Source organism: Pteronotus mesoamericanus, unplaced genomic scaffold (genome assembly GCF_021234165.1).
Source record: "Pteronotus mesoamericanus isolate MK-2021 breed Mesoamerican mustached bat unplaced genomic scaffold, CSHL_Meso_final scaffold_128, whole genome shotgun sequence".
Taxonomy (NCBI): Eukaryota; Metazoa; Chordata; class Mammalia; order Chiroptera; family Mormoopidae; genus Pteronotus; species Pteronotus mesoamericanus.
In genome coordinates, this window is record NW_026555305.1 from 3,110,346 (window position 1) to 3,171,293 (window position 60,948).

The following is a 60,948-nucleotide window of genomic DNA, read 5'->3' on the forward strand; positions in this document are numbered from 1 at the left end:
TATAAAACGAAACCATGTGTGTAGTAGAGTAAAATGTTGGAAAGCTTCTTTATACTTTGAGAGTGAGGAATGACTTTCTAAACACAATACAAAATTCTCAACAAATTTGAGTCTGTCTAAGTGCCCATCGGTACATGCGTGGACCACAAAGCTGTGGTACATTTACACAATGGGATACTACGCAGCAGAAAGAAAGGAGCTCCTGCCCTTCAGGAGGGCTTGGATGGAAGTGGAGAGCACTCTGCTAAGTAAAGTAAGCTGGCGAGTGAAAGACAAGTACCATAAGATGTCATGTGTCAGTGGACCCTAATCAGCAAAACAAGCAAGCGAGCAAAATAGAACCAGAGACATGGAAATAAAGAACAAACTCACAGTGACCAGAGGGGAGCAGGGAGGGGGATAACAGGGCAAAGAAGGGGAAGGGCCATCAAGGAACATGTATAAAGGACCCGTGGACAAAGCCAACAGAAGGGGGGAGGATTGAATGTGGGAGGCGGGGGTGGTTAGGGCAGGTGAGAGTAATGGGGAGAAAATGGGGACAACTGTAATTGAACAATAAATAAATATATATAATAATATTAAAAATAAAGAAAGCTGTATGGCTTTTTTTTTAATCAATGCCACCCCAACAAACTCAATAAAAAATAAAAGAAAATAGCCTTTTCAAGGAAAAATGAGCCTGTAAGCCAATTTGGAAGACAGAGAGAGTATACACGTTACAGATAGTATAATACAGGGTTTGGCAAAAGAAGGTTTACAGTTGTTCATAATAAATAATACAATAATTAATTAGTAAGTAATAATACAAGGATAAACTGTGTTTTGCATACTCACACCTGTAAACACCTACTTTTCCCACTCCTGTATAATATAATAATAAAATTTAATCTATATTTATTATGTGTCTACATACATACGTATTACATAAAAGGGTTAATTGAATAAAAGGATTAATTTCCTAATATACTAAGTTAGAAAAAAAAAGAATGGGTCTAATTTTCATGCTATGATTTTTAATATCCATAATTTATTTTCCTGCATGATATGAGACATAGACATAACTTACTGTTCTGACTTTTTCTAATGTTATCAATATAAAGAGATTACATATAAACACTATATAATAAAATAAATGTTATGAACTCGATTCCTATATTCAGAATCTTTTATTAATGAGCATATCAGTACAGTTCTAATAAAATAGGGTTCAGTTATTTTTTAGTATGTTTTGTTTTGTAAGAAGTATTTTATCTGGCTCGTGTGGCTCCGTGGATTGAGCAGGGGCCTGTGAACCAAAGGTCGCCGGTTCGATTCCCAGTCAGGGCACAGGCCTGGGCTGTGGCCAGGTCCCCAGTGGGGGGTGCGTGAGAGGCAACCACACATTGATGTTTCACTCCCTTCCCACTCTCTAAAAATAAATAAATAAAATCTTTAAAAATTGTTCTCAGTTATCCTAATGTAAGTTGATACACACACACACACACACACACACACATCAAAAAAACCAATGACTTGCCATAATGGAACTTTAAGTGTTGGTTATGTTAGTCCCATGAGATTATTTACAATGTGTACATATCTGTAGATCTATTAATATTAAAATAAATATGTGTGTATAAATAGATCATATCTAGTCAGAATTGAAATATTCATTTCAGTTCTAATTATCATCAAAGTTACTAAATGAATCACAGTTCTAGCAGAAAACAAACATTTTTATAATAGAATTACATCTCGGTTATTTTATGGGTTATTTTTTCATTCTACCTTATATACATATATCTATTAAAAATGGTAAAAACCTATTATCTCTTAAAATTTTGGGCAAAATTCATGAATGGATAAATAAAATGTGTTGCATCCAGACCATGAAATATTATTCAGTAATAAGAAATAAATAAAGTACTGAGGCATGCTATAACATGAATGAAATTTGAAAACATTATTTTAAGTGATGGAAGCCAGTAACAAACACCACACATGGTATGGTTTCATTTCTGTGAAATGTCAAAAATAGATAAATCTATACAGATAGAAAGATTAGTGGTTGCTCATGAATAGGAAAAAAATAACAAGATAAACAGCTAATGGATATGGGGTTTCCTTTGGGGGTAATAAAATGATTCTAAAGTTGATTATAGTGATAATACACAACTCTGTGAATATAATCAAATAAAACATTACACACAAGAACAAAATCTGAAGCAGATTAAAAGATATTAACTGCAGCTTTATGCCAAGTATTAATATGTGCAGAGAGTGTGTGATCATGTAAACAGATGCTCAATTCATTCACAAGAAAAGTTCTAGCAAAAGCTGCACTGACAAACTGTTGATTACCTGTCAGAGTGGAGCATTTCCAGTTGTGACCACAAATACCACCGGGGAGGATGTGGGGGAACAGTCGTTGGCCTCACACGTGGCAGGCAGGCCTAAAATTGCAAAGGCACCTGTTTCATCAAATCCACCAAATTACATAATCAGTCAGCTTTCTCTATAGCAATCTTTCTTGAAGGCATATGATCACAAAGACATAGTGACACTAATGCAGTGCATGTGACTGAGGCTATGTTTGGGAGGAGGGAAGGGAGGGAGGAGAAAAAAGAAGAAAGGAAGGAAGGAAGGCAGGAAGGAAGGAAGGAAGGAAGGAAGGCAGGAAGGAAGGCAGGAAGGAAGGAAGGAAGGAAGGAAGGAAGGAAGGAAGGAAGGAAGGAAGGAAGGAAGGAAGGAAGATGATTGAAGGGCATTGTGGGAACGAAGGAGGCATAACCATGACAGAGAGAATTGAATGAACCCCCGTGCCCTTACTTCCGGGATGTGGTACGTGGGAGGCTGGCTGACGGCCGCACAGAGACCCCACGTCCTAATCTCCGGAGCCCACGAACGGTTTGCTTACGGGGCAAACAGAGGGGCAGCGTGATAGATAAGGGCCCAGAGGTAAGGAAGTTACCGCGCATTCTCCAGGGAGCCCTAATGTAGTCACAGGGTCCTTGAACGTGGACGGGGAAGGCAGGACGGTGAAGGTCAGAGACAGGGATGTGATGATGGGAACGGGGTTCGGGAGATGCACGTGAGGAGGACTTGACCCGCCTCTGCTGGCGTTGAAGGCGGAGGAGGAGCCCTGAGCGGAGGAAGGCGGTGACCGGCGGACGCTGGCAGAGGCGAGGCAGGACCTCCCCCTCCAGACTCCGGAGGACACAGCTCTGCAGACCTAGTTGTTTTGGCCCAGAGGGACCTGGGCCAACATGCTGTTGGTAGAAATGCGCCTCTTTCACAAGATCACAGGAAAAGCATTCCAAGGATACGTGTGTAGGGGGTTGGTGCGGTGAAATGCTTTATCCATGTGGAAGGCTGCCCCTTTGGGTGACCTCGCTGTCCATCCCGCCATCGGAGGAGGCCCACCTCACCCTCAGCAAGGCCAGAACAAAGGCCAAGGTCCAGAGCTTCTGACGCATATTGAAGCTTAGTCCTTTTGGAGCCCGTACCACAAGCTGCGGGCTCTGGTGGCTGCTAGACTCACGTGGCTGTAGGCTCCAGGGCAAGAGAGAGCACGTACAACCTGCGAGTGTGTTACTGAGTGGGTGAGAGAGGAACCGAGAAAAAGAGAAGGAAGAGGGTGGGAGGGGGAGAGAGAGAGAGAGAGAGGGAGGACGCTTCTTTGTTCCCTTGGCACTATATTAGCTTGCGTTTGGGAGACCAGGTGATTTTCCAAAAAGACTAGTCAACTTCCCAAGCTTGTGTGGGCTTTGGATGTGTCCACACCCTCCAGTTAGGCTGATAGGTGTCTTTGGTCAAGCACCTCCCTCTGTGCCCACCCCCAACAATCTGGTGGGGAGGAGTGTTAATCCCATTAACAGGCCAACATTATAATCCCCTGGAATGTGAAACTGTAGTTTTCTGGCTAAGCAAGCAGGCTCGGGCTCCCCCGTTCATTAAGCTTGATGTTTAATTTTCTTGGCTCCCCTTTCTTATGAATAATGAGCTAAATAGCTACAAAACCAGACTTCCAAGTTTGTGGCACTAGGCTACAGGAGCAGTGGGACATGAGAAAAATACCAAGATGCAGGACAATGTATAGACAGTGCTGACGGTTTTTAAGAAAGTGTTGGTAGCCAAAAACAAGATGGTGTGTTTATTTATTTTTCCATTCTGAAAACTAACACAATGAGTTGCCTCGGATATGTGGAGGACAGGGCCAAGGAGATAGAATCAAGCGGTCCTCTCTGAACATACCATTCTAGGTCGTTGCAACACGGGAGGAGCCCCTTCCTCCTCGAGAGGGACTGGGATCACGAGCAGAGAGGGGGTGGGCACTTCCCTGAAGAGGAGAAGCCCCAGTGAGAGCAAAGTGAGCCTCCCCTCATCTCCCGCTGTCTGTGCTGTAGCTGTCTGTGCCTGTGCTGTAGCTGTCTGTGCGGGCGGGGGGGGGGGGGGACAGGGGAGCCGGGGAGTCTCCCTGCCCCGCCCTGCTCTGCGGGAGATGAGGTGCCTGGGACTCATACTTCATCCTGCATCCCCACCACGCTGGGACGCAGCACTGGTGCAGCCCAGCCACACAGCAGTGCCTGAGGGTCAGGCCGTGTCTCCCAGACCCTGGGCCCCACAGCGTGCCAGCTGGGCTTCCGACTCTGGTTGTGGAAAATAAGTATGGAAGGTCCTGCTTTCACGTCCCGCACGCGAACCCGGAGCGGGCCGCTGGCCGCTGGCAATCCCCGGCTGAGTTCTGAGGCGCAGCTGCGCAGGTTCCCCCAGTGGCCGCGCCACTTCGCGCCCCCACCAAGGGGTGCAGGGGCCCCGGGCCCTCCACAGCCTTGCAACACCTGCATTTTTTAGATTGTTGTTTTATTCTTCAATTACAGTCAACACACAGTGTATGATTTCAAGTGCACAACGTCAGGGTTAGGCAGCTCTATACCTTGCGCAGTGATCCCCCCGTAAGCCTAGTGCCCGTCATTGAAAAGTAATTTTAGCGATAGTGGGCCTGAGGAGTGTGCGGTGGTACCTCACTGCGGTTTGGGCCGGAGTCTCTTCCCTGGGCTTTAGCTCCAAGTCAGCTGGGACCCGAGGGGACAGATCCAGGGAGCAGAGGCCATTCCAGGCACAGAGGTGGGTGCGCGGGGGCCCCGAGCAGGTGCGGCTCCCCAGCTGACAGGTGGGGGCGAGACCGAAGTCTAGAGCAGCACGTGCCCGGTCCCCAGAAAGCAGGTGAGAGAACGCGGGGCTCCCGGAGCAGGAAGAGGGCGGCTGCAGGGACCTGGGACCCGTCTGAGAACCTGGAGGGAAGGGGGCCCAGGCAGGACGGGGCGGGGCCGTGAGCGGGGTGAGTGTCAGGCCTAGAGCCAACCCTGGAGACGCCAGAGGGACCACACAGGAGGCCGGCCGCCCGCCCCCCCCCCCCCCCCCCGCTCCCGCCCACTTCCCCAGACAGTGTCCCTGCACAGGGCGGCCTCCCAGGGCGCCGTGAAATTCCCAGAACGGGGGTGGCTCTGGGTCCTGGGCTCCAGTGGGAACCTCAGGCCCTGGGGGAGGTCCCTCCTGGGGGCTCTGGGGTCTAATCTGTCTGGCAGGAGCTCCCTTGTCTCCAACCCTATGGTCTGTGTGGCCACCTGCGCCGGCTGTGCCCAGCCTCTGCCAGAATCGCCACCAGGATCAGCAAGACCGCGCCAGCCAGGCCGATGCGGACACAGTTCTCCATCGTGTAATTCCAGGAGGCGGGGGCTGGAAGCAGAAGACAGGGGGTCAGTGACTAGTGGACAAGGCCCGGCCAAGCCCAGGCAGGACCTATGAGACAGGAGCCTCTTTGTTATTGGGCAGGACCGCCCCTCCCAGCACCCCCTGCGCAGGCTCCCAGATCCTCCTGGGAGCCCGATTCTGTGGGTGGGGCAGTGACTTCACGGGATTTTCCCGGGAATGAGGAAGGCTGGTGTTTGTCTCCTGCAGCCCCCCCCTTCTGATGTGATCTGCAGGCCGAGCCCTGCGGAGACCCCCCCTTCCCTGGGAGCACCCAGCCCCTGCCCTCCCCACCTCGAGGCCCCTGGGCCTGCACCCCCAGGCTTCACCACCAGCCAACTACAGGACCCCAGTTCAGGGCACATGCAAAATGCAGACTTGCTCAGGGACCCAGGGCGAGTCTCCCCTCCTGGCTCTTACCCCCCCACCCCCAGGGTGAACAGGGCTCTTGCAGTTGAGGGTGCAAGATGTCACTGCCCGCTGAGTGTCTCCCACCACAGGAGAAGCAGGACCCCTCCCCACTGCCACCACCCTGCCCACTCCCCGGCAGAGCCCCGAGGAGGGAAGGCCCCTGGCCGAGGTCCCCACTCCCCCCTCAGGCGGGGCTCTGGGTGGGGGGGCTGAGGTCTCCAGGGGCCCCTGTGAGGGGCAGGAGAAGCACGGAGCCCAGCTTCCTCCTCGGCCTGTCCCTCTCGGCCTGGCCCTGCAATCCCCACAGCGTCCACACCTGGCCTCTTGCTCTGCACCTCTCAGTGCAGAGGATGCCCCTGGACACCCCAGAAAGGGGACAGGGACATGTGAGGACAGCAGGGAGGAATTTTCTGCTCCTAGTTGTCTGAGGGGCTGGACATCCCTCAGTGTCCTATCACCCTCGGTACGTTAGCACAAAGCAGCCAGCCCCTGGTCCAGAGACAAACGGGGTAAGCGGAGCCACCGACCTGGTCACTGGTTCAAGGGGTCCTGGAGGCTGACCCTACCTGTCGGGACCTCTGTGCCTCCCACAGTCCCCCAGGGCAGCGAGGGGTCACAGAAACAGAATAAACTGGGTGGATATGCCCCCAAACCTAAGTGATGGGGACCACCCCAGTCACGCACTGACCCATGGGATGCCTGAGTCACCACAGAATAAGGAGAGAAGGGAGAGAAAAATACTCAATGTTGAGAGAAGAGCTGTTCCCTTCCTGCCTCCCTCCCTGAGGGATGTCACCCTTCTCACCTGAACTGTGACCCCAGAGGCTGACCACTCAAGGGATGGACAGCCTCATTCCAAATGTCCCCCAAAGCACCATCCTGCCCTAGTCAGGGACCCTGTAGACCCCATGATTTGCCCATTAGAGGGGGCGTCAGCCCCCAGGGGACAATTTGCCTGGGGCTCCATGGAGTCTGCCCAAGTGGACAAAAAAAAAAAAAAGGCTTAAAACCATTCTGAGTGAAAGGACAAATATGCTCTTGAATGGGGTCTGTCTCTCAAAGTCCACTCCCCACCCAGTCCTGCAGGGACAGGCCCCAGTCCCTCCTCCTCACGCTGGGCTCAGTGTCCAGGCCACCATGGTGTCCAGATGGGACCAGGGGTCCTGGGCCTGGAGCCAGGTGTGAAGGCCGAGGGACATGGGTACAGATGGGCAGGGGAGCCAGAGAGCTGGGGCCAGTAGGAGGGCAGGGAGCCCGGGACAGAGGACGCAGCTGGGGGCAGGGACCTGGGCAAACCTGAGGGCAGCGCAGAGACATCCTCCAGTGTCACCTCCAGCTTCAGCAGATCACTGAACTTAGACCAGCTGGACCCTTTGTGATACGAGCAGAAAAAACTCCTGGCCATGACCTCGCTTGCTGCGGGGATGCGGAATCTGGCCTCTGTCCCCTGTGAGCCATGCGGAGAAGAGATTTTCTGATCCCGATAAGCAGGTACATTCTCCTTTTCCACCAGACGGAACAGGTCAGCCCCAGCTGGGCCCCGGCACACGATGGTCACAGGCTGTCCCCGGCGGATCACAGGCCCCGGCTCGGCCCCGATGGAGGGTGCGGGCGGGGCCCCTGGGAGGGAGCAGAGCAGGTCTCAGGGTCCCTCAGGAGGAAGGCACCGCGCCTCCCAGTCCCCCATTTTCAGCGTTCACTTCCCCGCTTTTAGCAAACTTGCAGGGCTGTGCGACCATCCCCCCAACCCCACGGAGCACCTCCCACCGTCCTGGCCCAAACACCACCCCCACGGCCACTCCTGGAGACCGTGAATCCTCCTCACTGCAGCCCGGTCCCCCTGGCACGGGACCCCGGGTCTTGGTGACATGTTGGGCTTTTCTCAGGGTGACAAGAGAGGGGTTAGCACAGGTTGGGCCCCAGGCAGCCTCTCTGCCATTGTAATGGGGCTCAGCCAGGGCCCCCTGAAAGGGTATTTGTAACAGGGTCCAGAAAATGGGGTGTCCAAGAAAAATATATTCTCCCCACCCCAGGGCGGGCCACCATGGGGGATGGGAGCCTCGAGCAGGGCCATTGAGAGTCACTTTGTATGTCAATAACAGGATAGCTTCCTTCCTCATATGCAAAGAGGGTTACTTTGCATTTCACCACGGCTAATCAGGAAGGTTTCAAAGACATAATACAGAATGTAAGTGGGAGAGAGAGAGGAGGGACAGGGGCCTGCGGGAGAGAACAAGGGACACAGACTCTGGGGAACAGTGTGAAGACCACGCGGGAGGAAAGAGGGGAGAAAGCACTGTTGCTCGTGGGCCATGAGAAGGTGCCACATGGTTATGGATTAAGAGCTGGAGATCGCGGCGACGCAGCGGATGGTGCTGAGACCCGCGAGAGGCCTGCCCAGCCGAGCCCCGGACTCTGTTCTTTTTCTTCTGAAGGGCGGTGCCCCTGACTGGCCTGACTGGGCGAAGGGGGGAAGGCAGGACGGTGTGTGAGCTGGTGGTTGTTTTAAAGGGATTTTGAGGTTTAAGGGCGACATTAAGCCATTCATCAAACCTGTATAACTTTTGAATAAATCGTTCCTTTCCTTTTCCCCAAACTCTGCCATTCAGAGCCATAATTCCAAGGGCGGTGAGTAAAGGACCTAAACTGAGGGACCCTGGGGAAGGGGGTGTCGTTTCGGTAACAGTATCTGGGCACCCCCGCCATGGGTCCATTTGTTCGGTAACACCATGACCACTTGCTAAGACCCAGAGAGGCTGGGAGGGAGGCATCTGAGACCTGGGAATGACCTGGGCCGGGTCTGAAGGGCAGCTGGGTGAGGCTGTGGGGACCAGGGGGGCTGCCGGCTCCAGCGGGAGTGCAGAGGGGAGGGCGGAGCTGCAGCGCGGGCCTGGTCACGTGACCCCGGTGTGGGGAATCCCGACTCCAGGGCAAGTCCTCTGAGCAGCAACTGTCTCTGTTCCCGTTGCATTTGATACCTTCCTCGCAGCCTATTCCCATTTTCCTGTTATTGAGGCTCCCGCAGCCCCATGTGTGTCACTTGGCTGGGGCAGGGGGAAAGAGGGCAGAAGCAGCAAGAGGGCACCCCCGTCACAGGGTCCCCGCAGAGGCAGGCGCGGGCCGAGGTTCCCCACCCTCTCGCTCGGTCGCTCCCTCGCTCATTCCTTCCACCACATCCTGGTTCCCCTCCATCTGTCCAGAGGTGTCCCGTGTGCCACTGGCCCCTCACACACAAGGGCCTGCCCCCTCGTCTGCAGAGGCTGAGGAAGGGGCTGTGCACACCCACGGCCACACACGGTGACACCTGCCCGGGTGTGGGAGTCTCGGGCCGACAAGGGACAGCTGACCTCATCTGGGGGTCAGACAGGAGACATCAGCCTGGCAGGGGTGAGGCGCCAGCAAGCAGGACGATGATGTTTGTGGAAGTGGAAGAAGGGGGTTCCCCGCAGGTCAGGGAGTCAGACAGCGGGAGAACAGGCCCATCCAGACAGAGGGAGGGGCCCCGGCCGGGCTGAGCATCGGCCGTCAGAGGACTGACTCTGTGGAAAGTCAACGCTTTGCCAGGAAACACAACATAGACGGAAAACGAAATTAAAAGAGGCGGACTCACCGTCCCCGAGGTGGACGGCCGGGGCCAGGCAGAGCACTGGAAGAGAAGCCGCCGTGAGAAAACGCCCCAGCCCGGCTTCCTCCGGGGCTGCAGTCCGGGCCCTGATGGAGGCCGGGGTCACCCCCGCGAGGGTCTAGCGCCCTCCTCAGCTGCACCTGTGAGCACAGCCCTTCTTGCAACTAAGCCCCAAACCCCTCTCCCAAACAAGTACTTGGTCTGAACCTGTCCGCATACCCAGGTACCCGGTTCCATGACTCAGCCTTCCATGGGCCAGAGCAAAAGGTCAGACACCCAGAGGGACCATGAGTCTCCTGGGCTGGCCTCAGGACTCAGCAGGGATGCAGATGCCTCCCCAAGCTACAACCCTCCTTGGCAGGACTCACCGAGGACCAGGAGGAGGTTGGGACAGGGGCCCATGGCCAGCCCTGCCACCTGCCCGCCCGCACCACCCTGGAGCCGGAGGGTGAAGGGCGGAGCCTGCAGCAGGCACAGTGGACGGGAAATGTGGGTGGGAGCAGTCTTGGAGCGGTCACCTCAATGACCTCATGCAAAGGGGAAGGGCTCTTTATAGCTCTTTTCCAGCTAATGAGATGAGGGAGGGTTCTTGGCTTCCAAAAATATTTCTCCCACCCATGCTCAGGTTAGGCTGAACTCACGCCCTCCGAGGGTGGACCTCACTTTAACCTAAGGCACGCGGCCGAGCACGGATTTGTGCAACCAACTGGCATGCATTTCAGTTCCAGCTCCACAAATGCATGCTCTGTTCTTGGGCAAAGCATTACACCATTGAACACCAACGTGACTTCATATTAACAATGGGAAGCCTGAAATCTCCCTCCATGTATTTAATGTTATGCTACATGTTAAATTGCAAACAAGGTACTGAGTGCTGCAAAAATATCCCCCAACCTGAGCCCCCTTCCCGTCTGCCCCACAGGGGCCCCGGAAACAGGAGAGAGCAGGTGCCCCACCAGCAAAGGCAAAACCCTAAAGGGATTGAACTCTCAGGACTGTGGGAGCAGTTCCTGGGGCGGGGAGGGCACATGGGACACCCATGTTGGGTGTCGGGAGAAAGGGCAGGCCCAGAGGCGGGGAAGGTGTCTATGCAGCTCGCAGCTACAATGGCAATTATATTGCATAAAAATGCAACAAATCAATACATTGTACACCTAAACTTACACAGTGTTCCATGTCAATTATGTCTCAATTTTTTAAAAAGATGAGTCTGTGTGAGAATCCTTAGACTATTTCAAAAATACTCCAGCAGGTGCCCTCCTGCTGGTCAGTCCCCCTCCTGGGACTGGGGTGGGGTCCCCACCCCCAAGGACAGACCTGGGTTCTCGAGCTGGATCCTGGTCCCGCCCGCAAGCTGCGGCCCAGGGTCTTGCCCTCAGACACAGAGTAGCTGCTCAGACCTCAGTGACCCCCATTTCTGAGTGTCCCCAGCCGGCTCAGCCACACGGGAGTGTGTGTCGTGGGGCCTCCAGGGCAGAGCCTGGTCCTGAATGCCCAGAGGTCTCTGCTTCTCGGTGTCTCCAGGGGACTCTGAGCAGAGCCCTCCCCACGTCTCCCAAATGCGCCCCTCCCTGCGCTTCACCCCTCCTGCCCGGAGAGTCCTGGTGTCCAGCGCGGACAGCAACCTAGGGTCTCAGGTCACTCACCCACTGTGTCCAGATCCTCAGGCCTTGATGGAACCTGGAAGGAAGAAGGTGTGACCGCTGATCCACCTTCGCCTGCAGCCCAGGCTCCTGGGGACCTTGGCAGCCGGGCCCGGACTTGGGCAGGGGATGAGCTCAGCCTCCCGTGGGTTCCCACCTGCAGCCCTGGGCTGCGGGAGGCCGTGTCTCCAGGACAGGATCTTCCGCCACCGCCCTCCACTCTCTGCCTTCTCTGGACTCACTGAGACACCCAGGCGATGAAAGTGGGGGGTGAAAAGGCTTCTGCCGCGCCCCAAGCAGGAGCCACACCAAACCAGCAAGTGCACAGGATGTGGTGGCCTGGGCCCCACACCACAGCGTGAACAGCAACCACAGACAACGAGGGGTTTTTTCCCCACTGTGTGTAGGTCTCTGATCGTCCCCAGGCTGGGGCTGAGAAAGGCGCCCAGCTCCCCAAAGTTCTCTGTAGGAGACCAGGGCTGAACGAGGCAGCGCCGCCGCCCCCTGAGCACCCCACGGGAGCACAGCTCTGTCCGCAGCCTCGCCCCGCCAGCGGGCACAGCCTGCTCTTGCCAAGTGCCGGGCTCATGTCAAAGCTTACGTTTTTGTGCCTTTCCTTCCTTCCTTCCTTCCTTCCTTCCTTCCTTCCTTCCTTCCTTCCTTCCTTCCTTCCTTCCTTCCTTCCTTCCTTCCCTACAAGGTCTTAGCATGGCATAGAGTATCCCCTTACCAACAAGATATGTCAGTATGTTATTCTTGTGAAATAAAAACATGTACAGCACAGAATTCAAATGATTGTTCCAACTAGAATTCTCAGTACCACCTGTGAAGGCAGTGATTTCCCTCTGTGGAGGCCAGTGAGGTACTGGCTGTACCTTAGAATGTACCTCAGGGGTCCTGGGTGTTGACCCACCCCTCACCCCCATCAGGGCCACTGTGCTACCCACAGGTGAGTGCAGTGAGGGGTCACAGGGCCAGAATAAACTGTGTGGACACCCCTTCATGTCGTAGACCTTCATGTTATTCCTGGGGGTGCACATAGAGGAGAGTGGCACACTGGAAGGCCACTCAGTCACCCGTCTCATGCTCTCCAGGGCAGGTGGCACCCTGCTCGGGCATGATACACTTGTCTTTGTGCCCCTCTGTGTCCTGTGAACCTGGGCTGTGCTCTGGAGACACCTGGCTCCCAGCTGGCTCCGTTATTTCTAAACTGAAAGCCCCAAAGTCCACAGAAGCAAATGCACTAATGAATCAGTTATATTGTCCACATGTTGGTGGGCGGGGTTTCTTGGAATGGTGAGTTAGCAAAGAGCCAGATGGGTCTGGGCTAGTGGCTTCGTTTCCCATCTGGAGGCTGATGGGTGACCCTGGGTCCATTTAAGGCACAGGTCATAGGCACTGTGTGTAGGGAATGTGGTCTCCTAGCCCATTTCTCTGTCTCCTAGCCTCTGACAAGATTGACTCATACCATTATGACCTCATGGGGGAGGGCTTGGCCCCACGGGGAGGAGGCAGGGGAGAATCAGCACTTTTCCTTGAAGGAAAAGACCTGAGAGAGACTTCTCAGGGTCACAGCCCACGGAGTGGCTGCTGGGCTGCAGCACCAGGCAGGCTCCCAGGAAGAACTGGGGTCATCGGGAAGGAACTCCTTCATTGTCCTGGGTCAGCCAGGCTCCAGAGACATCTCTGATAGAGACAGAGGAGTCATCTGCAATGCCAGCTGTGTGTCCTGCTGGACGGGGTGGGGCCCAGCCTCTCCAAGGGCACAGGCCTGGGGCTCTCTCCAGACCTCAAGCTCAAGCCCAGGGGAGACCCAGTCCTGTGGTCACTTGCTGTACAAGGAGAAGAAAATCAGCCTGGAGAAGGAGCAATACTGTCTAGCTCCACTGTTACGGCTAAGATGAGAATGTTTTAAAATTCTTACCTAATAAACAATTTAGGTAAAAGAAAATGATCCTTGACCTCAACCCCCTACTCTTCCCAGAGTCTGTGTTCCCCAGGCCAGCTGACCCAGGTCCTCTAAAAAACAGAAGTAAAGCAAGTTGCCCGCCATCACATGGGTTGTCCTCATCCAATCAGCTGATGGCCTGAACAGAAGAAGAGGCTGACTTGTGGATCTCTGCCCTTGGCCTTGAACTGCAACATCAGCTCTCTTTGGTCTTTCGCTTGCCAGCCCACCCTTCAGATTTTGGACTTGCCAAGCTCCGTAACGGTGCGAGCCAATTCCATAAAACAAATCTCTATGTAGATATACACCCTACTGGTTCAGCTTCTGTGACAAACCTTGACTGGTACAATGGGTGCATGGATTTTTGCAGGGGTGCTGAAAATATTTTGGAACTAGATAGAGGCAATGGTTGCACCAGATTGTGGAAGTACCAAATGCCACGGAATGGTACACTTTTAAATGGTCCGTGTTATGTTTTGTGAACTTTACTGCAATAATAATGTTAAGAACACATGACGATGTAATGTTTGTAGAGCAGTCGGCACCTGCCTGGCATTTTGAGGGCATTCTTATTGCCCTCACAAGGTACGCTCGTAGCGAGTGCACAGAAGACAACATGTGGCCAAGCGACGTCCAGGCTCCTTCCCCTTTTGCTTCCTGGCCGCCTGCCCCAGAGTTGAGTAGAACAGAAGTTGTCTTCTTCATACGGCAGCATTCTGTGGTCAAGCTGACCCTCATCCATGTGTTCAGATTCCCTACGGCCTACAAAGTTCTGGCTCCTTCTCTGGGTGTCCCCAGCACCTCTGGACCTGTAGCTAGATACCTTCGTTCCACAACTCGCCCATGAGGACCCTTTCCCAGGAGGGGTGGGAGGTGGAGGCGGGGCTGGGAGGGAAGGCGGCTGTCGCTGTCCATGGTGCTGATAGGGATTTTCTGGTGTGCGTCCACTTTCAGCACCATGGACAGAGTCTGTGGGGCCATATTCATTAGCTGAGCCCCCACCTTTGGTCTTGTATCTAGTCCTCATGAGACAAATAAAAGGTATTCAGTAAGAGCAGGACGGGAAATTAGAAGAAATGCTAGGAGGTGGCAGTAACTGACATTGATCCAGACTCCCCTCACGCTCTGTGAATCCTGAGGAGGGACGGGAGTTTGGGATGTGGGCCCCACACCCAGAATTACAATCGCCGGAGCAGCCCAGCGTGCCCCATCATGTTAGTTCTCCCCTGTTTCTGTCAAAGCGCCTCTCACTGGACCAAGTTTAAGGGGCCAGCTATCGGGTGTAATGAAAAGATAGGCCGAGGTCGCCCCAAACTGGTTTCAAACCCACATCGGCTCCTGGCTGTCTCTCTGTCCTTGAGGACATCATTTCCCCTCTCAGAGGCTCACTTTGCTTCTCTGTAATGTGGCAATAATAGTGGCGTCTGCTTTGAACATATGTCTGAAGGACTGATGGCCAGGGATTATTACGTTCTGGCTCCCCTAGGATCTGGAGCCAGGTTTCCTGGGTCTCATTATAGCTCTGCCTCTTGTTGACTATGTGGCTTAGGGAAGGCCACCCACATGCCTCTGTTTTGTCACCTCCAGAATGAAAATCATGGTAAGACCTACCTCACAGGGATTTGGTGAGAATCCAAACAGGTTATACGAGTGATGTGCGGACTAAAGTGTCTGAATACAGCTAGCGCTCATTTAAGACTGTGAGTTGGTGTTACTATTATGTCTTTACCACCATTACTATTTCAATCATGACGTGCCTAGACGTGGCCTAAGTCACGATCGCTGCTTCTATGGATTATTGTGAGGATCACTGTGGAGAAACTCACCTGGGGCCACGTGGGCAAGAAGTGGTGTGACTGGGACTCAAGCTAAACCTGCCTGCCACAAACTCATGGGCTTTTGTCATAACCCTACCAGCCTAGTGTCAAAGGAGGAAGGACCAAGGCAGGGACTCCACCCCCTGCCCCTGACAGAAGACCAAGGCTTACAGTGTTTTGGCCATGAGTTTGCAGCAATTATCTCTTGGAATTCCTTACTTCCTTAGCCTTTCTCATTGTAGCAAGACACCCCTTTCCTTCACAGAAGCTGCAACAGGCTCCTGGGAACTTTTCCTTGGAGGGTTGGCAGACAGGGGACGAGGGACCTGAAGATGGTCTGAGCTTCAGGGAAGCAGGCTCACGGCCAGGTGAGCCAGCTGGAAGGACGGAGGAGCTGAGACTCATCACAGGGCGCTCCAGAGAGAGAGCTCAGCTGTTCTTGGAAGTTGGCAGATGCTGCAGTCCACTCCGTAGCATGACAGCTTCCCCTGGAGCTCCCTCTGTTGGCAGAGCCCCTAGTTCCTCTCCTTGGCTTTCCTCTCGCCATATATGTCCTCTCTCCTCTCACTTTCTCTCTCTCTCACCCCCCCCCCCCCGCTTCTACTTTCTTTTCTTCTCCTTCTCCTTCTTCTTCCTCCTCCTCCTCCTTCCCCCCCCCCCGCCATATTGCTGCCTCCCTGTTTTCCTCCCTGTTTCTTCTCTCTGTCCCTCTGTCTGTATGTGTAGGTGTCTATTCCTCTGTCTGATGCTCAGCCTCTTTGTCTTTCCTGGATTATAACCCTCTGATTTTCTGCCCCTCTCACTATCAGGAGTCTGGGGCTTTAGGTCTCTCTGTCCTCAGAGCACCTCCTTGTCCTCTCTGTCTTTACGTTTGGGTGTTTGTGTTTCTGTGCCTCTCTGTCTCTCCCTCGCACTATCTCCTGCCTCCCACCCCCTGCCATATGTGTGTTTTTCTGTCCCTCCCTCCCCTGTCTTTGTGTTGTGTAGGTGTGTGATTGTGTCTCCATCTTTCTGGGGCCTCTGCTCTTCTCTCTGAGGGTAGCCCTCTCTCTTGCTCTGTGTGTGCCCCTGTCTTTTTCTATGTCATTTTCTTTCTGCCCCCTACCCTCTCTGTCTCCCCACTCTCCCTCTGAACCTAGAGGGGCTCTTTCAAAGTCTTTCGGTTGTTGGAAATCTTCCCCAATGGCAACATTCCAAGTCGGGGTCACCTCCCCAGCCCATTGGCCTTCTCCACATGCGACTGAGCTTCAGGAGAAATGCCCACAGCTCCATGCGCTGGCCCCTGCACACTTGTGGCCTTGGACTCTTGGCACCTTCGGAAGAGGCCATGCCATGCTGACTCCATTTCCTCATCTGCTCACTGGACAGAAAAACAGCACCTGCCTTACAGGCTGATGTGAGGATTAAATGAGGTGATATGTTAGGTGTACTCACAACAAGGCTTGGTGCACAGCAAGCCGCTCAACAGATGTGGTCCTGAAGTTCTGGGTTCAAATCCCCTTCCATCCAACTGAACCAACCCACATCTGCTAGCCCAGGCTGCAGTCCCCCCACTCTCTCTCCTACTCCTTCAAAAGGCAGCCTGCCTCCCACTCCGGGCTGGACCCCTTCTTGTGCTCTGGTTTGGGGCTGCCCAGTACTGGACCACTTCCATTTTAAATCCCTACCATTTCATAAAATTTAAAATTTAAGTTTCTCAGATCAAGTGCTCAGCAGACACACGTGGTTACCACACTGGACGGTGCAGGTAACAGAATATTCCCACCCTTCCAGAAAGATCTGTTGGGCAGATCCCTTCTTCCCTGCTCCCAGGTGTCCACTCCATCAGGAGATGATATTCTCTCCTGGGCCTTCCACCTCCCCTCTGTAGGGATCAACCTACCTGCGTTCAAATATCACCTGCACAACTTAATAGCTGCATGAGCTAAGTCACCTAAAAATTAAAGTAAGTAAATAAATAAAATGGGAAAAAGACATGAACAGACACTTTTCCCAAAAAGATACAAAAGCGATCAAGAGATAAAAAAAATTTTTTTTAAAGATGCTCAACCTTACTCACTATTAGGGGAATGCAAATCAAAACTACACCGAGATACCAGCTCACACCTGTTAGAATGACTCTCATCAAGACAGGTAATAACAGTTGTGAAGGAAAAGGAAGCCTCCTTCACTGCTGGTGGGAATGTAAGCTGGTACGGCCACTATGGAAATCTGTATGAGGCTTCCTCCGAAAGTTAAGAGTAGAGTTACCGTATGACCCAGCCATCCCTTCCTGGGTATCTTCCTGACAATTTGGAAAACACTTATTCACAAAGATACATGTACTCCTTTGTTCATTGCGGCATGATTCACGGTGGCCAAGGCCGGGGAATGACTGAAGTGTCCTTGGATAGAGGATTGGCTAAAGAAGATGTGGTCCAGATATACCCTGGAATGCTACTCAGCCCTAAGAAAAAAGGAAACATTGCCATGTGTGATAACATGGATGAATCCTGAGGCTACCACGCTAAGTGAAGTCAGACAGAAAAAATCAGGAGCCATATGATTTCAATCATATGTGGGGTATTACACTGAAAACAACAAATGAGCAAATAAGACAAATCAACAAAAACCCATGGACTCAGATAACAGGAGGGTGGTTACCGAAGGGAAGGAGGGTGGGGGTGCAAAAGAAAATGTGGGGTCCCTTGTTCAAAGTGATTACTGCTTTCAAGATGCTCACAGCAGATCATTAAACCAAGTGCAGGGCCCCCTGAGCACGGGACCCCAAATCATTGCACAGGTCTCTCCCCGGCAGTGATGTCCGCACTTCTGAAACTCCTACGCCTCCTGCTCTCCGCGTTGGTGGGGGCCCCACGCTCCCAGGACCTGCCCTCGGAGGTCCATGGGGCAGATAAGATGCACCTCCAAGGATGTCCAGGCATGAACCCCTGGGACCTAAGAATATGTTGCATCCCCTGGCAGAGGGACTTTGCCGATGTGATTCACGTTACAAGTCCTAAGACAGGGAGGTTATCCGGGCCTGGTGGTTCATTTTGTGTGTCCACTTGGCCAGGCTCTAGTCCACGGTCACTCAGCTGGACATGAATCCAGGTGTTGCCGCAGAGGCATTATGTCCACGTGGTCGCGCTTACTGGCAATGGGCTCTGACCAAAGGCGGTCGCCCCTGAGAATGGGTGGGCGACGTCTGATCAGCTGAAAGAGAAAAGTGGAGCTTTTCCTGAGGAAAAGGGAACTCTTCCTCGAGACTCATCATCTGCTTCTGCCTGCCTGACACTTCTCAGTGTGCCCTACGGAGTTGGGGCTCGCCGGCACCTGGCCCCTCCAAACCCCATTCCTTGATACAAGTCACACATGTATGTGTGTGCCTATATCACATAGATAGAGATAACTGATTATCAAGTAATACATTCGTGCATATCCATTACCAAATATATATGGATATTATTATTGTTACTTGGTGATCAATAAAAGTTAATATTTTATATGTAACATAAATATATTTTTTAACTAGATAGATATCTTAATAATATGCCTTTTTAAAAGATTTTATTTATTTATTTTTAGACAGAGGGGAAGAGAGGGAGAGAAACATCGATGCGTGGTTCCCTCCTGCGAGCCTACCACGGGGACCACCCCCCACCCCCGCTGCAACCCAGGCACACCCCCGACCGGGGATCGGATTACCGACCCCCTCGGTTCATAAGCCCGTGCCCAACCCACTGAGCCACACCAGTCAGGGCTTTACAGCTTAATATATATATGGTGATATAGGTGTGTATATGTATATCTCCCCCTGGCTCTGTTTCCCAGGAAAACCCTGACTGGTACCCCCATTATCCAGGTGGGCCCAACCTAATCACATGAGCCCTAAAAGCAGAGCACCTTCTGTGGCTGGAGGAACCTGCGGAGCAGATCCGCTCCAGCGGATGAACAGCGAGAGCCGAGGACTTCAGCCCCTCGGCTACCATAACGGAAGTCGGCCAGCACCGGAATGAGCTGTGGGGAGGCAGGACAGCCCCAAGTCAAGGCGCTGGCATCTTGGTATCAGTTTAGAGAGACCCGAAGGAGCCACCCCGGCCGTGCCCTTCAGAAACTGACGTAATGCGCGTGGATGGATTGTGGAGATCCGTTATGGAAGCCAAGGGAAACGAATAGCACAGCCTCCTCTCTCTCTTGCAACTCCCATCCCTTTGGTTCCCAAGTCCGAGTGAGCCTGCCTCCCGAATGAATATCCCTTTCATCTGTACCTCCCTCTCCATTTCGGGACCCCTGCCCCAACTCAAGCCCCCTCCCGGGATTCTAGGGTGAGGGGGGGAAAAAAAGTCAAGGGAGCAGCAAAGATTCAGTCACCACGGTGCACAACATTGTCATGTAGCAAATGACTAAATGCAACAAAAAAGGATAAACGGCGTATCCATAAGGAACAAAGTATCAACACTTTAACAGGATCAAATGAAGTAGCAACAAAGTAACCACGTGGGGGCTCGGCGAGGTGGTGGTGGAGGGACTGAGCAAAAACGAAAACGAAAAGAAAGGAAAAAACTCATGAACAAGAACATCAGTGTGGTGATTGCTGGGGAGGAGGGGGTGCGGGCTCGGGGGAGGGGAGTGGAGGGAGGCGGAGGGGGAGGGTAAGAGGGATAAATGGTGATGGAAAGAGGCTTGACTTGGTGTGGGCAACATGCAATACAGGCGGCAGATGATGTGTTGTGGAATCGTGCACCTGAGACCTACACAATTTTAGCCTGTGTCAACCCAATAAATTCAATTTTTTTTAAAAAAGCAACGGTGTGAGTGACTTTTCCTTTTTCCTCAGGGCCCAATGACAACCCTGATCCTCTAGCCTCATGTGCAGTTTTGGTATTTTGTTCATTATGGGTCGGTTTTGCAGTTTTTAAACTATTGCATTAGAATATTATTTATCTTAAAATGTCTATCCATGCAAGGGACTATTACTCAGCTCTAAAAAGAATGAAGCAAAAAAAAAAAAAAAAAAAAGAATGAAGCACTGATGCCTGTTACGGTGTGAATGAACCTTGAACATGTGATGTCATGTGAGAGAAGCCAGACACAAAAGAGCACGTTTCAGATGAGCCCATGCACACGACGTGTCCACAACAAGCAAATCCCATAGAGACAGAAAACAGATTAACAGCTGCCGGGGCGGGGAGGGGGGGGGCAGGAGAAGGATGGGGAGTGGCCGCTAATGGTTTTGGGGGTTCCCTTTTGGGGTGATGAAGGTGCTTCGGAACTGGACAGAGGTGGCGGTTGCACAACACTGGGACTGCACCAGACGCCGCTTTTAAATGGTTACTCTGATTGTATGTGACTTGAACTAATCAATAACAACCGTGACTACAAATCTGTTACTTAAATCTATTCTTTATCTCGGCTCCTGAGTTTCGCGTGACCACCCCCTGCCCCCGCCGTCAGTTTCACCCCGGTTGCAAGTCCCAACCTTGCGCTCGTCCCTCCGGCCCGCGAACCTGGAGGGGACCTCCCACCGCCTGGATCTGACGGCGCCACTGGGTTCCCCTCAGCCTCCGCGACAGAAGCGACGCTCCCACCGGCGTCTGGTCTTCCCGGACAAACCGGGCGGAGGGAATTCCACCCTCACCTTCGTGCCCTCAGCGCCACCTGGCCTCCGGCCTGCTCTGACATTCTTTCTCCTCTCCTCGCTCGTAGACACGTCCATTCTTCCTCGGAGTTCGTTCAAGCCACACCTCCTTGCTGTCGGTTAAATCGACTCCCTCTGCTCCGGCCCCACTACTGCAGCCCCAGCCCAACCTGAGTCGGCCCTCCCCGGGGCCCTGCCTGCCGCCCCCGCGGAGCCGGCCGCGGGGCTCCGCGCCTGAGCCCTCCAGCCGGCCTGCGCCGCGGGCCTCCGCTGCCCTCCAGGTCAGGCCCTGAAAGGATCTTCCGAACCCCCCAATCTGACCGTCTCCTTGTCACCCCTAGGCACAGGCTCTCAGACGGATGCAAAGATCTGTCTGGAGGCGACCAGTGTCAGGCAGGGACATTCAGCCAGGAAAGTCCCCAGGCAGGGGCAGCGCTGCCCGGGAAGACCACCTCCACCGTCCTCGCCCGTTGCTCTCACTCGCTCAGTCCCCACACACACTCCCTCAGCAGCTGCAATCTGGAAGAAATTACTCTCCCAAACAGCCAGACTTCCCCACTTTCAGGAAATTCCAAGCTGGGCAGGGGGAGGGGCCGGGCCGGGCCGGGCCGGGGGCGCGTCCCGCGCAGCCCCCACCCCGCGAGTGTCCTCCAGCGCACACCCAGTCGCGGCCTCCTCCCGCCCCCACACACAGCCCGGAGGGGCCTCCTTTCCACCGCTGCTTCCTAGTCCTTTAAATCCCAGAGGCAAACTTTCGGAGGGGGGGCGGGGGTGGAAATAAGGAAGGCTGGGCGTGGCCTGCGCCTTAACCCTGTCCGCCCCAGACGGACTGAGCTGGACTGGGCGGTGACTCTGCGCCCGTTTGGGCTCCGACCATGGCCCCCGAGAGGGGCTGACACCTCAGCTCGGGTGCAGGTAAAGAAGGAACCGACGCCGGGGATGGGGCCTGGGCTTTTGGGTCAGGGTCGCGGAGGGGCTGGGACCCCTGACTCCTGGGCTGAGGAGGCAGAGCTGGGAGCAGGACGCCTGGGTCCGGAGAGAAGGGGCCGGAGGAAGTGGCACCCTGGACTGGGACTCCTGGGTCCCGATCCCCTTCCAGGTCCCGCATGACACTCCCTTTGGCAGGTGAGATCCGGCCCAGAGGAAGGAGGAAGAAGGCGCGGGCCTGGGAGCAGGAGGCCGAGGCGGGCTCCGAACCCGGGACGGGGCGTCCCAGCTTGAGCCGAGCCTGAGCGCGCCGGACCCGCTCACCGAAGACCGCGAGGTGAGTGAGGAGCAGTGGTGGCCGGGGGCCCCGGTCAGGCCCGGAGGGCAGCTGGACCGACGGCCAGGGAGACGGCGGCGGCTGCAGCCCGGGCCGCAGCCACGTGGCCTCAGGAAGCGCGCCCTGCGGTCCGGAGGGGCCGGGGTCTTTCCCTCCAGGGTCCCCCCGCCCCGCCTCGCCGCCTCTCCCACCGGGCTGGGAACCAGTCGGGCCGGATCTGGAGCGGGTTGTTATTTCCGTCCTGGTGAGGCTGGGGCCAGGAGGGGACAGAGGAGAACCAGCTGTGACGCCCCTGCCCCCCCCACCTCCCCCCCCCCCTTTGCAGCTGGAGCGCGCAGGAAGGGGAGGGGGCCGAACAGGGTGGGGGGCGGGCCACAGCCCAGGGCACCGGGGGCAGGCGACCCGGGCCCCGTCCTGGCTGCTGCCACTCTGCCCGCTTCACGTTTGTCACAAACAACGGCCCCTCTTGTGGGAGCCTGGGCCGAGTGACAGACTTTTTCTGATTGTGACCTCATTGCATGGAGCACACAGCTTGGCTTGGAGTGGGGTCAGAACCTCTATGGAAGAGGATGGGAGGTTCGGACAAGTGGAGTGAGGCACCCGAAGTCTCAGATCGGGTAGGAGAAGAGCTGGCATTCCAAAAAACAACAAACACGCAAAACGAAACAAAAGCCGTTTCTATCATTGTCCTCATTTGGAATGAAAAGAAAAAAAAAAAAAGGAAAGGGAAAAGAGAACAAAACAAACATGGTAGAGGGTGTAGGAAATCCCAGGCCTTTAGAGCAAATCAAAACATCATTTTTTCCACGGGAATGCACGCCGCCCATCCTATCCTAGGAGAGCAACGGCGATCTAAGGTCACCCTTAGATTCGGAGCTCACCTGCTGGCGTCCGAACCCAGCCCTCAGCATGGCCGCTGTGTGAGCCAGGGCAGGTCACCCCGCTTCTCGGTGCCGTGGCCACGGCAGCTGTCACACAGGCAGGATAACACCGGTCTCCCGTGTCTGGGACGATCAGGGGTTGCAGGAGTTTTTCCATCTGTGTGATGTGCGCATGCTCCCGCCTGCCTGGTCCAGAGTAAGTGCTCGGGAAATAAGGCATCAGCATCCCAAGAGGACTTTGCGACCACCTCTTGCACAAAGGCATTTTTTTGAAATCCTTTTCTGGGGATATTCATTGATTTTAGAAAGAGAGAAAGGGAGAGAGGGAGGAGGGGTGGGAAGAGGGAGAGAAACATTGATGCGGGAGAGAAACATCGATAAGTTGCCCCCCGCCCCAACCCTGTAGGTGCCCAACTGAGGGTCGAACCCACAACCTAGGTGTGTGCCCTTTTTTAAAATTCTTTTTTAGATTTTATTTATTTTTAGACAGAGAGGAAGGGAGAGAGAAAGAGGATGCATCAACGTGCGGTTGCCTCTTGAGCGCGCCCTACTGGGGACCTGGCCCGCAACCCAGGCATGTGCCCTGACTGGTAACTGAACCGGTGACCCAGTTGGTTCGCAGGCCGGCACCCAATCCACTGAGCCACACCAGCCAGGGCTGACCCGCAGCCTTTTGATGCATGGGATGATGCTCCGGCCGACTGAGCCACCCAGCCAGGGCCACATGCGGGCATTCTGATTCCTGTCCACCCCCCCACCCCCGACTAAAGTGAGGTTTAGGGTTGAGGAAGTTGGTTCAAGGTCCTGCAGGGAGGAGATAGCAGGCCAGGTGTGTTTGATGTCAGACATCAAGACTTTGAAGTGCTTCCCGGTGCTGGGAAATGGCGGTGATGTCACCTGAGAGGGCAGTAGGAGAGTGGGTTGAGGGGTAAGCCAGGGCTGAGCAGGGAGAAGCTGTGGCCGGGAGCTGCCCCGGGTGTGGCAACTGTGCAAAGGGCTAGAGGCAGTAGGAGGGGTACTTCCGGAGTCCCGCAGCGCTGGCTTCGAACCTCGGGCAGATCACCTACGCCCTCTGAGCTCCGTCCCCTCGTCTGGGATAGGGCAGGACTGCACTGAGCACATATTGAGCACCTGCTGTGTGCTGGGTACTGCGCTAAGGTTTTCATGGGCAGCACCTCACCTGCCCTTGCAAAGAGACTGAGAAGTATCCTGTGAGTATCAGTCCATTGTCAAGATAAGGAAAGGAGGCCAGAAAGGTTGAGTCACCTGCCCAAAGCCACACAGCATTGAGCACAAGCAGATGCAAGCCTGGGTAGCGGGTTTTCTGAGTGTGGCTGTTTTCACATGTAACTCACAGCAGAGGAATAATGGGCGCTGCGAGAGGATTTATTTTAAACCGTGAATCGAGATTCATTAAGGAGCGGAAGTCGGCATTAAAAAAAATAAAATAGATTGTAATAGAAAATACTCAAGTGTCTAGCATGTTAAAACAGTACGTCTTGTTTTGTACATTTTTTCCCCCTTATGCCGAGCTCAGGGGAAGAGGACTGTTTGCCCAGATTGCAATACAAATATATATATTTATCTAGATTGAGGTCAGAGGAGTCTGAGAAACACTGCAGAACTGGTGAATCAAGACTGGTTTCCCCAGAGAAATAAATGAGGGGTGTGCGCATGTGTGCACGCGTGCGCGCGCATAGGATAGAGAATGCAATTCTCACAACACATCCATCGGAAATGATTTGAAGTCTTTTGGGCTTTCCTTTTCTCCAGCTTGTCACTCGCGTTGCCCAGAGTGCTTGTTACCACAAGAACAATGCTGGCTGCTTTGCCTTCCTCGGACGGTTCAGTCAGATCTAAATCTTGTTCTGCTGTGATTGTTTGGGGACACATGCCAGCCCCTCCCGCCCGCCCCCCCCCCCACCCCCAGCACACAGCTGGCTAGCGCCCTTACAAATACAGTTTTCAATGTCGTTTTCTTTGAGCAAGGAAGCTGGTGAGGTTTTATCCGTTTTACAGATAGGACGCAGGCAGAGAGAAGTCACGTCATGCATCCCAGTTCATACGGCTGGCAAAGGGTGGTGCCGCATTTCACATGGAAAGAAAATCATTCGTTATAACAGTGATTGTTAATACAAAGGCACAAGGTCACCAAAGGCCTTCCCAGAAGTTTCATAAAAACAGCCAAGTTCCAGGATGTGGGCAAAGGTTTGCAGGCATTTCCCTGTAACATGAACCCTATGTGGCCATGTGGCCAGGGAACACCTAGCTTACAGTTCATAAGCTGCCAGCTTCAGATTTATGCCCTTTGGCCCATCTGTTAACATAGAGAAATTTGCCTTATTATTATTACCTTACAAAAAGTAAGATATTATATTGTCTCTTTTGACATTAAATACCTCTAATTAAGACACGCTGCCTGTAAGCAGATTCCCAGACCTGCCCGGAATCTACGCGATCAGAATCCTCAGGCAGGCCCCTTCGCGGAAACGAAATTGTATTTTACGTCTGCGTTGGTATAAAGACAAATATAATCCAGACATTTAGAAACAGACCAAACACGTCAGCATTTCCCAGGCTGCAGGAGGCGTGTGGGCCCTAGTCACCTTGCCTGCTGCCCTACTGGGCGAAGTCAGCCCTGCGTTCAGGAACCTCCCTTGTGTGAAGAGCTGGACTTTCTGTCAAGTTTGGGAAGCACTGCACGGGCAGGGATGGGGCGGTGGTGGTTGTTGCTTGTTGCTGGGCCTCCGGGACCCTCAAATGTTAGTTCTTAGAGGAATCGGCATAGCGTGGTGGTCAGGGGCAGACCTCAAGTTGAATCTGATGTGAATCAAGTAGCTGAGGCCTCAGGGCCCCTGGGAGCCTCAGTTTCCCCACATGGAAAGTGAGAGTAATCCTCACACCGCCATCCTGTCCCTGTCGGGGGGCGGGGAGAAGCTTCCTGGGAAGGGCTGGCTAGGCCCAAGGCTGGGGTGCCGCAGGCCTAGGGGTCCACTCGGAATGGAGGCCGCGCTGACGCTCCCCTACCCCGCAGATGCCGGTGCTGAAGCAGCTGGGCCCCGCGCAGCCCAAGAAGCGGCCAGAGCGCGGCACCCTCTCCATCTCCGCGCCACTCGGCGACTTCCGGCACACGCTGCACGTGGGGCGCGGCGGCGACGCCTTCGGGGACACGTCGTTCCTGAGCCGCCACGGCGGGGGGCCGCCCCCCGAGCCCCGAGCGCCGCCTGCGGGGGCCCCGCGCTCCACGCCCCCGCCCGCCGTGCCCCAGCCCCCGCCGCCCGCTCTCCGCGCGCCCGCTCCCGCCGACCCGCTGTTGTCCTTCCACCTGGACCTGGGCCCCTCGATGCTGGACGCGGTGCTGGGCGTCATGGACGCGGAGCGCCCGGGGGCCGCTGCCGCCAAGCCCGACGGGGACCCCGGCTCCGGCCCTCAGCACCCCAGGGCTCGCTGCCGCCCCGACGCGGACCTCGAGCTGGACGACGTCATCGGCCTGTAGGCTCCAGGTTTCCCCGCGCCCCTGCCGTCCCGCACCCCACTTCTTTATACATAAACGGCCAAGGTCTGTGCCCCGGTTCTGTCTGTTTAGTGTGGACGTGGGAAAGGGGAATGATGGCGTCCCGGCGCCTTTCAGAGTCAGGGGTGACACCCGGAGTCCTGGTCCCCGCGGAGGCTGGGCCAGCCAGGTAGGATGGTGGGCGCGGAGTGGTGGGAGGCGGACTCTGCCGAAGCGCCCGCGGCGCGGCCGGGAGGTGCCCCTCCCAGGGGCGGGGTCCTGACGTGGCCGAGTCCGGGGCCTCGTTCATTCATCCTGTTGACGGAGTGCGGAGGCGGCCGCTCGCGGCCTGACGCGCTCCCGCCGCCCAGCCTAGTGCAGTGGACCCTGCCCAGGCGAGCCGCCCTGGCAAGTGGCCGGGGAAGAGGCGTAGTCCCCGGCAGGAGGGTCCCGTGTCCCCCGGAGGGGCGCTGGCCCGAATGCTAGGGCGGCAGTGCGTCGTCTGCGCCACCAAGGTCGGTGGGAGCCTGCTGACGTCTCGTGGCCCCGGGCGCCCGCGGAGGGCGCAACCGAGGGGGCGTGGCAGCACATGCAAATCGAGGGGCGGGACCAGCCTGCTAAATTCTGCCCGGAAGAGGCGGGGCTTCGCATGCAAATCACCAGACGGGCGGAGTCAGGCTTACTAAGGACCTAGAGGAGGCGTGGCCGCACTGGTAAATCATTAGCTGGGATTGAAGCCAGGCTCCGGGCTCGCAAGGAGACCGGGGAGGGCGGGCTGCCCGCCCGGGGAAATCCTTCGGACAGGGGGTGGGGCCACACTTGTAAACCACTAGTCCGCGGATAGGGCAGGGGGAGGTTCCCCCAGGTCAGTGGAGAACGAGGCACTTCGGCTGGAGTCAGAGTCCCGGAGAGTCCGAGGGCGTGCTCCCCGGGCCAGGGTGTGGTTGGAGCGACTGCAGGGCGCTCGCGTTCCCATGGCGGGGTCTGGAGAGCTCGAGTCGCCCCCCGAGGCTCCGGCCGAGGAGCCCCCGCCGCCGCCTGCCTGCCGCTTCTTCCTGGAGGGCCGCTGCCGCTTCAGTGCCCGCTGTCGCCAGCCCCACCCCGGGGCCCCAGCACGGGTGAGGCCTAGCGGCGGGGCCGAGGCGGAGGCCGGGATCAAAAAGCCGCCACTGCGCACTGCCGCGGCCGTCATCCAGCGCATCCGCTGGGACCCGCGCCTAGACCCTGCCGACTTCACGGTGGGCTACGTCGACCGCTTCCTGGGCGTGCTCGAGGAGCCCTTCCTCGCCTTTTGCTGGGACGAGCCACTGGCGGCGCTCGGTCCCGGCCTGCTGGCTGTGCCTCAGCACCGGGTGCGTTACTTCCGCTTCCGTGGCCGCATAGTGTGGGACCGCGCCTCGCGCACTGATCACGTCTTTGGCTCTGGCTCAGCGGAGGGTCGCGGGCCCACCATCCTGGACGTACTCGACGGCGGGGACGGGGACGGAGAGGCGCACAGCCTTGTGCCTGTTGATGAGGACGCGCCTCAGGCTGGAGCTGCGCACAGCAGCGAGGACACGCTCTGGGACGGAGGTGCGCAGGAGGGCGCGCGCAGGACCGGGGAAGGGCAGGAGGTCGATGTGCCTGGGACCAGGGAAGCACAGGACTGCGTAGCTGTGTCCCAGGCTGGCCCGGCCCCAGCAGGAGAGTGCAGAGAGCCAGCCTGGACAGGCTCCACAGAGGGGAGCCTGGTGCTGGCAGGGGCATCTGTGAATGCCCAGGAGCTGGTTGGAGCCCAAAGCCAGGCTTCTCCATGGGTGGAGCCCGAAAGGGCACACAAGCCAGCTGCCAAAGACAGGACCGTAGTGGAGCAGCGCCCAGGGGAAGACTTCCCTGACACCAAGGAGAGGTGCCAAGCGGCATGGGGTCCCGGGACCTGGCCCGAAGACGGCGGGGAGGGCACAGTGGCCACGGCCATGGCCCGTCGCCAGCCTCGCCCCACGCACTTCGTGGCCGTCATGGTGACAGACCCCGGGCTGCAGGCCGGGGTGGCCAAGGCCCAGAAAGAACTGGTCCAAATGACACCTTCGTGCGCTGCTTCCCCGGTGCCGCCCCAGGCCCTGCACCTGACACTGGCCCTGCTGAGGCTAGCGGGCCCAGGGGACACAGCTGCCGCCGTCAGGGCACTCAGGCGTGCCCTCTCAGCCCTGGGGCTTGAGGCCCCCGAACAGCTGAGGTTCAGGCAGCTGGTGCTCCTGGGCTCCCACGCGCTCTGTGCTCTGCCCTCCCCCTCCCTGGATAACATGGCCCAAGTGCTGAGCCAGAGGCTGGAGGCTGAGGGGCTCCGAGTGCTACAGCCCCCGGGGGGCCTGCACCCCCACCTCACACTGGCCAAGGTACCCCGGGGCTCCCCAGACCACCTCCCCACACCTGGGTTCAGCCCAGGGCGGGAGCTGGGGTGCCAGCTCCTGAGACAGGTCTGGCTGTGCTGCATGGGAAGGGCCGGGGCCACCTACCAGCCCCTGGCCGGGATCCCCCTGGAGCGACTGCCCCAGGCCCCCTGAGCTGGCCCATCGGCGCTCAAGCCCCAACGCCGGAGGCGATCCAGTGCAAGCAAGAGAGACAAAGCACGCGCTCTCTCTCTCTCTTTAATTTTGGTTTTTCTCAAGCTTCCAAATGTGCTCAGTGCTCCAAGGAAAGAATGAAGGAGAGAAAGGGGAGGGGAGAGGAAAGGGAAGGGAGGCAGAGGAGGAACATCTGGAAAAAAAGCAGCCTGACAGTCCAGCTGTTTGCAAACTCATTGCACATCCTCCAGTTACATGGCAGAAGAGGGAGGGAGGGCAAAAAGAAAAGGGGAGGAAGAAGAAAAAAATAACTTAAATAAACACACACAAAAAGAAAAGAAGGAAACATGACGTGAGCTGTGATCCATGGAGGCAGGGAGGGGAACCGTTTACCTGTGCTGAACCAAGGGAGGAGGGAGCAGGAGGAGGGGGAAGGGGGAAGGGGAAAAAAAACCAGAAGAAACACTGGGGTGGAGGGAGGAAGGGACACGAGACAACTTAGTACAACTGCAGACGAGGCGGCCCGGCCGGTGAGGTCCCGCGATGGCCTCCGGAGTCCTCAGTGCAGGGTGGCGGCTTGGATCTGCTGGTGGCGTGGTGTGGCATGGTGTCGGCGATTCTGGGGCGGGAGCCAAAGGCAGGACACAGTTTCTACAGCTCCCCTCGCCCCGAGCACTGAGGCCCCAGAGAACTGGGCAACAAGAGTCTGTGGTGAGGTAGGCAGATGGGCGGCGGGCGGCGGGCGGCGTGCTGGTGCCCCCGCCGCAGCGGGCACGGGCAGAGCGGCCTGTCTTCTTCCGCTGGCCCCCCAGCATGGGATGGGCCAGGGTGCCGGGTTGCTACCGGAGTACAAGCTCGAGAGAGAGAGAGAGAAAACACTGAGACAGCATTAGTAGAGGTGCAGGGTGGAGAGACCAAGCCCCCAACCCTCTGCTGCCCCACCCCTCCTCCCATCCTATCCCGTCCCTCTGAGACAAAAAATAAAAATGTAGAAAAAAATCTCTGTACAGACTCCCCGGTAGGAAAACGGGGGCAGGGATGGCGGCTCTTCCTGGAGCCCACTCCCCACAATTAATTTACAACCCAAGTCCATGGCTCAAAAAGTGTGCAGAGGCGGCAGTGGGGGCCGCGGCCCTGCCCCCCCGCCCCGTCACGTGGTGCTCAGAAGGCGGACAGCTGCGCCAGGCTGAGGCGGCAGTCGATGCTGGCGTTGTCCGGGCCCATGTAGGCCAGGCCCAGGGGCTCTAGGAAGGCCCGGCAGGCGGCCTCGCCCTCGAAGGCCAGCTCGGCCTGCAGGTAGGAGACAGGCAGCGCAGGGCGGAAGCTACGGAGACAAGAGGAGAATGTGATGAGGCGGGCTGCGGGCAGGGGCCCCCACGAGCAGGGAGTGGGGGCCCCCCCCTTCAGACACCCGAAGGGTTTCCTCAGCACGTTACCTGCTGACCTCTGACACCCGCCCCACCCACACCTCCCCACCTCTGGGGCTCGGGGAGCCCAAATGGGGCTGATGGCCCCAAGCCCACCTGTGCCCCCCTTTACCCTCACTTACCTGTGCAGGGGGCCGGGAAGGAGGGGGGAGGGGAGGACCCAGCTGGCGCTTCCACTGCTCCAGGGCCTGAGCAGTCCCTCAGAAGAGGGCCACTGTGGCCGAGGGGCAGGGGCCAGGCAGAAGGAGTGACCCATGGGGACAGGTGTGGGACAGCAGGGCTGACTGCTACACTGGGGGCCCAGCCCTCACGGGACCCCAAACCTGGGTCCCAGTGCCTCAGAAACGCCCCAGGCACAGGTATCAGCCAGCACTCACTACGCATTTCAAACACAAAGCTCTGGTTGTCAACAGCACACTCTCCTCGCTGAGCACTTGGCACGTGCCGACACAGCCAGCTGTTCCAAGGCTGCCAGGCTGACTCACGGCATTCTCTGCCTGAGGCTGAGTCACCCCACCCTCCTAAACACTGAGGCAACTGCAGGCCCGGAGGCAGAGCCGCTGGGCCAGTGTCACTGAGGAAGCAAGTGGCAGAAAGCACTTGAACTGCTCCTGCCGCCAGCCCATCCGTCTCCCAGCCCTGGCCGTCCATGGGGGCACAGGAGAGCCTGTTGCGCCCACGTAACTGCCTCCTGGCCACTCCGCAGGGACCTGGCTCTAGGGTGAAGGGACATGCCTGCCAAGGCAGTGCCCACCTGACAAGCAGGGCAGGGTGAGCTCGGGGTCAGTGACAGGCCAGGGGCCCTCCCACAGGGCAGAAGGCTGGCTGTGTCCCCGCCCAAGGCCCAGCACGCACAAGCTAGCAGGGGCACAGAGTCGCCGGCCCAGCCATGCCCCGTGAGCACACGAAAGCCTGGGAGCTGGCCTGCAGGGGCGCGTCTGGCCGCGGAGGGTGGACTTGGAGGGGCAGCTGGGGATCCCTCAGGCACACAACTGGCCAGTAAGCAGACCCTGTGCATCCTCGCCCTACATGTGTCTGCCCTATGTCGTCTTGTCTGTTTCTGCGGCCCCTGGAGCGTGTTCCTCGCCTTCAGGTTGACCATCCCTCCCCGGCTCCAAAGCACCCCCATGGCCCCCAAGCTAACAGACGTGGCACGCAAGGCCCCCTGGGCGCTCTGCCCTCCGACCGGGGCTGGCACCCTTGGAAGGACTGACAGCGGGGCTGGTTAGGGGCTGTGGGGTGCTGCGCACACAGCGGGCTGCTCAGCAGCATCCCCAGTCTCTCTACCCACCACAGGCCAGAGGCACCCCCTAGTCGTGACAACAGACAAGGACTCCTGAACCTGCCCTGTGTCCCTGGGGGGAAACTCACTGCCCTGAGCACCACCAGCCCCACACTCGCAAGCACAGGGCAGGCACACTCGATGGCCTTCTGTAAGCACCCCCAGGCCAGCTTGCCTCCCTAACACTTTCCGCACTCTCTCAGGACTCAGGTACAAACAGGGCTGTCCCATCTGACCAGACGCTACCCAGAGCGGGGCCGTGTTTTCTAGTTTGTCCCTAGAGCAGAAGCTCAGTGACAGGAGAGCCATGAGAGAGGCGGCAGCAGGGCAGCGGGGGGTGGGTGGGGGGCCTGGGAGCCGAGACAGAGCACGGTGGAAGTTCGGAGACGTGGGAGGGCCAGGAAAGAGGGCGGGCTGTGCAGAGGAGAGCAGGAGGGGCAGGACGGGAAGACAAAGGGGGGAGAGGGGACGAGGAGGGAGGCAGAGGGGCCTGGACCGACCGGGGATGGGAGCGAGAGGCCCGTCCACTGACAGTGTGCGGAGGGGAGAGAGAGGAGGGGTGGGGGAGAGCTCAGCTGAACATACGTTTTGATCATGGCCTTGAGGGCGGCCTTGCGCTCTCGATCCACAAACTTGTCTATGAGGTAGCCAGACATACAGGGCGCGTGGCCGTAGAGCCGGAAGAAGCGGTGGTAGTTGCCCAGAGCCCAGGCCGCCCTCAGCGCCAAGGCGTGGGCCACGCAGGAGTCCGTCTTCAGCTCCCGCGTCAGGTAGGCCAGCTCTGTGGTGACGTCTGTGCCAGAGACAAATGATCAGCGGGGCCCAACCCTGGGGGCTGGGGCGATGGGGGCCCGTGGCCGCGCTCCTCACCTCCCGAGTTCTTGGTGAAGATATAGTAGAGGATCCGGTAGGCGGTGAACTCGCCCACGTTGCCGGGCAGGTTCTCCGCGTACAGTGACTTGAGCTGCGTCTGGCACTGATTGAACTCCTCGTGGTCACCCTGGTGGGCAAGGCGTGGAAAGAGAGGACGGGCTGAGTGAGGTGGAGCGCGGCCGGGGAAAGGAGCGGGGGGCGGGGGGAGTCCTGGGGGAGCCGCCGCCAACTCACCTTCTCCAAGGCGATGCGGGCGTGTGTCTCGTACACCTCCACCGTGAACTCCGTGCGCACGCCTTGCACCTGGGGAGCAGAAAGAGTCAGGCTGGAGCAGGGCGGGATGCGGCAGCCCCCCACCCACCCTGGGTCCCCGTCCCCAGCCCCTCACCGTCAGGTCCTGCCGGATGGACTTCATCTGCTCACAGGCAAAGGCATAGTCCTGCTTCTCTTTCCACTGCGACTTGACCATGCACAGAGACTTCTTCAAAACCTGGGAAGGGAGTCGCCCAGGGCTCAGCGCCACAGGCAGGCACAGCAGACACACGTCACGGCCGGCCGTCCTGCTGACTCGGTGTCTGCAGCGAGGGCTGCGACAGCAAACCCGCCGAGGGGCCCCCACGACGTGACAAAGAGCCCGCGGGACAGCAAGAGCGAGCGCTCCTGAGCCCGGTCCCCACATCGGCACCCGGCCTGCGTGCACCTGGGATGAACGCTCCCTGCCTCATCCCCGGGCCTCTGGGAGGACCCCAGGGTCTTCCTCTCCATCTCAAGAAGGTCCCGCAGGCCCAGAAGCCCAGCAAGTCTTCCGACAAGGCCGTGCGCCCGGGACTCAGGGCTCTAAGGCACAAGCTGTCCTCAGCTCGCCCTCAGCGAGCCCCACGGCCAGCCCCAGGCCCCGCCCTTCCCAGCACTTACCGCCACAGGGCGCACAGTGGATGGGTCGGGGGCACAGGTGAGGCGCAGGTAGTGCTTGGTGATGTCGGGGCAGGTGCCCACGATCTGCAGCTCCTGCCAGTCGGGGTCGGCCCCGCCGCTCTCCAGGCTGCCCACCTGCAGCACCAGGGGCTCCAGGCGCAGGCGGCGGGAATGCCCGTGCTGGAAGCGGGCCGCCCGCTTCTGCTTCTTCAGCTCGCGCTCAGGGTCTTCACACTCCAGTGCCGCCATCCTCTTTCGGTTGCGCTTGGTGGGACCTAGATCATGCCTGGGGGGAGGGAGGGAGGGGGCCGGTGAAGGAGGCAGGAGGCCACGACCGCCTGGCCTCCACCGCTGCCCAGGGGCACAGCGCCCCGGCCCCGGCCACCCACTCAGGGGCTCACCTCTTCCCTCGCTGCGCCCTGCCTCGGCCCCGATCCATGTGGGCCCCCCGGCCTCCCCGGCCCTTGGGGGGTGGGTTTCTGCGACCCACAGGTGGACACTCATTCCCTGAGTAGGAACTGTCAGAGTCCGAGTGGGAGTCGCTGTGGGGAAGAAGCGGGAAGGTGAGGCCCGCGCTGGCTCCCCCACAGGCCCAGCCCCGCCTGAAGCCTGCGCACCTGCGGCGGAAGTGGCGGGTCGGTGACCTGGAGGAGGAGCGGGAACGCGAGTCCGTGCTGGAGGAGGAGCTGTGGTCCTTCATGAAGACATTGCGGTTGCCAAACTTGGCGAAGCTGCTGCCCCGTGCTCGGCCAGCACCCCCAGCCCCCGGCGTCCCTCGCTGTGACTGGGCACCCCCGCCCCTGGTCGTGGAGCCTGCCCCCCTAGGAGGGTGAAGGCTGCTGGGGGCCTCCCACCGCTTCTTCTTGGGACTCTCCGCCACAGGCTCCCGAGTCAGCCTGAGGACAGAGCAGGACATCACCAACCCACGCCCCCAGCGTGCCCGTCTGCCACCTGCCCCAGGGACACACCACTTTGGGCAGGAAGGGTGCTCACCCAGGTGAAAGATAACCGGCTGCAGAAATGGGAGGCAAACCCAAGCCTTCTGTGTCTACAGGGTGCTCTCAGCAGCCCCCGCCCGTGTCCCTCGGCCAGACTCACCCTGGCAGAGGCTCCCGGCTCCAGTCGATGGTGTAGGCTGAGCCATCCTGGAGCCGGGCCTGCAGCACCTCCTTGAGCAGCTTCTCCGTGCGGTCCTTGTCCTCCTCCGACTCGCAGGCTGTGAAGCAGCGCTCCACGTACTCCTTCATGTCCTGCGGCCAGTCGTCCGGCTTCCCAGACAGGCTGCCCCTGCGCGAGGACAGACGTGAAGACTCGGCTGGGGAGCACCCGGGCTGGCAGAGCCTTCCCCGCGCCCCCCGAGCGGAGGCATGTGCAGACACGGCTCCAGCATTTCTTCTCCCCCCCTTCCATGGTTATGGCAGCCCCGGGGAGGCGACCCCCGCTCTGGAGCGGCAGAGGGAGGCTCGGGGTGCAGAGCCTGCGTGCGTGTACACGGAGGCCAAGCAGGGAGGCAGGGCACCGTCACCTGTGGTTCTGGGCCTTCTCGGGGTTGGGCTGGGGGCCAAAGCTGCTGTGCTGGCCCTCTGAGGCGGAGCTGAAGTTCTGGCTGGTGACAGCGAAGGGCCGTTTCTGAATATTGAACTTGAGGCCACCTGTCCCGGGGGCCGCTGTGGGTGCAGGCAGTGAAAACTGGGGTTAGGCCTCCTCAGACCTCTGGGAATGGGAGGCCCAGCTCTAGGTGGCCACCCCCAGGACGACCCCAGCACCCCTGCGCCTCCTGCCCAGGCGCCCGAGGTCCGCCCCGTGCCCTGGCTTCTCTGCGCTGCCCACTTACGCTTCATGCGGTTCCACAGCTGCTGGCCCTTCTTGGGCTTTGCGGGCTCAGGGTAGCTGTGCGGCCCATAGGCCTGGCCTGCGGCGGGCCCCGCCTGGCTGTGCTGTGTGGCTGGGGCCGTCCCGGGCTGGGGGCCGCTGCTCAGAGCATGAGCCCCGTGCTGCGGGTTGGAAGGCTGAGGGGGCTGAGCGGCCGGAAGCTGCTGGGGAGGGGTCTGGTAGGACAGGCTGTCATCCATGCCGGGGACCGGGGGCTGGCGGAGGACGTGGCAGTGAGGGCAGGAGCAGAGTCTCCGGGCTGCTCCCTGACTCCGTTCTCAGTCGCCTCGCTCAGCCCTCAACCCTGCGTGACTCTCGCCTACTAACCGCCCTTCCACAGCTGAGAAGGTTCAGGCCCGGACACGGAGCTACTTTCCCAGGGCCCCAGCTGTTAGGCGGCAGCACCACCCCCCACCCGCCCAGCGGTCATGTTCTGAGCACTTGGCCCGTGTCGGTCAAGGCACACATGATGGCACACACTCGCGCCGGCCCTACAACCGCCCAATCACTGTTCCCACCCCGAACCGGCTGAGCTGCCGGTCGCACCGCCAGGCCCACAGCCCCTGCACCAGCCGCACTACTCCACCAAGGCGCGCGGAAAGTGCGAGGCCAGGCTCGGTGTGCCACTGCGCACCTGAGTGCACACGCGGGGGGCAGCACAGAAGACAAGCCGCCACACTACAGGCTGCTCCCACCGTCACCCCCACAGCCAGGCCCCAGCCTTGCCAAGCCCTGAACCCATCCTGGCTGCACACCTCTGCTCTGCCCTCCTTGTTCTCAGGGCGGCACCTGCCTGGCAGGAGAGAAAAGGGGCAGCAGCTAACAACTTAACCCAGGCATCCCTGCTGCTAGGCCCCCGGAAACCGCACCCCGAGCTGAAGCCTGCACGGAGATGGGCTGGGGAGTTACCTGGTTCAGAGTGCCCTGGTGCTGGGGGGCCGATGGCTGCTGGGGCGTGGCTGAGCCATAGGAGCCGGCCATCCCGTACTGGGAGGGGGAGCCGTAGCTCTGGTACATGCTCTGCACAGGCAGAAGGGAGGGTTGGTGGCAGGCCGGCTCCCCCTCCTCCTGCTGCTCGGCAGCCGGCACAGCCCGCACCCTCCCCTCATCGCTCACCCCTCTCCGTTTCTCTCCACCGCATAGACGCACCAAGTCCCCTTATGTTAAGGGGGTTATTAAATAGCCCTGGCTGGTGTGACTCAGTAGATTGACTCAATTCTCAAGTCAGGGCACACGCCTGGGTTGTGGGCCAGTCCCCAGGAGGGGGCACGCAAGAGACAACCACAACACTGATGTTTCATTCTCTTTCTCTCTCCCTTCCCCTCTCTGTAAAAATAAATAAAATCTTTAAAAAATACATTAAATAAAATAAAAACTTCTATCAATTCTGTACTCCATTTCTGCTAGTTCTCAGAATTTTTTTTCTATTCCACAAATATCTGCTGTGTGCCGGCTTTTCTAGGTGCTACCATATAATAAAAATAAAATATAACAACCTACTCTGGCTGGGGTGGCTCAGCGGGTTGGGCATCATCTTCCAGACCAAAAGGTCATGGGTTTGATTCCCGGTGAGGGAACATGCCTACGTTATGGGTTAAGTCCCCAGTGGGGGCACGTAGAAGAGGCAACTGATCAACTGTTTCTCACATCAACGCTTCTCTCCCCCTCTTTCTCTTTCCCTTCCTCTCTCTCTGAAATCAACGGGCATGTCCTCCGGTAAGGGCAATAAAGGAAAAAGAAAAAGGGTAACAATCCATGCCCAAATGAAGCTGGTGCTCAAAATACATGCAGTTGTAGACAAACATGCACCATGCTGAGCAGTGGCCACAGGGCACAAGTGGACGTGGTGTGGGCAGATGAAGGCCCCTGTGCAGCTGTGCGAGGCCGGGGCCGGGGCCTGGTGAGCCACGGGGCTCGGGGAAGGGGCTCGGGGGGAAGAGCCGGGCGCACTCACCACGGGGTAGTAGTAGCTGTAGGGGTAGGCGTAGCTGTACTGCTGGTACCACTGGTAGTACTGCTGCTGCTGCAGGGCCGAGGCTTCTGCCTGCGACACGTACTGTAGGGAGAGGCCCAGGTGCCGTCAGCCTGGGCAGCAGGAGCCCATGGGCCCACAGCCCCCAAAGGGCAGGCCTGTTTCCTGATTAACTGCCATGGAACAGAACTGGGAGGTCTCTCCACTGAGAGCCACCATCTCTGCCATCAGACTCAGGCACCTCAGGGACAAAGACACCTTGCGCCCTAGACACTTTGAGGGAATAGTCCTTGCTTCCCCCACTCTAGGTCTCCTACGGTGTCTTCAGAACTCTGAAGAGAGCTCTAACCGGAGAGGACACCGAGTGTCTCCCACCCTCCAGCACAGCTCCCCCCGACCCAGCAGGGCGCCCAGGCCCACGCGGCCTCCTCACCTGTGCACTGGCCACAGGCCCGTTGCTGCTGGCCTTGGCGGAGGTGCCGGCAGCGCCCGCCTTGCTGATGCTGGCCAGGGCCTGGCGGGCCTTCTCCCACTCTGGGTTCTCGTGCATGGGCGTCTCCATGCCGTTCTCCCTGCCCGCCCCGGCCACCATGCTGTACTGAGAGGACCTGCAGAGAACGCACAGCGAGTCAGCCTGCTCTCCCAGGGCGCACCAGTGGGCACGGTGGAAAAGGCCGCCGCCCGGGCTGGGATCCCAGGGCCCCCTCTTACTGTCTACTGCAGCCTAAGTCTTCCAACCTATGACGTGCTGACACCCAGTTTCTGTTTCAGTTTTGTGTGCGGAACTGATGAGCTTACCTACCTAAAGGACTTCTGCAGGTGCCTGGTACACAAGCAGTTGTTAAAAAGTCAAGCAAACAAAATATTTACCAGCATCTACAGAACTCAACCTAAGACCTGGTGCTTAGCAGGTCTAAATGTTCCATGAACCAGTGACTTCTGTCTGACACCACCCTACTCAGCAGACTATAACCACAGCTTTGGAGAGAATAAGGGATGAATAAAAAGATAAACGGCTGAGTAGCAAGTGCTGGAGGTTGTCTCCCAATCACAGTTCACTGAATGAAGCATCCCAAGTCTGCAAAACAAGCGCTGTACTGTCAAACGTGAAGGCTCAGAGGCCTCGACCCTCTCCCCACCACAACCAAGTACCCCCGTGCTCTGTGGCCAGTGGGCCCCACCCCACCCACTGTTGCATCACTTCCCCCGGTGCTGGGGCCCCCTTCCTCTGGCCCACCAGCCGCCCCCGCCCCCGCCCTCTGGCCCACTAACCAGTCTGCGCTGCGCTGATCACCCACGTTGGCCGCCATCTGGACCCTGGGGTGTAAGGGGTGGGCCTCGGGAGCCAGACTGCTTTTTCGCTGTCTGTGAGAAAGGGGCTGAATTAGGGAGAGTCCAGAAGCAGCACAAAACAGCTCAGAGTGGAAAAAGGGAGCAGATGAACTCACGGGAAGCCCGGCGGAAGAGGGGAGTCTGAGAGGAAGAGCCGCTGGGGTGAAGAACCTGACGGGGATTCTGGGTGTGGGACACAACGGCCACCGTGTGAGGGGAAGCCCTGGCCTGCCCTGGATGCCCTGGGTGGAAAAATGAAGGACCTGCAAAGTCTGAAGGGGTTTCCCAGAGGGAACGAGGAAGATCTGAAACCCACGGGAAAGGGAGGGGAACGCTAAGGCAGCGACAGGTCGGGGAGCGGGGTGGGGGCCTCAGCCAAGGGTTAGGGGCCTCTGCATCCCTGAGAAGCAGGACAGCCAGGCGCTCTAGTGAGCGACTCTGGGCGAACCCTCAAGGCCCAGAGAACTCTGCGAAGAGGGAAGGGTCTGAAGAAGCCTTGGACGAAGAACCATGGAGAACAGAGGGGGAAAAAAACCCTGAGAAACGGGAAATTTCTGGAAGTTACTCCTAGAAACGGGGAGAAGTACAGCGTGCGGAAGGAGAACGTCAAAGGGAAGAAATGGTTTCCTAGAAAGCTCGAGGAGAACAGCTGCAGAAAGGGTCCCTAAGGCAGAGGACCTGTGCGGTAAGTTCCTAGAGGGAGAGCAGGCTTGGGGGAGAGCGCGAGGCGGCAGCCGCCTCCGTGCGGGTCCGGGGCGGGAGCGTTAGGGATGCCTAAACTCTTCCGAAGTTAAGAGTGGGGTGGGGAGGGACACTAGAAAGTGAATGGGTGTCTGGGGGGCAAAAACTGGGGGTGGGGGGGGCCTGTAAACTTGAAGGGATGACAAGGATGGGTGAGCTCAAAGGCTAGTCCTGTTAGTGAACCCGACACCCAACAAGAAGTGAGAGGAACTGGAAAAAACCCTAGGAAAGGTCTTAGGTGAGGAGAACGGAGCAGGGGGCCGAGGGGAGGGAAGAGTAAGCAGGGGTTGAGGCGCAGGGTACTGGTGGGGAGACGACACCGGAAGGAGAGTGGGGTAAGGCCTGAAGGTGCGCGGAGGGAAGGCCCTGGCAGGTGTAAAAGGCGGAGGCACCTGGCTATCCGGGAGGCCCGGGGCAGGCACCGCCCGGTGGAGGAAGGGCCAGTCCGGTTCCCCGCACCTCGCCCCGGAGCCACCGCCCAGGCCGCGCCGCGCGTGCGCACCGCGTTCCCGGGAGGAAGCCGGCGCGAGGACCACCCGTCGCCCAGGACGACGCTGTCGTCCCTGTGGAACTGCCCTGTCAACGGGAGGTAAGGGCAGGGCCACTGGGGGGCGCCCAGATATTCCAAAGGACCGGCGGGGAGCAGAAACAGATCGCACAGGCCAGAGGGTACACGGCCGTCCGCCCCACCCCACGTGCGCAGGCGCAGTGCCGCCCTTGCCCGCCACACCCTGTCGACGCTCGCGGGCAGCGTCCGTTGGGGTGACAGCCACCAAGGCCTTGGGGCCCGCGGGGCGTTAAGGCCGAAAGGAGACGCCGTGCCCACCCGTCCGCCGCTCCCCACACCCACCTCGTCCTTTCGCCCCCGGGACTCGGCAGCAGCGGGCCAAGGCGACGACCACACGGCCGCGGGACTGCTCGCGAGCCAGCTGACTCTTGTCTTCCTTGGGCTTCGTCTTTCCGACCGCGGCGCCCTGACGTCACGCGGAGGCCTCGTCCCGCCTCCGCCGATCCTACACAGCCAATGGACGCTGCGAACTTGACTTGAGCCCGCCCCCCTCTCCGCTTACGCAAAGACCGGGTAGACGCTCTAGGCAAGCCGGAAGACAGGGTGGGGACGGTGTCCCAGAGGGGACATGTGCAGCGGAGTGGTGCGCTGCCACCGCCCGCGCAGACGTGTTTTGGCTGCTTTAGTGGGAGCTTTATTAAGTTTCCTAGATATAAATTAGGGTGGTGGGACTTAGAAGACTGCCCACTGTCCAGTGATGTCGAAGCCCGGAGGAGAGAATGACGAACTGAAAGCGGGTGAAAGGAGCCCCGCCAGAAATGGAAGCTCCCTTAGCAAACTTAGAAAGGCGCACCTGGCTGAGGGAACAGTGTGCAAACGTTTGGAGTCGGGGAAAAAGCCCCGCTCGGAGGGATGACGGGAGCGAGGACTGCGGCGAAGTACAGGTGTGGAGCCCTAGAGTGAAGAGGCAGGTCCTGCAAGGCCAGTGATGTCAGCCTGAGGAATTTGAACCATCTCAGTAAACAGGCCCTTTTAAAAACTTCTTGTAACGAAACTTGGCGAGGGTACATGTTTCCCTCCAGAACTCGTATAACAGCGTCCAGTCCGTTGGGGGACCGGTCACGGTAGGAAGAGCAGGTGATGGAGCAGCACTTAGAGGCGGCTTCCCATTTTCTACTATAACTTTCCTATTGATACCATGTATTATATTGTTACTGTTAGCATGCTTGACCTTTTTACATCCTTTTTATTTTTTTCCCCATCACCATTTACCCGCCCCCATACCCTCTTCCACCTCCACCTACGTCCCTGCTCCCGTTTATTCTTTTAAATTAAACTTTTAGAATACTTTTAGGTTTACAAAAAAGTTGCAGAGAGCGTTCAGCGTTCTGTGTATCCTCTACCCAGCGTCCCCTCATGTTGTCACGTCACGTTATTGTAATACATTTGGTAAAACTAAGAAACCAGTGTTGGCACATTGCTACTAACTAAACGGCAGGCTTTGTTTGAATTTCACTACTTTTCCACGACTGGCTTTTCTTCCAATCCACGGCACCACCACGTGTTTACTATCCCTTTGTTTTTTTTCCCCTCCTGTATGTAAGGTGGGTTCTTGGGGACACGCATCTAGTTGGACCTTTCTTTTCACCCAAGGGTGCAAGCTCTACCTTTCGAAAGCACTGTCTGTAATTGTGCTTTAACGTGGTTTTTCGTGTGGTTACATTTAAACCTATTAACTTGCTATTGGGTTTCTATTTGTCCTTTTTTTTTTTTTGGATTTCAAGTGAGAGTTTATTAGTGAAGCAGTGAGACTGAGTGTGGGCTACTCCACAGACAAAGCAGCTGTCCATCGTTGCTTCCCTTTTCCTCTTTTCGGTCTGAGCATTTTTTAAAAGGTAAAGACTTTGGTTTTTTAGAGCAGTTTTCAGCCAGGCCTTGGGGAAGTGCTGTGCCTCAGTTCCCCTCCCCTGTCCTGTGGTAGGAAACTGACGACCCGGCTGTGACCATTTCCGGCCTCGGCTCCCTGTTTTCTCTCTCTCCCCTGCGTTGCCTGACATCCAGAGTCTTGAGCACTGTTACTGTTTCACATATTTTGTCTTGGCTTTTGGGTTGTTTCAGGAAGGAGAAAAAAAAATCCAGTCCCCGTTCCTCCATCTTGGTTGGCCGTGGAACTGCTCATGTGTTTATTTTTAAATAAAGATTTACCTTTTGTACAGGTTAAATTAAGCACGTGTCCTTTTTTTATTGGTTAAAGCTTCCCGAGTAAAGATCCCTGGCGGGCTCCCTGGCAGGCAGTCAGGCTGTCTGGATCTCAGGGTCGTTTGCAAACATCCACCATCAATAATCAGCACACGGATCAGCTGCTGGACCTGGTCTCAGCGTCACTAGAAAGAAGCGTCTGAGAGCAAAGCAGCGTGGAAAGCAGCAGGGCAGGCTTTCCCCCTGTTTCTAAAATCAGGCGTGGGATCCGGGGGAACAGGGCTCAGCCAGGAGAGGAGAGTCAACACAGGTGGCCCCCAGAGGACCCTGCTGGAAATCGTAGCAGATCTCTCTTTCCCAGCCTCAGGCCTACACACCGAAAGCTGCCTTGAACATTCCTTGCAGGTCACAAGATGGAAAAGATGAGGGAGCCCAGAGACATCCGGCAAGGCATGTGACACTCTGGACCGACAAGCTCTCACCTGAACCCCCTGGGGCTGTGTATGCATTTTGGGATCGGGGGTTTTTCAGTTTCAAGAGGCAGAATGGTTTCTGGCCCACACAGCACACCGTACCTTCTACCCTGCACGGCCCTTGGAAGTAACTTCATCAGTGTGTCTGCGGGAAATAGATGAACAGTCCTCCCCTGGGCAGAGAAATGTTCCTAAGTGACCAGGGCCAGGGTGAGTCAGGCTCTGCTGCTTAGTAAATGAGGGGAGGCCCTCTGGTCTAACAGCTCATGGATTTCAGAGTTAGAGGAGGGACTTGAAAGCCATCCAGGACACCCACCTGGGAGATGAGGCAGCCTCTTGACCCAACAGGTCAAGGGACTGTGCATGTCCCTTAACCACAGCCTCATCTGCATTTGTCCACTCCGCTGCCATTGTCTGCCACGCCCACCTCCAGTCTCTCTCAGGCCCCCGCCACCCCCCACTGTGAGGTCCCAAACCTAGCCAACAGCTGTCACGCTTCGGAGAGCCCTGCTGGATGTACAGTAACTTACTGGGTTTCTCCTCTCTCTGTGGATTTTAGATTCCAGAGTTTAGCCAATCAAAGCATTGTTGCAGCAAACAGCCCTAAATATGCGTCCTTAGATGCCTCTCTGCCTCGTTTCCATAAACTGGTTCCCAAAAGCAGGACACCCAGCTCACACGGTCTGTACAGTTTAGATTTTATCGCATGGGAGATTATATTTTTCGAAGGATTGCAATTCACAGACTCGGGAGCAGCGTGTCTGAGTGCCCTGGCCCTCCACATCCTCGCCAGCACAGAATGTCAGAGCTCCTTTAATTTCATGAGAACTGGGTGGTGGGGAAAAAATGTGTTTCAAATAATAGTTCCTAAGGATCCAGGTTTCACTGTCTTTTTCATCTGTTTACTGGTGTTGGGATTTTCACTTCATTAAATGTTCAACTTAGTTGCTTGTTTTTAAGTTGGTTAGCTTTTTCATTGTGGAAGCTTTGTAGATTCTATTTACATAGTAAGAGTTATATATTTCTTTGCCATGTGTAGTATTTCTTAAAAGAACAACACCATTTTCTCCAGACTATCAATTTGCCCCTTTAGGGTATTATTTTTCATTCTACCATTTATCAACTAGATTACCTTCTCCTTCCTGGCTTTAGAAAATCCACCCCTCTAAGCATGATATACAATATACAAAATTCTCCTTCCTCCTGAAATACTTCTATCCCCTTGCCTGCCTTTACATCTTTCGCCCGTCTTGTCTATAGAGTGTTTTCCTCCAGATGGAGAGCCAATCATGTGAGCAATGCTGTGAAACCAACCAGTCCTTTCCACCCCAATTTGAAATCTGTCTTCTGTCATATATACACGCCGAGATCTATTTCTAGGCTGTCTATTCCACCCCAAGGATGGCTGTTTTCCAGTGTCAGGACACGTGTACTGCTTTTAGAATCAGGGGAAAATGTTATTTTTTTTTTTAAAGACAGTAATTCCTTTGGAACCCCTGCAGAGCCCGGCCAGGAGCAGAAATGCCTGGCAACTAGGAGGCCAGACTGAGGGGGACCGGAGAAATAGGAAGGACCCAGCGGCTTGTAAAATAAAGTCTTCCCTTTTATTTCAAATCAACCCATTCCCAAGTTAGTGCCACAGGTGGAGAGCAGGACCCCCGAGCCCACCAGTGCATGGTGAGAGGGAGGGCACGCAGGCCTCTTCAAGGATGGCCCTGGCGGCCGGCCGAGGAGGAGGGGCCCCCTCACGGCCAGCCCCGGCCCTGGCCTGCCCTCAGCCTTCTCCCAGGGCTGAGGGTGCGGAGAGGGGGCAGGGCAGGAAGGCAGTCCTGTCTGGGGTGTCCGCGGCCAGGGCTGTTGTTAGTGGTGGGAGCCCAGTGAGGCTGGGTTAGTGGGGTCTCCTCTGGCTGCCAGGGAAGGAACTGCAGATGGAGACAGAGACAGGGCAGTGGACGCTGGGGGCAAAGGCCGCCGCCATGCCCGGCATGGGAGAGGAGGCTCTGAGAGCCGGGGTGCTGCTTTGACAACTCACCAGGGAGGGGGGACCGGCTCCAGTCGGAGGTGGAGCAGGGGCTCAGATAGATGACTGCCACTGCACGAAGCGCTTGGATTCCTGCGGGGGGTTTGGAGCCAGAGGAGCACGTGACGTGGGAGGCCGTCTCAGTCGTGCGACTCCCCCAGCCTCCTCCCTCAGACCCAGGGGTCCAGGCCCCCGCCCCTCCCCACGCAGGCCCAGGGGTCCAGTACCTGAGGGTTGAAAGGGTCGTCATCGTCTGTGTCATCGTAGTCGTCACTGGGGTGCGATGGGGGGGCGTGGCAGAGAAGGAGGGTGTGGGAATCCATCAGGAGGCGGCCCTCTCAACGGCCCCCACCCTTGCCCGGTTCCCCTCCCCCCTCCTGTCTCCCCTCCTGACCTGGGTGGGAACAGGGCCCAGGCGCGAGGCAGGCTGCAGAGGGCAGTGGCCAGGGCTCCTGCCGACAGGAGGGAGAAGAGCAGCAGGAAGAGCAGACCTTCCAGGGCGTCTTCGCACAGGCCGCGCAGGGCTGCTCCATAATCCTGGGTGGGCGGGGAGGCCGTCAGTGGGCAGCGCCCCGCCCCCCGGCCCCCGCACACCCTCTATGCCGCTCCGACTGTCGTCCTGGCTGTGCAATGCGGGGCAAGTCACTCAGCGTCTCTGCGCCTCAGTATCCCTGTGGTCACACGTGCTCAGCACAGAGCCGGGCACACAGGAAGCGCTCAGCGCACAGTAGGTGCTGTGGTCCCTCTCATTATTACACCCAGAGGTACGACCTCAAATCTCAGCCTCCTGTCTGTCACAGAGAAGCCTCCACCCCTCCCCCCACCCAGCAGATGCCAGTAGCACCTCCCCAGTTGTGACAACCAAACACGTCCCCACGCAGTGCCCAGTGTCCCCTGGGCAAAATCGCTGGCCTTGGACAATGCCCAGGATAACACTTAGAAGACGCCCTGCGTTGCAACTGCACAACGCACATAGCACGCACTTGATAAATGCCAGCTGTTAACCCTGGAAATGGTCAGGACCCCCATTTACTGACTGCTCCGCCATCACGCATCAGCAAGGATGGGCCCGGGGCCTGCCATGAGCCTGCCCCGCCCCCGGTTCCAGGGGACTTCGGTAACCAGGCCCCCCACCTGCCCACGGCTGAGGGAGGCAGCCCTGGGGCCCCACCACCCCGGTGGCCCTGTCAGGAAAGAGCTGGGCCCGGGGGACGTCTGGAGCGCTGAGACGGGCCAAGGCTGCTGTGACATCGCTGAGGAAGGGATGCCAGGGGCCAAGGCCGGGGACCAGGCACAGCCAACCACACAGTCCCTGTAGACCCTGCGAGACGCGGGGAGGTTAATCGGTGCGCCGGGGAATCCCTGGAGGGCTTAAGGCGAAGGAAGAACTTGATGGGATTGTGTTTAAAAGGCTCACCCAGCTGTTGGCTGTCGCGGGGAGAGCAGAGGGGGACAGGGAGCAGGGGCCTGGGAAAAGTCTCTGACCGCTGGGCAGGAGGTGAACAGGGTGAGGACCAGGGATGCGGCGGTGGGTGGCCCATGCCAGCAGCGCTCAGACTCCCGGTGGGTGTCAGAGGGAGGGCGAACAGGACCTGCCGGCCACATGGTCACGGGAGGTCAGGACAGGGAACAGAAGGGATGACCTAGGTGTCCGGCTTGAGCCCCTGCATGGGGGGTGGGGGTGGGGTGCCCGGCGCTGAGCCAGTAAAGCCCGGGCAGGGCAATGGGGTTCCTCACGGACAGGCTCAGACACGCACAATGTCCTGCCATCCCCCTAAATGCCCTGCAAGGCCGAGCCCACACCGCTGCCTTTTGCAACGGCAGAATGGGCAAGCCACTTGCCCAGGGTCACACAGTGTGGAAGGGACAGAGCTGGGATTGGAACCGGGTCTCTCAGGCTTCGGAGCCCGCCCTTCTGACGTACCATCCCTGAGGTCCCTCATCCTGATTTTTATTTATTTATTTATGGACAGAGGGGAAGGGAGGGAGAAAAAGAGGGAGAGAAACAGCCATGTGTGGTTGCCTCTCACGTACCCCCTACTGGGGACCAGGCCTGCAACCCAGGCCTGTGCCCTGACTGGGAATTGAACCAGCCACCCTCTGGTTCGCAGGCTGGCGCTCAGGGCACTGAGCCACATCAGCCAGGGCCCTCATCCTGATTTTAATATAGGGGACCCCGAGGCCCAGACAGGGACACGGGCTTGCTGGTGCATGAGTGGACCACAGAGACCCTGACCCGCCCTCCTCCTCCCTCCCTTTCCTCCTCCACAAGGAACCTTGGGCTCCACTCCAACTGGACCGCAGAGAAACGTGTGAGCTATTTGAATAAAGAGCGGCGTGGCCTCCGAGGACATCCCACCTGCCTCAGCTCTGGGTGCCAGCAGCTCTGACTGTTGACTCAGTGCCTCCCCCGTGCCCCATTGTTAGAGCACCAGTTTCAGAAGTATGGGGGCAGGGGGAGCCATGGAAGGGATCTGAACACGGCAAGGAGCAGCCCAGACCCGTCCTGTGGGAGAGACGGGTCCCTCTGGGGGTCAGGTTGCCAGACCAGACACAGGACTCCAGTGAGGTTTGAATTTCAGATGCCCGACGACAACAAAAGCCTAGTTAGTACAAGTGTCTCCCCAGTGTGGCTGGGACACACTTAGAGTAAAAGGGTATGTGTTGTTTGCAGGATCTGGCAGCCTTGTCAAGAGGCCACCCGGGCACAGACAGGGAAGGAACGGAGCTGTGTGTCCTCAGGCCGGAACCGCAGCAGGCCCTTGGTGTTGGGGGGCGGGGGCGTCAGACAGTGGATGAGGACAGTCAGGAGGCAGAAGGGACAAGACTGGCGAATGCCTGGCTGTGAGGGCTACGAGAATGAGAGGCGCGAGGACCCCGTGCACGGGCTGGCGGGGCGACCCAGCCCTGTGTACCTTATAACCCAAGTCCGTAAGACAGACAACAACAGCCATTCCTTCTCCATCGCATTACTCACGAGGGCTCCGTGAGGCCCCAGAGCCCGCACTGAGCAAAGCCCACGTGTGCCAGCGGGGAGACTGGTTTTCTCCTGAACCCCCACAACGACCCGGTAAAACAGGTCCCATCTCCCTCATTTCGCAGGGAAGGAAACCGAGAGGCAGGGACATGCGCCTGCCTGGGGCCACACAGCCGGCGTCAGAGCGCCGACAGGAAGGCGTACACGGGACTGCAGGTCTCTCTCCTGGGGGGCCGCCCCCCCCGGCCCCCGCCTCTGGACGAGGGCAGCACTCGCTACACAAGGGCCTCGCAGGCATTCATCCCGGAGTCCCGGTTCTGTAAGTGAGGAAACTGAGGCACAGAGAAGTCAGTGACTTGCCTGAAGCCGAGAGCTAGGACTGGAACGCGGGCAGTCTAGCTCCAGAGTTCACTAGGTTGTATAGCCTTTAGGAGGGAGGCAGGGGAGAGGAGGAAGAGGAGGAAGAGGAGGAGGAGGAGGAGGAGAGGGGAAGAGGAAGTAAGTGGACTGGAGGGGGAGGGAAGGATGGTGGGTGGAGAAAGGAGGGAGGGGGAAAAGAAGGAAGGAACCTAGGTGATAGATGGATAGGATAGTGGATAGGTAGAGAATACTATGTGATACATAAACAACAGATTGACAGGTAGAGAATACTATGTGATACATAAACAACAGATTGACAGAGGGATTTCTTGGGGACAATGGGAAAAAACCTGACAGGGTCCGAGGAGGAGAAGGAGGACCTTCAGGGTCCAGGCAGAGGCTCCTCGTAGTAATAATTTGGGGAGGGGTCAGGAGTCACCTTGTGCAAGCCTCGACAGTGCAGTAGGGCCACCAGCTGGTGGAAGTTTCCTTCAGTCACATTCAATGTCTCCTCCAGGGACAGCAGAGGTTTCTGCGGTGGGAGGAAGATGGTTATCCCCCCTACTCCTTAGGCCTGTGGGTTGCCGGGGCCCCGCCCATCTCTTCAGGCCCCGCCCACACAGACGGACCAAGCCCCTTTATTCGGGCTCCGCTCACCCGCCGATCCCTCTTCCTGGCCCCGCCCACACGCCAGGACCACGCCCCCAACTTCCACGACCACGCCCTCTGACCCACGCTTCCTATGGGCCCCGCCCACTCCTCAAGTCTGTCCCGGCCCTTGGCCCTGCGAGACAGGGTGTAGGGGCAGCGCCGACCTGCGCGGAAGGGAACTGGGGCACAGCCTCTCGCTCCAGGCCTTGCAGCTGGGAGTGGATGTTGGCCAGAGCTCGCTGGGACAGCGTCAGCCTCTGCAGGAGCACAAGGCGCGAGGAGTCCGCAGTGGCCCAGCCCCAGCCCACTCCTCCCTGGGGACTCAGAACGGGGAGGGGGGCGGCCCGTGGGGCCTTCATCCTCCCCCAGGACCCCTAAGGCCAGGCCTAGCCCTCCTCCACCCGGTTCCCTGGCCCGCAGCCCTAACCTGTTGAAAGGGGTTGGAGACGGCCTGGTTGCAGAGGAAATAATAGTTCAGGATGTCTGAGGTGAGAGGGAAAGAAGGGGAGGCCCGTGAGCCGGGGCGGGGCTCGGTGGGGGGCGGGGTGGGGGGGGAAGGCGTTGGGGGCAGGGCCCTGTCTTCCCACCCTCCCCAGCTCAGGACCGGACTCCTGTGGTCCCAGTGACCTGGCATTCTGAGCCCGGCCACTGGCCCAGCGCTGAAAAGCTTCTGCTCGGGCCACAGCCGAAAACACGCCGGCCTCCACACGCCCCGGGAACCCCTGCTTCTGAGGGTGTCCGCTTGCCTATACTGCGCTTCCCCCAGTTTCCCCAAGCAGCCAAATCCTCCACCCCTCAGGCCTGGCACCCTTTCCGGAGCCCCTGATCTCTAGCCCTCTGTCTTATTCGGCCCAGCCACCAGGTGCTGAGGGCTTCAGGGACAGGCAGCCTGGCTGACTCTGGGCACCGCCACCCCACCCCAGGCAGGACTGAGCGCAGAGGCCTGACCGCCAGGGCATGCGCCAGACCCATGGGGTCACCTGAGCCAAGCCCAGTCTCCTCCTGGGTCAGGTTGAGGACGTAGGTGTCTGGGCTGGAGCAGAAGTCACTGAGGCCCTGAGAGAAGCAGGAGGAGAGGGGGCTCAGGCGCTACCCTGCGCCGATGCCACACTCCCGCCTCCCTGGGACCCAGGGGTCCGGGCCCCCAGCCCTTCAGGACCTAGAAAACCAGCCCCCGCCGGCCCCAGGACCCAGAAGCCTGGCCTCCGCACTCACCACGGCTGTAGCTGCCTCCAGGCCCAGGGAGCCCCAGCTCAGGACAAGGACCACAAGACTCATCACGGTCATCCTGTGGGGGGAGGGACTGGACTTGAGGTTCTGAATCTCTCCACCTTGCCTCTTCCCATCGCCCCCCCCCACCCCAAATCCCAGCACAGCCCTACCCCCAGCCTCTGGAACCCAGAGAATCAGAATTAGGGGCAAAGTTGGAGGGGGGTGTGGATCTGTGGTTGTTGACATCCCATTGAACTCCGGGTCCCTGCTGGGAGCGGGGGCGGGAGTGGGGGGCAGGCAGTGGGAAGGGCCGTGGGCTGCCAGGATTCAGCCCAGCTCTGCCCTGTCTTCTCTGGGACTCTGAGAGGGCTACTGCCCAGCGCGGGGGCCCATGTCCTGGACTTGAATTCCACAGGACCCGCCCTGGCCGGTGTGGCTCAGCGGATTGAGCGCCGGCCTGAGAACCAAAGGGTTTGCACTTCAATTCCCAGTCAGGGCACAGGCCTGGGTTGCAGGCCAGGTCCCCAGTAGGGGGCACCCAAGAGGCAACCACACGTTGATGTTTCTCTCCCTCTCTTTCTCCCTCCCTTCCCCTCTCTAAAAATAAATAGCAAAGAAGAAAGAAAGAATGCTGCAGGGCCCAGTTTTGCCAAGCACACCCTCAGGTTCCCTCTGGGTTGGCCACCTGCTCACCCAGGTGGCCCCTCCCAGCCCCAGGGCTGAAGTTGCCTCCTGGTTTTTCTCTGGGCATGGGGTTTGCAGGGCCGGCACTGAAGGGTGGGCAGCGGGCAAGAAAGGAACCTGGAGGGGGAGCCAATGCCAAAGTCCCTGGGCCCAACCACGGCCCTGACCGGCCAGGGCCCCGTTTCCCCGTCTCTAAGCCTGGGGGGGGGGGCATGGGTGGGACAGCAGGACCCCTCACCCCAGGGGGGTGTGGGGGTGGTGCCACTCCAGTGGCAGGGAGGAAGCGAGGGCTCCTCCAAACGGAACAGGCTGGCCTGCCTTGGCTCCAGCGCCAGCACTTCCTGACCGGGCAGCCCCGAGTCAGCAGCCCCACCATCCTGCGCCCCAACCTTCCCCTCAGTTAAATGGAAGGAACTGCCTCCCAATGGGATCGGTGTGAGGGTTCCAGAAGAGCACAGGGCACATAGAATGAGCCACGTCATGGCCACACAGCCGCAGACGTGGTCGCCTCCTGCCTCTGGTCCCTCATCTGCCAGGCCGGCTCCTGACAGGCCCCTCCTCGGCCGAAGGCGTCAGTGTGCACGGCCCGCCCCAGATGTCACCGATCGCTGCCATCCCCAGCGCCAGCACCATTCCAGGGGCACCCTAGGATCTCCTGCTCTGCCCACTACAAGGCAGCCCAGCCCGGTGACTCCGTGGAGGGCACAGAGGTCCGTGGGACAGAGCGATGAGCCTGCGGGAGCCCGGGGTCCCTCTCAAGAGCGCTGCAGGGTGGCACTCAGGCCGCCCCCGTGCCATAACAGGAGCCTGCCGGGGGCGCCCGGACTCACACGATCACCAGCCACCTGCTCTGCTTTGCCAGGCCCAGGAGGATGAAGAGGCAGACCAGGAGCTCCAGGAGCAGCAGGAGGACGTAGGCCAGCCACCTGGGGAGGGGGAGGGGGACACACGGGGTCGGGGGGAGAATTGCATGAAGAAGCAAACCCAGCCTTCCAGCACCCAGGCTCCCAGACTCCTCTTGGACACCAATCCCTGCTCGTCACCAGGTCTGACCCCTGGACACAGCCCGGCTTGTCTGAAACGGGCGCACTGGCAGGCGGGCCACCCTCGCCTTCTATACAGAGCACAGGCCCCGGGGCAACCAGACCTCGCGCGAACTCTGTGACCTGTAACCTTGCACGTGTGACCTGGCCTCAGAGTCCAGCCCCCAGCGCCCCCTGCAGAGGGGAGCACCCAGCGCCCTGTTGTACAGCCTGAGGGTGCGGTGCCTGCAGACGGGCCGCCTGGGCCTCCGCCTCTTAGCTGTGGATAACTGTCTCAGCAACTCTGCCTCCCGTGCCTCAGTCTCCCCGCCTGTAACGGAGGTGGTGAACGACAGCACCTGCTTCCAAAGGCTGCCAGGAGGCCGATGAGTGAGAGCACTTAGAAAAGTGCCAGGCCCACATGCTAAAATACCAGCTTGAACATGAATAAGGGAACTTTAACTGTTCATCGATAATTCCGTACCAGCGAATAACAATGCAGTCTGACTGGAGAGAACACGTGGGAGGCCACAGCACAGGTCAGCCACATAGTACGTGCTGGATAAATAGCATGTTCCCGGGCAGGGGCTGGGGTCCCCGAGTGGCCCCCGGTGGCCTCCAGGGCTTTGGTCTGCAAGTCCCCATTGCCAGCTCATGCCACCAGCTTCAGGCAGGTGGCCAGTCCTGCTCTAAGCGGCCGGCCATGAACGCGTGCTATAAGCCTCCACGGACTCTGCCAGCAAAGCTCTCCCTCCCTCGAGGAAACTTCCTTCAAGGAAACTGGCCCATCTGTCGTTTGAGGGACAAGAAAGTGCCAGGCGCTCCGGGGCCAGTTTCTCCAGAAGGCATTCCCTGTTGCTGGTGGGTCCGCCTTGCCCTGGCGTGGCCCACACCCCTGCCCCTCCCCCCGGAACGGCCGAGGCTTGCCTGTGTGGTCCCTGGGACTCGCTGGGCCCCAGGCCTGTCTGATACCCCCCGGGGCGTCCTCCTCGGGGCCTGCTTCAGCCCTGTCCGCCTTGAGCCTTCCAACTCTGCCCCCTCCCCTGGGCTGGGCCCTAGGCATGTATCTTCTTAGGTGAACGAGAGAAATAACTTTCAGTGGATGAAGTAATGGGGACTTCCTCATGGTAGTGCTGGGAAGGGTGGCTGTCCCAGAAGTCTGCCTAACTTGTCCCGTCCCCTCCTTCAAATGGCACCTTCGCGGTGTGGCCTTCCAGGACTCCCCATTCAAACCGTCAGCTGGGGTCCACTGCGCGCCCCCTCTCATGCTTCCTGTTCTGCAAAGCTCTTTCTACCCGCCCCCCCCCCCCTTCGGACATTCAATTACTGGCTCCCTCTGCCGAACAGGCCAGAAATCGCTCTCTGCTTCCCTCATTAATCTATCTCATGAAGACCTACATTTTACAAACACCTGCATCGTGTGTGCCAGTCACCTGACTGATAGCGGCTCATTCGATCCTCAACAACCCAATAAGAGGGGAGAGGTGCTGTCCACTGTTCCCATTCGTAGACGGGGACACTGAGGCCCAGGGCTGGAGAGGGCTGGTTGAGGTCATGTCGTTAGGGAGTGGCCATCTGGCTTCAGCGCGCACGCCCCTCACCCCGTGGGCTGGGCTGCCGTCCCTCTCACCAAACGGTGCTAAATAAGTATTTGTTGAAGGGATACAGGTGTCCGGTGGATGGCGGAGGGAGCGACCTCGTTAACAGGCCAGTCCAGAAGTGAGCGAGCGCAATTAATGAAGGGGGGAGCCAAGCAATGAATGAATGAGCGGATGCCTGGAGGGACAAGATACTGCAGGGGTGCTTGGGGGTGGGCGTCGCTTGGTCCCCTCTTGACAGCAGGGTTTCTCAACCTTGTTGCTACTGACCCAGGACGGATCGTCCTTGCTGTGGGGACCGTCCTAAGAACTGCAGGGTGTCAAGCAGCGCCCCGGCCTCCACCCGCCAGATGCATAGTTGTGATGACCAGTCGTGCCTCCAGACATCGCCCGATGCCCGCTGGGGCACAAGCAGCCAGAGGAGTGGTGGCCCACCTGTATTCCTCCACAAAGGACACATCTTCGGCCACCTGCAGGGGGCTCAGTGGCACCCCCTGCCAGAAGGCCAGCCCCTGGAGCTGCTGGGCCACAGCCTCCGCCTGCCTCCGAGCCCCTCGGGCGGCCGCCACCAGCTCCGTGCGCTGCGTGAGCACCTCCTCCAGGGCGGTCAGCTCCGTCCTCACGGCCTCGCCCAGCCTCTCCACCGTCTCCAGCACCTGGGCGCAGGGGTGGGTCTGGGGTCAGGGCAGGGCGTTCTCAGGGGGCCCAGGGGTGGGGGACGGGGTTGCGAAGGAGGGACGAGCAATGGCAGGTGTCTGGGATCGGGGGCTGGGGCATCTGTGGCTGAGGAAGGGGCGGAGGGGGCTCTCTGGTCTGTTTGTGGAGCTCTGTGGCCTCCATCAGGAGCTCTGGGTGGTCAGTGGCTTGAACCCCAGGTAGAGACTCAGGCCCCAGAAGGAGGATTCGGTCTGGGGTCCTGGGTCTGACGTTCACGTCTGCCTGTCTGAGCCTGGGGTCTCGTCTGGGTTCCATGGCCCAGCGTCTGCACAGGACATGAAACCTGAGGTCTGAGGCTGGGCTTAGGTCCCAATGGCCAGGGATGGTGCGGGGACGGGGGGCCTCTGGTCCAGTTCCTAGGTCTCAACACTGAGGTCCCCAAGTTTGCATTGGAGCCAAGAGGCAGGTCTGGATCTGACCTGGGGGCAGGGGCAAAGGTCATGGGTGGTTGGTCTCCACGGGCTTTGGGCTTTGAGCTGAAGCCCAGGGCTGGGGATACGTGTGAGTGTGGGCTCTGGGTTCTGGTTCAGAGGGAGTCACGTGGGAGGCCCTGATTTGCAGCCGGGGTGGGGGTTGGTGGTACCATCGGAGTCTGAAACTCTCAGCCTGGGGGTCCTAAATTTTAGGTCTCGCGTCTCAGCTCTGGAGTTAGGGTTCCGTTTCCTTGGAATGGGGCCCTCGTCCGAGTGGGGAACCCGTGGGAGGGTGGGTGTGGGGTCTGGCCGCCCCCGGCCCCTCACCAGGTGGTCAATGGCGCTGAGCGTGTGGTTGGCGTGCACCAGTGCGGAGCTGAGCTGGGCCACCCCATCACTGGTCTCGCTGTTGCCATAGAAACCGATGCCAATGCCAGCGCTGTGAGGAGGGACGGGGAAATCACAATGCGTCCTGGGACCTGAGGGGCCGCCGACCCCACCTCCTCACACACCCAGTCCCCCCCCACCCCCATGCCATTGGGCGAGCCCACCGTGGGAAAAGAACGTCTCCAGGCTGGCCCCCCACCGGTTGCCAGGGTAACGGGAAGGCCTCACTCCCCCGGGCCGAGGGACGTCATTGTGATGCTAATGGTAGGTGGAGTGGAAAGGGGAGGGCACCCCAGATTTAACTCGCACCTCACCGGAGCGGGACCCCTGTCCCGCCCGGCCCCGGGATGACCAGTCTCCCCCCACCCCGCCCCCCCCCCCCACGACAGCTGGCCGCACAACCGTTTCCTCCATCCTTTCCCAAGAGCCCAGGGTCCTCCGCACCTGTCCCTCCGGGACCCAGCCACCCCCTCCCCCACATCCTGGGGTTTCCCAGGCATTCAGGCCCCCAGCCACCATCCCCCGGGGCGCCCGAGCCTGGAGCTCCCGGCCACCCCCCCACCCCGACCCGAGGGACCCAAGCTTCTGGCCAGCTGGGAGCCAAGCAAGGGATTGTGGGCGCCCCCGCCCCTCCGCAGCCAGCACACAGAGCTCCATTGTGGGGCCTGAATCGGCCCCCACCCCCCACCCCAGTGTGTCCCTCGGCGGAGGGGCCAGGGCCAGACAGGGGAGGAGGGAGCGGGACGCCTTCCCAGTTCCCAGCCGCAGCGCAGCCTCCGCCCCCAGCCCTGGGACCCGACGCCCGCGCCGCCGCCCATTGTTCGCATCCCCACAAAGCTGCCTTGTTCCCAGGCCGCGGGGGCCGGCCGTGTCTCTCCCCCGCCGGGCCTTTGTCCGCCTGCTCCGTCCACCCCCACTCAGGAGGGCTCGGGGAGGAAGCATCTGGGACGCAGGCCGCCCGGCCGCCTCCCCCACAAACACCCCAATCACAGACGCCGCTCCAGGCGCTGCTGGAGTGGCCGAGGGCCGCGGTGGGAGGACCGGCTTCCGGGCCACTCCCCCGGCCCGGCAGGTCTCGAGGTGCCCCAATCTGTGGGACAGGACAGCTGTCCCACCCCAGTGTGTGCGCGGGGCGCGCGGGCGGGCGCGCGGGCGGGGGCCTGGCAGCTGGGCTGCGCTCAGAGCTGGCCCTGGGTGTAGGATGTGTCAAACTCATCTCCTCCCGCCCGGGGGGTTCCCAGAAGCTCCCAGGGAACTGCAGCTCCGAATGTCCACTCTGCTGCTTGGGCCACGTGGCCTTGTCCTTCTGGCTGAATTGTCCTCTTGCAAAACTGGGAGTGACGTCCCCCAAGTGGAGCGCGGTTACTTCGGCCGGGGGCGGGAGGGGGGGCGCGGGGCGGGGCCGAGGGAGGCCGGCTCGGGCCTGGGTGGGGAGCAGGTGGTCTGGGCCCAGACTAGTGTTGTCCTCCCTCCCCCAGACCAGAACACCTGTGCCCTGAGGGCCGTGACCTGGCACAAAGCAGGCACTCAAGGAGTGACCGACCTGAATGGATGAGTTAAGGAATGACAAGGGGTAACATTTACCAGGAGTTTCAATGGGAGCCGGGCTCTGGACCTTCTCTCACTCAATCTTACCGCGAGGAGGTGGGTCTCACCGTGATACCCATTTTAGAGATGTGGAAACTGAGGCGGGGGGGGGGGACTAGATCACTGCCCCGGGTGGCACAGCCCTCGCGTGGCAGAGCCACCAAACCCAGAGAGTCTGACCGCCCAGCTCTTCACCCTGACCCTGTCCCGCCAGGCCGGTTGCCCTGGGAAAGGTCAACTCTCTTGAGCCTCAGTTTCTGCATCCATCAAATGGGGACAACTCTGCCTGCCGCTGAGGTGGGGCTCTAGGGCGCCGCAGGAAGCCCGGCAGAGAGTTCGGGGAGCCCTGTCCCCACTCCCCCACCCGCCCTGGGGCCCCATTACCAGCCGACGAGAAGGGCAGCGATGCAGCTCCAGGTGACGCAGCCGCCCCCGGGCGGGGGGCTCTTGGCGCCGGGAGGCTCGGGGGGCCGGCAGCAGCAGACGCGGATGAGGTAGGCAGCAATGAGAATGAGGCTGAGGCCCAGCCCCAGGCCGGCCAAGGCCGCCACCAGCAACAGGGCCTGGGGAGGAGGGGTGACCGCGCCTCAGAGGGGTTCGGGCCCCACCCCAGCTCCGCTGGTGGGTGGCACCCAGGGTCTCAGTGGAGGAGGGAGGCACCTCTCACCAGCCTGGGGGCCACGCCCACAGGGTGGTATTCAGGTTTGTGGGGAGAGATGGGGTCCCCCTTTCCCCAGACTGGAGGCTGGGGGTCTGTGACTTGGAACTGGGTCACTGGGAGGCCTGAGTCTTGGGTTCTAGCTCTGCTCGGCCCAGCCATGGCTGCGTGATGTTTGACAGGGGGCTTCCCCTCTCTGAGGCTCAGGTTTCCCCTCAGCCAGGTAGCCGGCTGGAGCATCTCTCAGGACTGGGACGCAGGACTGTGGGGTCAGGGGGTGGTGGGGGCTCCTCTTCCCAGAGACGTGTGCGTGAGGCTGGGGGTGGCAGGCTTCCCCCTCCCCCCTGTGGGCCCTCCCCACTCCCTGCTCACTCTCTGTCCCCTGCCTCTGAGCTCTGCACACCCACCCCAGTGTGAGCCTGTCACCCAGGGACTCACGGGGAGGGGGCGTGACAGCCTCACAGAGAGAGAGAGAGAGAGAGAGAGAGAGAGAGAGAGAGAGAGTGTGTGTGTGTGTGTGTGTGTAAGTCTCAGAGATAGAGACAGGGAGCAGAGACAGAGTGGGGGCGGGGGCAGGGGGAGCAGACTCAGGGAGAGACGGAGAAGTAGAGACCCCGAGGCAAGAGACAGGTGGAGACAGAGGTGGAGGGAGAGCCAGAGGGCGGAGGGCGGAGGCAGGGAGGGGAAGGGGGCTCCCCCGGGGGGGGGTTGCACAGGGACGCTCTGCGCAGAGGCCCAGAGCGGGCCGGGGTTCGCCTGGCACCACGCAGCCTGGGAGGGACAACATCAGGGACAGAATCGGACTTGTGGACTCATGCGACTGTTTCCCCTAAACCAGGGTCCCTGCCTTTGTGCTCACACTGGGGGGTGTGTGTGTGACAAGTGCGTGGCGTGTGTGTGTTTCTGCCTGTGTTACAGGTGTGTTATCGCTGACGGAGTTTATCTCTCACGGGGTAATACACCTAAGTGTGTGCGTGGTGGGGGGGTGTGTACACATACGTGTGTCTCCACGGGAGCCCCTGTATCTTCAGGGGTGAGAGAGCGCGGGGTGGGCGTCTGCGTGTGTCTGGCACACTTCCTTGAGTGTAAGCGGGTCTTAGGTGGGGCGTGTGAGAGCGCGGGCGGGTGTGATGTGCGAATGTGAGCTCGAGCGCGCAGATGCGTGTGAGCGTGCGGGCACGCGGTGTGTGTGTGACTGAGTGCAAGAATGTGTGTGTGTATGCGTGTGGGAGTGCATGTGTGTGTGTATATGTGAGTGTATATGTAAATGCATGTGAGTATATGTGAGTGTGCGGGAGTGTATATTTGTGGATATGTGAATATGTGTGAGTGTATACGTGTGTAAGGGTATGTGTATATGAGTGTGTATATGGGAGTGTGTGTGAGTATACGTGTCTATGTCTGAATGTGTCTGAGTGCACGTCAATGTGTGTATGCGAGAGTATATGTGTTTGTATATGTGAGTGTGAGGATGTATACATGTGAGTGTGAAAACGTGTGTGTAGGTAGGAGTGTGTGCGTCTGAGTGTGACTGTGTGTATATGTGTGTCTGGGTCCCCACCTGAGTGTCACCAGGGCCCTGACCACTTCCCAGCTGTGCCCACTGCGGTGACCGCCCTGGGGGCGATGTCCCCTCCTGGGGCGTGTGGCCCCGTGCGCTCCAGCCCCAGTGCTGCCACCCGGGCTCAGACGGGAGGGGGCCTTAGCCCGCCTGAGCGCCTCAGGCGGGCACAGGGTCTGGGACATGTGTGGCTGTGTGGCCATCTGTGTGGGCCGGTCTCCGTGGTGCGGAGGCACCAGGCCGCGTTGGAGGCTGTGATTGTGTAACGGGAGGGTGTGGGACAGGGGCTGGCGGCCCCCTTTGCGGGGAGAAGGTGCGCGCGGGAGGCAGGGAGGAGCTGCTCAAGCCGGCACAGCCGTGACCCAAATAGCTCAGAATACAGCACACATCCCCCCTCTCCGCGTTTCTGGGAGCCCCCCTCCTCAGCTCTCCAGTGCCCAGCCCTGGTCCCAGGAGCTCCCCAGGACAGATCCGAGGGCTCCAGACCCTTCAGGCAGGGCCCAGGACCCATCCCGGCCCCCCCAGGACTCCCAGCCCCCCCACCCCGTCCGCAGCTCAGCCAAGCTTTGCTCATTCAGCTCAAAGTCAAGGACTTCAATTTAACTGGGTCAGAGGACAGTTCTTTGGCCCCTATTGGAGCGGCCCCCGGCCGGGCCCCCTTCCCCAGCGACCCGGGGCTCCGTGAGCTCCCCCTCCCCCACCCTCCGGACCGGACCGTGTCCGTCCTCCTCGGCTCCCCAAGCCAAACCTCACCCCCACCCCCACCCCCGCCCCATCCAGCGCCCTGTCCGCCCCTTCTGTCCCGAGACGGGCTCCCAGCCTCCGCTTCCAGCATCCCCACCGCATCTCCCCAACCCTGGCCCCGACCCCCTCACCCCGTCCCCATTTCAGGTCTCAGTCCGGTCCCAGAACCAGAGCCTGCGCACCCCCAGCCTTTCTCCTCTCCAGCAGATCGCCTCCTCTCTCCGGCGCCCCACCTTCCCTGGACTGTCCACCCCATGAGGGACGGTCATCTTTTAGGACGCCTGGTCCCCTGGTGACCCTGGGCGCTCGCGTCTTCCAGGCAGTTCTCAGAGACCCTGGAATCCAAGAGCCTCCATTCTCCTCCCTCCGCGGGGACCCAGGGGTCCAGGCCACTAGCCCTCTTTTATCTAAGCAGCGAGGGGTCTGGTACCCCCAGCGCCCGTCCCAGGGGAACCTCCAGGTATGGGATCCCTGAGCGCCTCCTCCCTCGGACACCCCAAAGTCGGGGCCCGGCCCTCACCCTCACTCTCAGAGAACGCAGGGGTCTCTCACCCAGAACCGCCGGCCCCCAACCCCCCGCGCCCGCTCCCACCTGCTGGTATTCCTGCTCTTGGGGCGCGAAGCCGCTGGGCACCGGACGGAGCTGGAAGTCGGCGCGGGGCAGCTGATGTAGCAGATGCACCCAGGCCGAGGGTCGGTAGCCCGGGGGCTCCCCCATGGCCCCGGGGCAGGGCGCGCGGGGCGACGCCGGGGCTGCGGGAGCCTCGGTGGCGGAGCGGGGCGCGGGCGGAGCGGGGTCTGGCGGGGCTCTGGGGAGCGCAGCAGGGGGGAGGGAGGGGGCAGGGGGCGGAGATTGGGGGGCGGAGGCGGGAGGCGCGGCCCGGGCGGGCGCGGTGCTGCCCCTGGCGGCGGCCGTGGGGACTGCGGCGTAGCGGGTGGGCCCTGGCCTTCCGGCCTGTCCTGGCGGCTCCCACCTGCGGCCCGCGCACAGGTACCGTGACATTCTCGTCCCTAGAAGGCCGCTCATGCCGTTAGGTCACCGTACGACAGGAGAATCCCTTTATCTTTAGGACGAACGTTCACGTCCGGACAAAGGTCGCTAGTATCCGCACAGCATTTTACAAATAATGGCAGTCGCATCAATTTTAAAAAAATCCCAGCAAAACCCTCTATCCTCTACATCAGCGCGCTGTCACCTGCACAGGATGCCTCTTTTCGGGTAAAAGCCCCTTCTGCTAAAAAACAAAACAAAACAAAACAAACAAACAAAAAAACCCCCAAACAGAACCGGAACCCTGTATGCATAAGAACACAGCTGCTAAACACTGACTCGCCTCTGAGTGCAGAGGCCACCCCAGAGCTCCGCGCTGCATTCCCTGGTAGAAGCCCCTCACTTCCGGTGGGCGGGGTCTGCGCAAGACCCCGCCCACCGGAAGAAGAACCCGCGCCTGGCGTCTTCCCAAGGCTCCTTCCACGTGCTGGAGAATCTCTCCAAAGGGCTGCTCCCGTCTCTTCGAGGACCTTCCTGTGCCTTGCTACGCACTGTACGGTTTACAGCCGCTGCCTGTGTTGAGTCGCACGGATACCTGGCGAAGGAGAGACCCTTGAAGGGGGCCTTGCCACATAGATGTCACCACCCAGGCAGTCAAAGCTGGAGCTAAAACGAAGGTCCCTAGGAATCCGCTCCAGGGGCCTTCCCACCCCCAGGGAGCAGGGCGAGGCTTGGGCACTTGCAGCCCCCACACCAGGCACCGCTGGCGGGGAAGAAGATGGTGGGAGGAAGACGCG

General features: G+C 58.9%; 4 protein-coding genes across 5 annotated transcripts; 2 read left to right on the forward strand and 2 right to left on the reverse strand.

Moving 5' to 3' along the window:
- Window positions 1–21,617: 21,617 nt before the first annotated feature.
- On the forward strand, window positions 21,618–26,490 carry CDC42EP5 (CDC42 effector protein 5). Its single transcript, XM_054588361.1, has 3 exons — window positions 21,618–21,709; window positions 21,920–22,058; window positions 25,974–26,490. Exon 3 carries the CDS (start codon window positions 25,974–25,976, stop codon window positions 26,433–26,435), a length of 462 nt encoding a protein of 153 aa, XP_054444336.1. The 5' UTR covers window positions 21,618–21,709; window positions 21,920–22,058; the 3' UTR covers window positions 26,436–26,490.
- Window positions 26,491–27,406: 916 nt separating this feature from the next.
- LENG9 (leukocyte receptor cluster member 9) lies at window positions 27,407–29,196 on the forward strand. Its single transcript, XM_054588349.1, has one exon. The coding sequence runs from the start codon at window positions 27,407–27,409 to the stop codon at window positions 28,973–28,975; it is 1,569 nt and encodes a 522-aa protein (XP_054444324.1). The 3' UTR covers window positions 28,976–29,196.
- A 1,215-nt stretch (window positions 29,197–30,411) lies between these two features.
- On the reverse strand, window positions 30,412–40,360 carry LENG8 (leukocyte receptor cluster member 8). The gene is given in 16 exon segments (XM_054588347.1): window positions 30,412–32,166; window positions 32,169–32,477; window positions 32,555–32,684; window positions 32,792–32,860; window positions 32,946–33,047; window positions 33,473–33,758; window positions 33,874–34,014; window positions 34,090–34,368; window positions 34,571–34,759; window positions 34,998–35,139; window positions 35,307–35,559; window positions 36,254–36,364; window positions 37,299–37,400; window positions 37,750–37,924; window positions 38,589–38,681; window positions 40,240–40,360. Coding segments are annotated over 15 exon segments (2,865 nt in total). The 5' UTR covers window positions 38,627–38,681; window positions 40,240–40,360; the 3' UTR covers window positions 30,412–31,627.
- Window positions 40,361–44,173: 3,813 nt separating this feature from the next.
- TTYH1 (tweety family member 1) lies at window positions 44,174–59,922 on the reverse strand. Of its 2 annotated transcripts, XM_054588357.1 has the most exons (14): window positions 59,753–59,922; window positions 56,582–56,760; window positions 54,551–54,662; window positions 53,529–53,749; window positions 51,304–51,399; window positions 49,793–49,865; window positions 49,558–49,633; window positions 49,005–49,060; window positions 48,742–48,834; window positions 48,366–48,458; window positions 44,984–45,126; window positions 44,817–44,862; window positions 44,602–44,682; window positions 44,174–44,491 (listed from the first exon to the last, which is right to left on the reverse strand). In XM_054588357.1, the coding sequence occupies exons 1-13, from the start codon at window positions 59,876–59,878 to the stop codon at window positions 44,644–44,646; spliced, it is 1,353 nt and encodes a 450-aa protein (XP_054444332.1). In that variant the 5' UTR covers window positions 59,879–59,922; the 3' UTR covers window positions 44,174–44,491; window positions 44,602–44,643. The 2 variants fall into 2 exon arrangements, with proteins under 2 accessions (XP_054444332.1, XP_054444330.1); XM_054588355.1 differs by lacking the exon at window positions 44,817–44,862.
- Window positions 59,923–60,948: the final 1,026 nt, after the last annotated feature.

What these genes read in the sequence shown, in the direction of transcription:
- LENG9 (XM_054588349.1), top strand. Translation starts at nt 27,407, where the DNA reads ATGGCGGGGTCTGGAGAGCTCGAGTCGCCCCCCGAGGCTCCGGCCGAG.
- TTYH1 (XM_054588355.1), bottom strand. Translation starts at nt 59,878, where the DNA reads ATGGGGGAGCCCCCGGGCTACCGACCCTCGGCCTGGGTGCATCTGCTA. An exon ending in GCTGCCCTTCTCGTCGGCTG is followed by an intron (nt 54,663 to 56,581) that starts GTAATGGGGCCC and finishes CCCTCCTCACAG; the next exon opens with CGCTGGCATTGGCATCGGTT. An exon ending in TCCTTTGTGGAGGAATACAG is followed by an intron (nt 51,400 to 53,528) that starts GTGGGCCACCAC and finishes CCCCCTCCCCAG; the next exon opens with GTGGCTGGCCTACGTCCTCC.
- CDC42EP5 (XM_054588361.1), top strand. Translation starts at nt 25,974, where the DNA reads ATGCCGGTGCTGAAGCAGCTGGGCCCCGCGCAGCCCAAGAAGCGGCCA.